The sequence below is a fragment of the Solanum dulcamara genome, chromosome 10, assembly GCF_947179165.1.
Source record: "Solanum dulcamara chromosome 10, daSolDulc1.2, whole genome shotgun sequence".
NCBI lineage: Eukaryota > Viridiplantae > Streptophyta > Magnoliopsida > Solanales > Solanaceae > Solanum > Solanum dulcamara.
The window spans coordinates 41,495,632-41,567,720 of NC_077246.1; the positions used below are offsets into that span (position 1 = coordinate 41,495,632).

Here is a 72,089-nt window from a genome sequence, read left to right on the forward strand (position 1 = left end):
CAAGGATTATATAGGTTCTTAAAGTGAGAAAAGATTACGAATCCACAAAAAGGAATAAGGGGGTGACACGCCTACTTGGACTAAGTAGGTGACACACCTACTAAGGTGGATCCCACCCCGCCATGTGGAAGCCATGGGGTGGGTGCATGGATGAGATAGCCGAGTAAGGGCTGGACACGTGTCACCCTTAGGGGCTGACATGTTTCACTCTCAAAAAAAGGCTATATAAGTTTCAACAATGACTAAGGGTTCTATTGTTCATCTTTAAACTTAGAATTTTAAGAGAAAAATTGAGAGAAAAAAGAGAGAGAGTTATAGCTAAGGGGGAAGCAAGGTAAACCCTCCAATTTTGCGTCATAAATTAATTATCTAAGGTATTGCTTGATCAAACGAAGATGTTTAACAACGCAACTTAATTATTGGGAAAACAAGAAAGTCCAACGGGAAGTCTATCAACTTATAATCGAGTTGCGGAGCCAAGTTGCTAAGGTAGGGTTTCTTCCTTTCAAATTGGAGTTAATGGTGTTGTAATAGAAAGATTACTTGTGCTAAATGAATATGGAGGTAAGAAAATTACATAACTATTGTTGACGTTGTAAACGGACAGAATTGAAGTCGTTCTATTGGATTAAAGTTTGGTTATTATTGTCGTTGCTATAGTATTGTATTTGAAGGTACTCATGAATGTGGAGGGGATGAAAACATAGTTGTGGATCATTATACATGCTGCTGGTTGCAGCCACGTTATGCTCCTTTCCGTGGGGTTATGATTTTATGAAATAAAGACCGAAAACCATATTTTGATATCGTGGTTTTGGGTGGGCTGTTTGGAACTTGTATTGAGTAGTATTGAAGTAATTTAATATTATATAGCTGCTGGTTATTGTTGTGGTGTGGCTATACTACTCGGAGGTTAATTGAAAGTTCAGATAGGACAAGTTATAGGGGAGATGCTGCCCGATTTCCATTAACTTCCTAACTAATCAGCATACTAGTCGAGGAGTGTCAATGAGGAAAGGATTCCTATAAATAATTGCTTATAGATTCGTAAGGTGGAAGATCAAAGTCTATTCATAATAGTGCTACCTTTTTATTAAATAGGTTAAAGGAGTAACGAAGCAAGCGTGGATACGGTTCATCTATAGCAGGTATGTAAAGTTATCCTTCTTTTCTCTTGGTATGTCTTAGCCATAAGTGGTTTGTATATGAAATGTGCGGATAATTCCATTCATAAAGCTCCGAGTATGATTCATGCCTCTTATCCACTTCTTAATGTATTGCCTCTCAAGTCTTCTCTATGAAGGAAAGTAGTAAATATGTAAAGCCTATTCCTTCTTTTCTTTTGGCATGTCTCAGAGATGAGTGATATATGATACAAGCTCTGAGGTAATTACAGTCCTAAGTTTTGAATATGTTTCATGTCTCTTATTCACTCTTTGATGATAAAACTCTCATAGTAGTTGAACTACTTCCCCTGAGCCTTCTATATGTCGATTAGTAGTGGGATGTATAAGATCCTATTCCTAAGGACTCTATAATGACAAGTGTATCTGATTTCATAAGCCGTTTGGCATTATCTTAATAAATGTCTATGATTTCTGAGACTCCGTTTGATATGGCCCCTAATGGCATTTAGAGGATACTTGAGATGATTACTATTCTGATCCTCAAATAATAGTTCATTATGATTGTTTTATTGAGTCTCAGATGATGAGCTAATTATGTATGATTACTTGCTACTCTGTTCGTGCATGTGTTATTATCTTTTTCATCGAGTCCCGATCCAGGTATGTTATCACGCGCAATTTACTACATTATCCATCGAGTCCCTCACTAGAGGGCCGAATACGCTATATGATGACATGATGATGCAATGATATAGTTATGGCATCGAGTCCCTTACTAAAGGGGCGGGTATGGTATATATAAGATGATATGATAATATGATGACACGACTTCATTCACCGAGTCCCTTACTAAAGGGCCGAGTATGGTATATATAAGATGATATGTTAATATGATGAAACGACTTCATCCATCGAGTCCCTTGCTAGAGGGCCGAGTACGGTATATGCATATGACGACGTTATAATATGATGAAACGATTATGGCACTGAGACCCATAATGGGCCAGGTACGATATATGATAATGGTATGCACAATTTCTTTCATAGGGCGTAGGTACAGTGACTTATTGAGTATCATACTTGTCTCCTGAATCTCTACTTCAGATGTGATATCATTTATGATATGCATTGCTTTATATACTCAGTACATGTATCGTACTGACCCTCTTTTTTCGGGGGGCTGCGTTTCATGCTCACAGGTACAGACACGTATTTTAGGGATCTGCCAGCTTAGGATTTCCACTCAACTATTTTGGAGTGCTCTATTGTACTGGAGCCTAAACTGTTGTTATTGCTCTTTTGATGTATATATTCGTTTATACAGGGGTACGGCGGGGGTCCGTCCCACCATATGATACCGTTGATACTCTTAGAGGTCTGTAGACATGTGTATATGGGTTGTTTGTAAGTTTTATTCAGTTGTGTCTATATGATGTGTTGTAAATATTAACATGAAATGGCAGCCTTGTCGGCTTACATGTCCCTTTATGAGATGATTAGTGACAACTCCTAAGGGGACAAATGATAGAGATGTATTTATATGATGACGTCATGACCCATTGGGATTCTTATGTTTTTTATCACATTGTTCATAGTTCGGTTTGACTACAGCTGATAGATATGTATACGGGAGTCCAGGTCAGACCCCTGTCACGGCCTACGGGGTTGGATCGTGACAGATAACACGATGAATTTCAAGTCTATTAGTAGTATTGGTATATCTATAGTGCCATAGAGAAGTAATGAAACCTTTGACAAATGAGTACAACGGACCAAAACTTAAATGGTATTAAGATCAGAATAATCAGTGTTTCAAGATAATGACTTAAAAATAGTTGAATTATTGCACATAATAGCCCATAAAACCTAGGAAAAAAGAGAGTAGATGTAGGTTAATGAAAGCGTGCAAGTAAATCTATGGCAATAAAACTCTTGCTAGATTTTTGAGGGATTTCGCATCTATTTGTATATTTCCAGTGCCACAGAAAAGTAATGAAACCTCAAAAGATGTGTTTAGTTGTCAAAAATTTATAAGGTAATAGGATTTCTCTCATGTCAACTCAATGTTGACTAGCGACTACTTTCTCGCAATACACTAATATCATCCGAGAAATGAGAAAAGGAACACGATAATTGTCAGAAATGTCGTTGATAATTCCCTCACGTTATGAAGTTAAATACTAGTGTCTACATGATCTAGTAAAAAACCATCAAAATTACATGATTTCAAGGAATAAAATCAATTTAATTAGTCCTCACTGATACGTATTATATTTACAAGATCGATTCCATGCATACTCATAAGAAAGACATTTACAAATTCACAAGATGTGTCTTGTTGGTACCGAGTTACAGTACATGAATGTTTGATTTTCCTTTCCCCCCTGAAACATTGCAAACTAACCTATATTTGCAAACAACAGTACACAAAGTGATACTTCCCGATAAAATTAAACCTTCAATATGTAATTATCAGTGAAAAGACAAACTTCCAAAACTATATGTTCCTAATATTTTCTACTTAAAGGGGGACTTAACAACCCAATTTCAGTCAGATGGACATTCATCCCACATTAAGGAAAGGGATAGTTGCCAATATGTACCATTTGACCACTTAGTTTACCATTATGGCTGAAATATACACTACATATACACTCGGTTGTGTATTATATGTATAGATACGTATAACATATGTATATTAGATGGCCCAAAGATATTGGGCTGTAATTTTCTCTTTAAAAATACAGAACTCAAACAATAGAAGTGAAAATTAGTCTTTTTGGAACCTTCAGGTAACACTGAATTTGTAGTAGATAAAGAATAGAGTAACTTTTTCCCTTAATTTGCCATTCGGTCTCACCAGCAATTTACAGTACTGGAGATCTACATTTTCAGTGCCAGAACTGCACTCACATTCAAAGATATGGACACCAATCAAGAGTATCTTTTTCCCTTAATTTGCCATTCGCTCTCACCAGCAATTTACTGTACTGGAGATCTACATTTTCAGTGCCAGAACGACATTCACATTCAAAGATATAGACACCAATCACTGATCAAGATGTCACCGGCTTTGTTACTCAAAATCACGATAATTATGCCATTTTTGGTATCTCTGATGACCAGTCAGCACCGGCCTAAGTCGACTTGTGGATGTGCATTGAATACAGCAGCATCCCCTCAAATGTTTCACGCAGTCTGAACAACATCTGCATAAAACCAATCAAGTATTAGATTTAATATCAGCACTCACTTTCATTTAATGTATGCTTTGGTGTTTATACAGCTGAAACAAAGCACATAGAAGTACAGGAGCAACCTACACTATGACTTGATAGAAAAGTGAGAAGTTTTACAGTAAAGAATCCTTTCCAAGAGACATCAAGTTCTTTCTCCTATTGACTTGGAGGAAAGTTGATACCAATATCTAAGTCATTCCAGTTCTTCATCTAAATTTGGTATTAGTGTAAAGTGGAAATGGGATTTGCTAGAGTGTCCCCTCATATGTGACTTGTGAAAGAGGAATGGTGATATCTCAAAGAATCATGTGCTATTGTGACGTGGAAAGACCTGAGGTCAACTGGGCTAAGACAAACACAGATGAATGTAGACACACTGGTGGTGGGGGAATAGTTAGAGGTTACCTAGATAATATGGTGATGGCTTTTGCCTGTCCTTTCGAGTATGGCAGTATTAACTACGCTGAAGCTAATGCAGCTTTATTGGGATTGAAGTGGTGCAAGGAGAATGGATTTGATCAGGTTATTCTGGAATGTGATTCATTGATGATCATTGAAATGCTGAAAGGCAACTTAAATTCACCATGGCACTTACAGCAGATAATTGAAGAAGCATGATAGATAATAAGCCAGCTCACAATATTGACTCAGCACTGTTTCAGAGAAGGCATTGAAGTTTTAGCTAAGGAGAGCACTGGAATGGAGGAGTGCTTATTCCATCACCCTAAGGACCTGCTGAAGGAAGCATAGGCCTTTATAGGTTGGAAAAATTCAAAAGCCTTCCATTAGACACAAACAGATGAAGAATGCATTCACATGGCCACTGGGAAGTTTCTGATAATGTGCATTTCATGGCAAACTATTTTTTGAAATATCTTGCTCCTCTTCACTTTGTACAGATTTTGGAGCCTTCTTGTAAGGGAGAAGAAGCTACATTGTTTTTGTAAAATGGGTAGATAGATGAATGTACATGAATTTTGTAAATTAAATGGGTATGTCCATCCATCAAAGGGTTGTAAGGAGAGGCAGCTTAGCTCTTCTTTTTTGTTGTAATATTGTTCTTACTAATATATTGGATATGCAATCTTTAGAAAAATGTAACTCTATCACCCAAAATTTCAATCGTTAACTAAATTTAGGAAGGAGAACAAATCATATATACACTACACAGGCTTGAGAGTGAAAATATAAGTGATTAAAGCAGCATCCATCCATATGTTTATTGATGAAATGGTTAGTCTTACAGGAAAAGTAGGTTGCAATCAAGGTTTGCACAATTGCGGTGCCTCAACTCATAGACTTGTGAACCACAAATGTAGCATTTCGCAAATGAGTCATCCGGGGAGCCTTCTAGCATTGTGCTTGCTTCGATCTCCACCGCAGGCTTGTAAGTAGAAGGTAGCAGAGAAAGACGGGCATCAAATACAAATAGATTTCCAACCCATCCTACAGAACCTTCACTCTCAAGATAGTGAGAAACACCCCCCTTCAAGGTGTATAATCGTTTAAAACCTTGCTTTCTGTAGTAAAAAAAACGTTGTCAGCTGCGAACTAACACTACATTTTTACTTGAAATGCAAAGGTAAATGTGAACACCAGATGGTGCAACGCATAAATGAAGATCCCAATTCTAGTGATGGTGCAATTGCCTGCTCCTATATATTAGGATAAATAATTTATGTTGAGCAACTGAATAGCCATTTGATAGTCTTACACAGCTTAGGCACATAATCCTCAACCTAATATAAGTTTCGAGAAGTATATGACGATAGAGTTTAGCTCAAAACAATATTTACATTGCATTTGAGAGATCCTACTGATTTTTCCTATTGAAGAAACTTATTTACTAATGCAACTAGAATTCGTATCAAGCCAAGGCTTGAACAATTTCCATGTAGTGCATGCCAGTATCACCAAGCCAGAGAAGCCTGATTAATAATTTGACTTCCAATGAGGGTAAGGTAGCTCATTTAACCAACAGATGGTATTTGCAGAAGAGCAGTATGAAAAGTACAAACACCCCCACAGAAGATAGCTATTCTCTCCACTCAACAGTCTGTGATAGGAAAGAAACCATTGGAAGGTAACTGCTTTTTGTGGAGGGTTAATGACAACAAAATTTTATAATCGAAGTACTTTAACCAGGAAAAGCTGAAAACTGGATATTCTTATGGTGTCACTGAAGAGATTTCTCAAAGTTCCAACATCTCACACACTTATGCTCTAGCACATAAGAGAAAGAGAGAACATAACACATACCAAAAACATACAGCATACCGTAGTATAGCAGAATATACATCACAGCGGATACCTCCAGTGCAGTACATTAATATATCAGTTCTGTCCTTGTCAACGGCTGCTAAAGGATCTGAGGCAATCACCTGCAAAACAGGATAGCAAGATAATTAGTCATATTTACAGAAAAAAGCATATTCCTGGATATTGTCTTGTGCAGGAGATGACAGTTTGTATGTATAAATGGACATACACCAAGTAAAATAGCAGCATGCAGCAGTGCAAGTATGAATGAGAATACAAAGTGGTACATTGATACCAGGATATTATCCCAGCAAGTACTAGATTTCATATCTCATCCCAATATGTTGATTTTAGCCAAATACATAATTCATAAATACAACAACAACATATCCAGTATAACCCCACAAAGTAGGATCTTGGGAGGGTAGAGTGTATGCAGACCTTACCTCTAACTCAGGTAGAGAGGCTGTTTTTTATAGACCCTTGGCTCAAGAGGACAAGTCCAAACAGTCCAGAAATGAAGAAACAAAAGTACAAGAAATAGCAGCTAGTAACAGGACAATAACTACAACATAGTATGATAGTCAAAGAACAAAAAAACAGATAATGATGGAAATTATAGGACGGGAAACTAAAGGAGAATACTACACCCACTAGTGTGGACAAATAACAAGACAACACACTGCTACTTACTAACCCTCCATCCTAATTTATGTCCTCCACAACCTCCTATCTAAGGTTATGTCTTTAGTAAGTTGAAACTGTGTCATGTCCTTTCTAATAACCTCTACCAATACTTCTTCGGCCTTCCTCGATCTCTCCTGAAACTAGGGATAATAGGGCTGGTTAGGGTGGGGCTGGGCGGGGCAAGCCTTGACCTACTAAGATTTTGACTAGCCCTACCCTAACTCGTTCAGCATTTTTAAAAAAAATTGCCCTGCCCCGCCTTGCCCTCTTTAGTTTTTTGCTTTTACCTTTTTTTAGTTTTTCTTTTGCATTTTGTGATATTCTGTTTTTTTTTTAAAAGTGAACTGATGAATGATGATGTACTAGCTGCAATTGTTACAGTCAAATCCTCTACTGAATGCTTAGCTTTATAACTCCCAAAAACATTTCTATTAAATAATAACTTGCATTCACCATTCCATTTTATATGCTAAACACTGATAACATTTTACTTTTTATCTACCATTCATTTTAGAAATTATTCATTGAACATTCTTATTATTTTAGACGCAATATGTGGAAAAAGCTAATTCAAAATGTTAAGAATTAGTGGGTATTTGACCATGTTTCATTGGGAAATTTGAAAAAAAAAAATTGTTTTCAAAATGAAATAAATAAATATTTGAAGTTAGAGTTGCGGTGAAAACAAATTGGACTTATTTTTTAATTTTTGTGAGTAATTTGGAGTGAAAACACATTTTTTATTGTTTTTCAAATTCTTGAAAATTTTGAAATTCAACTTCAAGTTAAATTTTGAAATTTTATGGCCAACCATGTTTTTCGAAGTTCAACTCCCAAAAAAAGTGATTTTTCATGGCCAAACGGCCCCTTAGATAGATAGATATATATATGAAAAAAATTCATGACCAAACGCAACTAAAGAGTATATTAAACTCTAAAGTCTCAATCGAATTAATCCTAAGAAGCATCTAACTCATACGAAGACCTTGAGGGAATTGGATTCACCTCGCAACCAATGTTTCTAAGCAAATCACAACCAAAGCTTAACCAAGCTCTCAAACTCACACAAGGAGTATTGTTCATCAATATTCAAGATAATCTATCTAAGAATGAAGACTAAGCTAGGTATTTATAGTGTTTGGCTAGTTATTACACAAATGTCCTAAAAGTAGCCTAAAAAACTTCACGAAAATGGCCATTTCTGGCTGTTGGGCAAGTGACGCCTCATCACTTGTGTGACGACTCGTCAGCACCATCGTCACCTTCAAGCAATGAGCTTCCTTCATGGCCACCAAGGGATGCCCAAGGTGACGGCCGTCACTCCCAGGCAATATGCTCTCCTTCCTCATCTCAACCTCTAATTCAACCATCATGATATGAAATCCTTTGGGTGGTCTCAAGATGTGCTCAAACACTTGTATCTTCATGAATAAACTATGAAGGGCATGCAACTCCCGTGCTTGGCTTCTTGTAAATGGTTTGGAGGCGACTTGGGTCGCATCATTCTCTTCTTCTTGAATGGAATTTGTCATTAAATTTGGATCATCACCACCATGGACATCAAATAGAGAGAGGTCACTCACATTGAAAGCATTGTGGACTTGATACTCCACGGGTAGATCAACTTTATAAGCATTGTCATCGAGTCATTCAAGGACTTGAAATGGATCATGTACTCTCAGCATCAACTTTCCCTTCCTCTTGCTTGGAAGCCTCTTCCTGGGAAAGTGAACCCACACCCAATCGCCCGGTTCAAGCACAACCTTTTTCCTTCCTTAGTTTGCTTTCTTAGAGGTCTCTCGATTCTTCTTCTCAAGTTGGAGCGTCACCTTCTCATGCATCTTTTTCATGGCTTCGGCTCGCTTTGCACCATCTAGATTCACAACAACATCTTGGGACAAAGGGGTGAGATCTAAAGGGGTTAGTATATTAAAGCTATAGACAATTTCGGATAGAGTCATGCCAATAGGACTATGAATAACTCTATTGTATGCAAACTCACTAAAGGAAAGTTGATAAGAATCGGGTTACTTGAATAAACAAGAAAAAAATGCGCAAGCAAAAATACGAAGATTAAAGACAGAATTTGAAAGATATGTGGAATTCGAGAATAAAATCTCCAAATTTCAAGATAAAGTGCTAAGAATCCTAATTGATCTTAGTAGTCAAAATTAGCGAATTAAAACTAATTATGATACTAATAGAGTCAATTCAAGAACTTAGATCAATAAAGTGATCTAGACCCCTATTTCGAAGAAATTATAGGCAACAATTAGTGTTAAGACTAATTACCTTTTTTAATTTACGAATAAGAACCAAAGATATCAAGTTAAGAATTAATCATATCTTTTAAAGAATCGTTCTTAAAGTTGTAAGATAAATCCATAGTCACCACACACAAAGGTGTAAAGAAGAGAAACCTCCCAAATAATATTAATCATGTCTATCTTCAATAACAAAATCCACCACTATATATAGAGAAAACATATCCCAAATAGGATGAGATTCAAATCCTATTTTATGGAAATAATAACTAGAAAACTTTAAACTAAGAAACTTTTAATCTAGGAAACTTTAAACTAGGAAAATTTTAAACTAGGAAACTTTTAAAATAAGAACCTTTTAAATAGAAAACTGCTAAACTAGAAAATATTGCTTTGAAGGTTCAGCTTTTTGGGCTCTCTTTTGGAGCTTCGTGTGGCCCAATCTTGTTCCTTCGGGGCTTGAATTTGGACATTTCTTCCGTGATAAATCATTTTCTTGATTTTTGTTAAAGCCCATCAATTTGAATGGAGGTATGCCAACATTGATGCTATCACGAGTGCTCTTCCCAAGATGTCAGCATCCCTGTCACCATAGCTCGAAGCATATAACCCTAGGTTCTATTCACCACCTCGGTTTGACCATCGGTTTGGGATGGCAAAATGAGGAAAACAACAATCTCGTCCCAAGACGGCCCCATAAAGCCTTCCAAAAGTGATATGGAATCCCTATCACTTACAATGGTCTTGGGAATACCATGCAATTTGACCCCATTCTAAACAAATAATGATACAACATAAGAAGCTGTCACATTTGTTAAATGCAATAAAATGAGCCATTTTAAAGAATCGGTCAACCACAACAAAAATGCTATTCATCCCTCGATTAGTCCTCGGTAAACCTAATACAAAGTCCATGAAAAAATCAACCCAAGGTCCATGAGGGGTGGGGAGAGGGGTGTATAAGCCTTGGGGAAGGAGCCTAGACTTGGCACCTTTGCACTCTACACATTGGGTACAAATCTTAGCAGCGTTGGATATTTTGGGCAGATAAAATTGCTCTTCAAGAATACCCAAGGTCTTAGCACCAAAATGTCCCATCAATCCACTATCATCTGTCTCTCTCATAGGGAGTTCCCTCCAACATCTTCTAAAGTCCACCTTTGTCCCCTAGTTCCTCGTACAAGCATTCAAAATATGTCGTTTTTGCCGCTATAACCGTCAACTTTGCCTCCTTCCTCGCCACTTTGTACCTTTCTCTCCACCAACTTCACATAAGCCACCTTTTTTGCCTCTACTTTCATTTGACTTCCTCATTCCAGCACCAATCTCCTTGGTGTCCACCAAATTTACCCTTTGAAACCCCCAACACCTTTCTAACCACTTCCCTGATCCAACTAGCAATCTTATCCCACATACAGGTTGCATCCCTACTACTTCTCCAGGATCCAAATGACACTAACTTTTCCCCCATCGGTAAGCTATGTTAGAAGTCAAGTCTAACCATCTGATCCTTGGTCGGTCATACCATGTCCTCTTCAACTTAATCTCCAAATCCATAGTTAGGAGTTTATGTTGAGTTGTAAGATTTTCGCTTGAAATAACCTTGTAGTCTTTGATAAGGCCTCTATAATCCTTCCTAAGGAATAAGTAATCAATTTGATTCCTAGCCACCGTGCTATGGAAGGTAACCAAGTTGTTCTCCTTTTTCGAAAAACTCGAATTTGGTACAACCAACTCAAAAGCTCAAGCGAAACCCAAAAGTGCGACTCCTGCTTCATTTCGATCCCCAAAACCAAAACTTCTATGCACATTGTCATAACCCCTAGAGGATGTCGGATGTGGCCATTGAAATCTCCTCCTACGAATAGCATTTCAACTGGCAGGATTCTTCTCACAACCTCATCCAAATCCTCCCAAAAAGTTTTTTGACTTCCTCATCCAAGCCCTCCCATGACTAATAATGTTCTACGTAAGCCTTCCCACGACTATCTAAATCGACATAATCCTATCATTAACCCTCCTGAACTCTATGTAAAACACCGAAAGTTGGAAAGCCGAAAGATGGAGTTGGAAATGAAAAATCTCAGAAATTTTGCACCAGTGGGACTTTCACGATGCCCTTGACGGGTCGTAAAGGGTACCACAGGCCATGGAAGGCCATCATGGAAGTGGACTGTATAGTGGAAGGAAAGGAGGGAAGTTCATGAAGGGGTTCACGAGTGTGGAAGGTTCCACAAACCATAAAACCCCGTTCCTCAGTTTTTGTTTAAGAGGTTTGAACGAGAGAGCCATATGGCTCGTGGTAAAGTTGACGGGTCGTAATGGGGTTCATGTAGGGAGAGCTCAGGGAACCAAGGAATGGTCAACTCTACGACAGGGTCTAGGACCCATAGAACAAAGAACGAATCGTAGATGCGCCCGTAGAAGTCATCCCTCAGAACTCGGTAAGCCCTTCAAGTTCACAAGTCTCTACACACGCCGTGAAGAGGATGATGATCCGTGATTTCCCGATTTTCCACGAACCACTATACAGTCCATGTAAGTCTTTACAGACTGTATAAGTGGGCCATCCAGTGCCCTTTGTTAGTTTTTATGAGGGGCGTGATGGACTTTTTCCATTATTTTAATTATATACTTAGACGTTTTTGAGGATTAATTCCTAGCCTATAACTAACTCCTCACCTTCCCAAAACCCTCACTCTTCCAAATCACAAGTTCAATTCTCTAAAGTTTCTCTCAATCCTCTCCAAGCTAGAACTAGGGCAAATCTTCAAGCTTTCATTGAAAGAATTGATTCAAGCTTCCTAGTCCGATATGTGGGAATTCATCCATGGATCTTCTTCCATCCATGGAGTCCCAAAGGTTTTTCAATTTTCTCTTTCATGAATTTTCCCTAAATTCTAGTTTTGATCAATTTGCATTGAGTCAACTTAATTATGCTCTTATTCAATTATAATGACCTATTCATGCATGATTTAACCTCAATTACATTATTCATGCATGATTTAACCTCAATTACATGTTTTCAATGAATTTAACAATGACCCATGCATTATACTATTAATTTCAAATATGAACTATGGATTTATGATCATGAATTTTATGGATTCTCATGTATGATTTATGAAAGTTATGTATTATGATTCAAGTATGTTTTCAAGTATAAAACGATGAATTGTGAAAGGTTTCTCACAATATGCAAGATATCATGATTTGGATGCTTAAGAAAGGTGAGTATCCACAAGTTCAAGTTATGATCATGGTTTTCATGGAGCAATTCTTATGATGTATTTTTCATGATGTTGGATTGGTTGATTTACCTTTCCTAATGACTATGTTTTATGTATTCCGCTGGGATTAACTTAGCAGTGAACGAACTGTGGTGGGGATCCACAAGGGAACCCTAGTTCCATAACTACGTGCCACCGTAGTGCCTTTATGGCTTAGTTAGTAGATCCACATATAACTCATGTTCATGTTTATATGAAGTCTACCTTGGCAAGTAGCCTCTCTCTTCTTCGTGAGGGAGTTACATCAGATTTCATGTTATAGCTCACATGGTCTTAAATGTCGGTTAAGGTTAATATCCCACATATATATATATGTTATATCTACATGCTTTTAATGATGTTTTATGATGCATTGACCTTATGACATGTTTCCAAGTGTTTTCAAGTTTTATTCATGTTTTCAAGATATTGGTCATGTCAGTGTTGTCAAAGGTGCGCTTTAAGCGCACTTAAACCCTAAAGCGAGGCTCAAAACGTGTTGAACGCTTCGCCTTGCTTTATGTGCACTTCAATGTGGTCATCAAGGTTCTAAGGCAAACTTTTCCTTGCCAATGAGCCTCTTTTGAAGAAGAGACACTAAACAATTGACACTTTACTTTATCATACTTTTTTAAAAAACTTCTTAGTCATATATTTGTCATTGATGTTTATAAGTACTGGTCTTGGACTAAACATATATATTTGTATCTTTTTCTTCCTTTGCACCTTTCTTCATTAAAGCCCACACTTTATTTGTTCAATGCGCTTAAAGCCCAATGGACCATAGAGCCTTTTTGCGCTTTTCGCCTTTGATAATACCCCATGCATCACATGTTCTTATTGAGTGTGTCTGATTATTCTTGTTAATGCATATTTATAACATATTTAGTACATTCCATGTACTAACGCATACTTTTTGCCTGCATTGTATCATAATGTAGGGTCCAATGATCATCACTCTCACCCTGCTCGTGGCTAGATATTGGAGTTAGTTTTCCTATTATTGGTGAGTCATCATGTTTCGAGGACGCGACATTTATGATTTCTTATGTTCTTTATGACTTTTATTCTTTATGTTGGTGAGCTAGGAACTTGGCCTATGCCCCGTCAAGTAGAGATGTGTTAGATTTTGCTATGTCTATGTTGTCATGTTCAGTCGGAGTTTGAGTTTGATTTCTCCTTTATCGAGATATTCATGTTGATAGGTATATTTCGCTTTCATGTTTTTAATCTTTGATTCTATTTACCTTATGTATGCTCATGAAAGAATGCAATGAGGCTTGGTTGGGGTCTCTCGAGATCCTAATCACCGTGTCACGTCTAGGGCCTAGCTTGGGTCGTGACAAATTTAGTATCAGAGCACAAGGTTTAAGCTATCCTAGGGAGTCTAACGTGCCACGTCAAATAGTCTTGTTCATGGGTGTGAAGCGCGCCACATCTATGAATAGGATGCTATGAGGCTTTTAGGAAACTTCACTCCCTTTATCATTCTTATGTCGTGCGATAGAGTTGAACTCTTAAGACTTCTCCATCTAATGTTTTCTCTTTGTGATTATAGAAGCATTCCTCCACGAAGAGCTCCCGTAAGAAGGAATGTTGATGAGGAGCAACAAACTCCAAATGATCCTTTGGATGAGCAAGTCTCCCATGCGAAGTTTTGGGCCGCGTTTCAAGTACCTTCCCAAGTCGTAGCCGCACAAGCTAACCGAGAGGTTGGTACTCCCATGAACCCAAATATGGGTACGGCGGCTAGCCGAGTTCGTGAATTTACCCGTATGAACCCTCCCAAGTTTCACGGTTCTAAAGTGGACAAGGATCCATAAGAGTTTGTTGTGGATATTTGCAAAATAGTGGATATATGGGCATTGGTCCAGTGGAGAAAGCGGATTTGGCCGCTTATCAACTTAAGGGAGTTGCACAAGTTTGATTTGATCAATGGAAGAGTGAAAGGGCTATGGGTCCGATTGATTGGAAAGAGTTCAAGGGAGCTTTCCTTGGCAGCTTCTTTCCATTGGAGTTGAGGGAAGCCGAGATCCAAGAAATTATAAACTTGAGGCAAGGTAATATGAGTGAGAGGGAGTATGCCCTAAGGTTCACTAAATTGCCGAAATATGCTCCTTTTATGGTTGCCGATCCAAGAGCTCGTATGAGCAAGTTCGTCTCGGGTGTGTCGGACTTGATGGTCAAAGAATGTAGAACTACCATGCTAATCAAGGAGATGGACATCTCAAGGCTCATGACACATGCCGAGCAAATTGAGGAGGAGCAGCTGAAGGAGAGGGCTAGGGAGTCCAAGAGGGCTCGGACCGATGGTGGTGAGTTTCCCCATGGTAAATCCGGCAATGCTGGTTGTTCACAATTTCCCCAAAGTATCTGGGCCAAAATTCTTCTAACACTCTGGTTCCTAAGTTCAACAAAGAAAGGGTGTCTAACCCTAAGCCTCAAGGAGGAGCTTCTAGTGGCCAAACTATCCCCTCATGCAACTAGCGTGGGAAGAGGCACCAAGGTGAGTGTTTGGCGGGTTCGGGTGTTGTTTCGATTGTGGCAAGACAGGACACCAAATGAAGGATTGTCCTTCCGGTGTTACTAGAGGTGGAGGTGGTCGACCCCAGACTTAGGCTCAGACTACTACAGGCTGACCGGCTTAGCATGGTACTACTTCGGGTGGGTGGTCAGCGCCAAAACAAATTTTATGCCCTACAGACTCGTCAAGAGTTAGAGGATTCGCCCGATGTGGTGACTGGTATGTTGAAAGTCTTTGAGTTTGATGTTTATGCATTGTTAAATCTAGGTGCTATATATCATTTGTTACTTCTTATCTTGCTATGAAGTTTTTTGTTAGTCCCGAGATCTTGTTAGAGCCTTTTTCGATCTATACTCCTGTTGGTGATTCAGCTTTGGCAAAAAGAGTATAGAAATTGTCTAGTCTTAGTTTTTCAGAAAATCGCCTCAGTTAATCTTCTAGAGTGTGAGAAATATAGGAAAAAAATATTATTGAATTGTGTAAGAACAATATTACATAAAGACCCTATTTATAGACACTATAAACCAATTCTTTTTCAAGTAGGATGCTATAAACTATTCCTATTTCTATTCTTATTCTAAGTAGGATTGTGTACACCTATTCCTATTCTAATACTCCCCCTCAAGCTGGTGCATACAAATCATATGTACCTAGTTTGTTACAAATATAATTAAAACAAAGACCGATGAGGGACTTGGTGAAATATTTGCAAGTTGATCATTTGACTTCACAAACTTTTTAACAATATCTCCTGAAAGTATCTTTTCTCTGACAAAGTGACAATCAATCTCAATGTGCTTAGTCCTCTCATGAAACACTGGATTTGATGCAATATGAAGGGCCGCTTGATAATCACACACAAGTTCCATATGATTGGTTTCTCCAAATTTTAGTTCTGTCAGCAACTGTTTGATCCAAACTAGCTCACAAGTTGCCACAACCATTGCTCGATATTCTGCTTTTGAGCTAGATTGAGCAACCACACTCTGTTTCTTACTCTTCCACAATACGAAAATACCTCCTACTAAAACACAATACCCGGATGTAGAACATCTATCAGAGGTTGATCCTGCCCAATCAGCATCTGTATATCCGGTGATATGCTCATAGTCGTGATTCTCAAAGAGCAATCCTTTATCGGGAGATGACTTTATATATCGAAGAATACGAATAACTGCATCCCAATGACTATCACAAGGAGAAGTCATAAACTGACTTACAACACTCACAGGGAAAAAGATGTCAGGTCTAGTCACTGTGAGATAATTCAACTTTTCAACCAGCCGTCTATACCTTTCAGGATTATTGAGTGGATCCCCCTATCTTGGAAAGAATTCAACATTCGAATCCATAGAAGTGTCAATGGGTATACATCCCGTCATTCTTGTCTCCTCAAGAATGTCTAAGGCATACTTGCATTGAGAAATAACAATACCTGATCTAGACTGAGTAACCTCAATACCTAAAAAATACTTCAGTCTACCGAGGTCTTTAGTCTAGAAATGCTGAAAGAGATGTTGCTTCAAATTAGTGATACCATCATGATCATTGCCAGTGATAACGATATCATCAATGTAAACAACTAAATAAATACACAGATTTGGTGCAGAATGCCGATATAAGACTGAGTGATCAGCTCCACTACGAGTCATGCCAAACTGCTGAATTATTGTGCTGAACATCCCAAACCAGGCTCGAGGAGACTGTTTCAGACCATAGAGACCTACGCAATCGACATACAAGGGTACTAGACTCCCCCTGAGCAACAAAACCAGGTGGTTGCTCCATATAGACTTCTTCCTCAAGATCACCATGCCAAAAAACATTCTTAATGTCCAACTGATGAAGAGGCCAATGACGAACAACAGCCATAGATAGAAAAAGACAGACAGATGCTATTTTAGCCACAGGGAGCAAAAGTGCCACTATAATCTAGCCCAAAAATCTGAGTATACCCTTTGGCAACAAGGCGAACCTTTAGTCCATCCACCTGACCGTCAAGGTCAATTCCTCAAAACTTGGTACAGGTAAGACCTGAGGTATGGGTAAGACCTCAAATACATCAAGATGATCAGAAGATGTATAGTAAGGTTGAGACTCAAAGAATGTGACATCGGCAGACATAAGGTATCGATGAAGTTCAGGTGAATAACAATGATACCCTTTTTGAACTCGGGAGTAACCAATGAAGACACATTTGAGGGCACAAGGTGCTAATTTATCTTTCCTAGGGCTAAGTTATGAACAAAGCATGTGCTTCCAAAGACACGAGGGGGGATAGAGTAAAGACGTGATTGAGGAAATAGTATGGAATGTGGAACCTGATTCTGAATAGAGAATGAGCGCATTCTATTAATTAAATAACAAGACGCAAGGACTGCATCTCCCCAAAAGCGCAACGGAACATGAGATTCAATGAGAAGAGTGCGAGCAAGCCTCAATGAGATGCCTATTCTTCCTTTCTGCTACACCATTTTGTTGAGGGGTGTACGAACAAGATATTTGGTGAATAATTCCATGGTGAGTCATAAACTCCTGAAATTGGGAGGATAAGTATTCTAAGGTGTTATCACTACGAAAAGTACGAATAGAAACTCCAAATTGATTTTGTATTTCAGCAAAGAAACTTTTGAATATAAAAAATAACTCAGACCGATCTTTCATTAAGAAAAACCAAGTGCACTTGAATAATCATCAATGAAACTAACAAAATAATGAAATCCTAAGGGTGAACTAAGTCTACTAGGACCCCAAATATCATAATGAACTAATGAAAAAATAGACTCGAAATGACCCTCAGTACTACATGAAAATGTAGCACGAGTATGTTTCCCAAGTTGACGCGACTCACAATCTAAACTAAACAAACTAGACAAACTAGGCACAATCTTTAGCAGCTTGGATAGACTCGGATGTCCCAAATGTGAATTAGGTCTGGAGGATCTGTAACAGAGCATGTTGTAAAGGAGTTTAAAGAGGTAAGATAGTAAAAGCCTTGTGATTCATGCCCTGTGCCAATCATCTGTCCCGTACTTCGGTCCTGCATGAGAAAAAAATCATCAAAAAAGAATATACCACAATGTAAGGCACACGTCAAACGACTAACGGATGCCAGATTAAAAGGAGAGGCAGGGACAAAGAAGAAGAGGGTAGGTGGGTGTGAAGAAGAAGAGGGTAGGTGGGTGTGAAGAAGAAAGGATATGGGGATGGGGTGATTTTGTTTTTAAAATTTTTTTTTACTTTACAGAATCTGACGCGCTTTTTTTTTGGCCACGTCAGTTGTAGGGGGAGGGTAATAGTTTCACTTTTAGGTAGTTTAAGTATGTAATAAGTCGTCATGATAGTTTAGGTGTGTAACTGACTTTTCGGTACAACTTCGGGAGGGAAGGGGGAATTTATGTCTTCTCCCCTAAAGTAATAGCTGGAAGAGATTGTGAATAAACAATATCAGACAAAAGTGATTTATTATCAGAGATATGATCGAAAGCACCTGAGTCCATGACCTATGAGCCAAGAGTACTAGATTGTGAAACACAAGCAAAAGAATTACCCATAATAGAATCATCAAGATGTGCAATCGAAGCTACTTGTGGTGACGTTTGCTTACTTGTTCGATACTGAAGGAACTCATCATATTCTGTATGAGCAATGTGAGCATTATTAGATGATTGATTAGGCTGAGCCACAGATGCTACTTGTGGAGATGTCTGCTTACTTGCACGATTTCCAAAGAATTCATTATATTCCTTTAGAGCAATAGGATCATAAATGGGTGATGAACCATGCAAAATATAAAAAATGTCACGAGTGTACCCAATTTTATGACAATGACTACACTTGGATCGAGGTTTTCCAAAACGCCCTCCTCCTCGCCGATTCTCCATAGAATGATATGTTCGTTTTTCTATGGTTTGAGATGCAAGAACAAAGGACTCAATGGTGGGTGATGAGGATACTTTGTGATTGGGAGGCCTGGCAAGACGGAGTAGACGACAGAATAATTTATCAATTGTAGGAACTACAGGACTAGCTAGAACCTGATCACACACTGAATCATGGTCAGTAGGAAGTCCAGCAAGTGTAAGAACTAGAAACAACGTATGTATGTGCTCTTGTTGTTTTTTCACATTCGTAGTAACTGACATCAACATTTCAAATTCCTCCATGACTGCTTGTACCTGTCCCAAGTAAGTAGACATATCGAAATCTTGTTTCTTTAAGTTGGTCATTCGAAATATCACATCATAGAATCGAGCTATGTCATTAGTGTATAAAGCACGAGCCTTTTCCCAAACTAAATAACATGTCTGGGATGGGCAAAACAAGGGCGTCAACTTGGAATCGATAGATCGCCATAGGAGACTACATAATTGAGCATCAACCTTCACCCATTGTGCTGTGACTTTTGCATCTTTCTCACTAGCCTTGGCCTTTTCATCTACCACACAAATATTATTGGTTAAGTGACCTTGGATGCCTTGACCCTTACACCATAGCTCAACCGAGGAAGCCCAAGCTAAGTAGTTTGAGTTTCCCATTAATGATTCCAAAATAATGATAGGGCTTGAACTTCCTATATTTTTAGAGCCAAAAATATCAATCCCAAAAGAAATTATGAAATATCCCAAAATATCTGACTGCCAAAATCTTGTCTGGAAACCCTAATTTCGCCGGAAACTGGCTGAAAAAAGTCAGAACCCTAATTTTAGGGCTCAAATCTAGAAAAAACTGGCTAGGGTTTGGTCGGAATGATTGGACAACACCAACCGAGAAACAAAACTCAAAACTAATCGAAGAAGCTTCATGCGTCGGCGCGTAAACTAGATCTTGTCAGAAAATTTCACCTTCGAACGGCGCGTGACAGCGCGTGAGGTATTGTTTTCCGGTGGTTCTGGCTAGGGTTTGGTCGCTTGAGCTTTTTGAGCTTTGTAATGGTGTTGGTTTTGACACAACACCCACAGAACAAAAAACTGACAAAATTCAGCCCCCAAAAGTCGCAGGAAAAATAATTGACACACGGTGACTTGAAGTTTCTCACCAACGCTTTAATACCATGTGAGAAATATAGGACAAAAATATTATTGAATTGTGTAAGAACAATATTACATAAAGACCCTATTTATAGACACTATAAACCAATCATTTTCCAAGTAGGATACTATAAACTCTTCCTATTTATATTCCTATTATAAGTAGAATTGTGTACACCTTTTCCTAATCTAACATAGAACTTGATATGAACGATTTTAATGTTATCCTTGATATAGATTGGCTTCATGCATGTTATGCTTCCATATGTTGTAGAACCCGTATGGTTAAGTTTTAGTTTCCAAATGAGTCAGTCCTAAAATGGAAAGGTAGTAATTTAGTGTTTAAGGGTCAATTCATCTCGTGCCTTAAAGCTCAAAAAATGATTTCTAAGGGTTGCATCTGTCATCTAGAGTTTCCAAAAGTGTTTCCCGGTAATCTTCTCGGTATCCCTCTCGAAAGGGAGATAGACTTCGGTATTGATCTTCTCCTCGATACCTAACCTATCTCTATTCGTCCTTACCGAATGGCTCCGGCAGAACTGAAATAGTTAAAGGATCGGTTGAAAGATTTATTAGATAAGGGTTTCATTAGACTAAGTATCTCTCCATGGGATGCTCCGGTTCTCTTTGTTCGAAAGAAAGATGGTTCTCGTTAATTATGGTATAATTAGATAGGGTAGATATGAGAATATCCCTTAATCCCTTTAATTAAGCATTTAGGACATTGTGTGGTATTTTATTAGTTTCTTTCCTTATTTAAATCACATTGAACAAGTATTTAATCCCATCAACTTGAGGGAATAATCAACAATTCTATTCCCAATATCTCTTCTTCTTCTAATTTCTCATGGTATCAGAGCCATATCAGAAATTCTCCCACCTCGCTCTTTTGTCTAAACTGTGGCTCCTAACCAAACTGATAATCTGACTAATGAAAATCATATTGTTAAGTCAATTGTTTCCTCTACACCATCACTTGCAATTACTACATTAAAGTTAGATGGTAGTGGTAATTACAACTCTTGGGCAACCTCTGTAGAATTGTGGTTTATAGGTCAAGGATTTGAAGATCACTTGCTCAAAAATAGTAGTAATATTGGGCAAACTGATAGACCTGCTTGGGTAAAATTAGATGCACAATTGTGTAATCTTCTGTGGAATTCACTTGATCCTAAGTTGTTAAATTGGTTTCAGTCTTGTAAGACTTGTTGCAAAGTGTGGCACAAAGCCAAAACTTTGTATACAAATGATATACAACTCATATACAAAGTTGTGTCAGATATTGTTCATCTACAACAAAATCAACAAGAAATGGCAAGCTATTTGGGTCAGGTAGAATCTTTAAAGGATAAATTTGATTCTCTTATGCATTCTACTGACAAATTGGATGATCAAGAGACACAAAGAAATAGGTTCTTTATGGTCTTGGCTTTGATTGGGTTGCGAGCAGACCTAACCTAAGTTCGTGACCAAATCTTTTCTAGCCATTTGTTCCTACCTTAGAAGAAGTATTTGCAAGATTATTATGCATCACATCTGCACCACTAGAAGTAAATTCCTATGATGCATGTATCATAGTTGTCCAAACTAACAATTTTCTAGCTGGATACAGAAAAGGAAAATGGAGGAACAATAAACATTGCACTCATTGTAATAAGGGAGGACATATAAGAGAGGAATGTCGGCTTCTATTACATTGCACTCATTGTAGTAAGGGAGGGCATGTAAGAGAAGAATGTCGGCTTCTTCATGGTAAGCCTCCATGCAACAATGATCGTCCTCAACATACAACAAATGTGGTTCATAATGGAGATGGTATTCTGCCTACACCTGATGTCAAGGATGGACCATCTCATTCTATCACTTTAACTGGAGCAGACTATAATGACTACCTTCAGTACCAAACTTGGCAACAATCATCAACTTCATCAACTGCTTACACAGTACAACCTGGTAACTCCTTTGCTTATGTCACACAGTCTTGAATCTTAGGAACTATGGATTCTTGATTTTGGTTCTTCTGACCATATTTCTAGTAACAAAAATACTCTCTCTACTCTTAATACCCACTTCTACCCTCTCTACTGTTACTTTGGCTAATGGATCAAAGACTATTGTAAAAGGGATAGGTATAGCTCACCCTCTGCCTTCCATACCTTTAAAAACAGTCGTTTTTCCCCTGAATGTCCATATAATCTTTTTTCCATTAGCAAATTAATGAAAAACCTGAAATGTGCTGTAACTTTCCTTGATGATTTTGTTCTTCTGTAGGATCGGAGTACGGGACAGATGATTGGAAAAGGACATGAGTCACAAGGATTGTACCTGTTCTCTATCCCAACACCATATGTTGCTTTCACTTCCGCTGTTTCTTCTGAATTGCCCCATAATCAATTTGGTCATCCAAGTCTCTTGAAATTGCAAAAGATGGTCCCCTGTTTATCTTTGTTAGAATGTGAGTCATGTCAGCTTGGGAAGCACACTCGTGCCTCTTTCCCAAAGCACGTCAATAATAGGGCCACTTCTATGTTTGAAACTGTTCATTCGAATATATGGGGTCCTAGTCGTGTTAGTTCTTCCTTAGGCTTTCATTATTTTGTTACTTTTATTGATGACTATGCTCGGTGCATGTGATTATTTTTAATGAAAAATAGATCTGAGTTATTCTCTATCCTTCAGAAATTTTATGCTGAAATTCGCAATCAATTTGGCATTTTCATTAAAAAGTTCAGTGATAATGCCTGAGAATACTTCTCCACTTCTTTCTCTTTTATGTCATCCCGGCGCATATTGCACTTGTCTTCTTGTGCACATACTCCTCAACAAAATGGAGTTGCTGAGCGAAAGAATAGACATCTAATTGAAACAACTCAGACATTGCTCATTCACAATCATGTACCTTTACGTTTTTGGGGTGATGCTGTTATTACTGCTTGTTATTTAATCAATCGCATGCCTTCATCTGTTTTGCAATACCAGAGTCCACACTCAGTCCTCTATCCAGACCAAAATTTGTTTCCCCTTCCTCCACGTGTGTTTTGGTTGCACCTGTTTTGTTCATAACCTTACCCCCAAAAAAGATAAACTTCAGCAAAAGGCTGTTAAATGTGTCTTTCTTGGGTATTCTCGTCTACAAAAAGGTTATAAATGCTTTGATTCCTCTACCAAAAAGTACTTGATCTCTGCAGATGTTACTTTTTTGAGACTTCTCCATATTTTTCTCCTAATATGGAAAATCAGAAGGCCATATCAGTCCTTCCAATTCCAATTATTCCAACCCCAGCTCCACCTTCGATTCGTAAGGTCTATTCCCGACGACCTCAACCTCCTTCTGAGCTTGCTAATCCAGTTACTATTTCTAACCCTGATATAGGTATACAAAGCAATCTTGGTGACTCATTGCCTGCTCCAACAATGTCTTCTGCTTCAGTCGACCACTTATCAGATGATCTCCCCATTGCCCTTCGCAAAGGTACTAGAAATACTGCCAATCAAGCACCTGTTTATGCTAATTTAAGTTATCATCATTTGTCACCTTCATATCATGCCTTCATTACTAGCTTATCAACAGTCAAAGTTCCCAAGACTGTGGCAGAAGCACTGGTTCATCCAGGTTGGCCTCAGGCTATGATTGAGGAGATGACTGCTTTGCATGATAATGGTACTTGGGAGCTTGTTCCTTTACCTAAAGGCAAGACCACAGTTGGTTGTCGTTGGGTGTTCACAATTAAGGTAGGTTCGAATGGAGCTATTGATCGTCTTAAAGCGAAACTAGTTGTTAAGGGATACACTCAGATTTATGGCATCGATTATGGAGATACTTTCTCACTAGTTGCGAGATGGCTTCTGTCCATCTTCTCATCTCTATGGAAGCAATGAATCATTGGCCCCTTTTTCAGCTGGACATAAAAAATACATTCCTACATGGAGAACCTGCTGAAGAGGTATACATGGAGCAACCACTATGGTTTGCTGCTCAAGGAGAGTCCGGACTAGTTTGTAAACTAGGCTGATCCCTCTATGGTCTCAAGTAGTCTACTAGAGCATGGTTTGGTCATTTTCAAGCTGTTGTCCAACAATTTGGAATGATCCGAATAGAAGTTGATCACTCTGTATTCTATAGGCATTCATCTCATGGCAAGCCTATCTTTTTAATTGTTTATGTTGATGATATTGTTATCACAGGAGATGATCATGAAGGTATTGCTTAACTCAAACAACACCTCTCAAAACACTTTCAAACTAAGGATTTGGGCAAGTTGAAATACTTTCCGGGCATTGAAGTGGCATAGTCTAGCCATGGTATTGTCATTACACAAAGGAAATATGCCTTAGACATTTTGGAAGACGCTGGTATGTTGGATTGCAAATATGTGGAGAGTCCCATGGATCCAAATACTAAGCTTATTCCTGGACAGGGGGAGCCTCTAAAAGATCCTAGCAGATATCGGAGATTTGTTGGCAAACTCAACTATCTTATGATCATGCGACCAGATATCTCATTTGTTGTTAGTGTATTTAGTCAGTTTTTGCAATCAACTTGTGATAGTCACTGGAATGCAGTGATTCGCATCCTGCGATATATCAAAAGCTCTCTAGGACAAGGTTTATTGTATGAAGATGAAGGACACACCAACATTGTTGGTTATTCCGATGCAGATTGGGCAGGATCTCCTTCTGACAGACGGTCCACTTCAGGTTATTGTGTTCTAATTGGAGGCAATCTAATATCTTCGAAAAGTAAAAAGCAAGTTGTCGTAGCTAGATCAAATGCAGAAGCAGAGTATCGAGCTATGGCACTTGCTACATGTGAGCTTATATGGTTGATAACTTCTCCAAGAGTTGAAGGGAGGAGTTGAACCGATGACATTGATTTGTGTGATAACCAAGTTACACTACATATCGCTTCTTATGTCATATTTCATGAAAGAACGAAGCACATTGAGATAGATTGTCACTTCATTCGAGAGAAGATTGAGTCGGGATACATCGCCACGGTTTTGTCAACTCAAAAGATCAACTGGCGGATATTTTCACAAAATCATTCCAAGGATCCAGAATTGATTATATTTGTGAAAAACTAGGAGCATATGACTTATACGCTCCACCTTGAGGGGGAGTGCTAATTATGGTATAATTAGATAAGGTAGATATGAGAATATATGAGAATATCCCCTAATCTCTTTAATTAAGCATTTAAGAGATTGTGTAGTATTTTATTAATTTCTTTATTTATTTAAATCACCTGTAACAAGTATTTAATCCCATCAACTTGAGGGAATAATCAACAAGTCTATTCCCAATATCTCTTCTTCTTTTTCTTCTAATTTCTCAGTTCTCTCCATATTGACTATCGACAATTGAACAAGGTCATAATCAAGAATAAGTATCACATTCCAAGGATTGATAACTTGTTCGATCAACTTTAAGGAGCAACTTACTTCACAACGATCGATCTTCGACCAGATTATTATCAACTTCGAGTAAGGGAATGTGACATTCAGAAGACGGCCTTTAGAACTCGGTATGGTCACTTTGAAATTTTGGTTATGTCTTTTAGACTAACAAATGCTCCTGCAACCTTTATGGATTTGATGAACAGGGTATTCAAGCAGAATTTGGATACGTTCGTTATTGTGTTCATTGATGACATATTGATCTATTCTTGGAGTGAGGATGAGCATGCCGATCATTTGAGGACTGTCTTGCAAATTCTCAAGGATCTTCAATTATTTGTTAAGTTTAGCAAATGCGAGTTTCGGTTAAGGTCGGTTTCTTTCGTTGGTCATATTGTGTCCAATGAGGGTATTATGGTGGATCCTAAGAAAATTGAAGTGGAAAGAATTGGCCTAGACCTTTGTCTCCTTCTGATATTCGAAATTTCTTGGGCTGAGCCAAATATTATAGACAGTTTGTGGAAGGGTTTTCTTTCATTGCCTCGCCCTTGACTACTTTGACTAAAAAGAATGTGAAATTCCAATGGTCTGGGGCATGTCAGAAAAGCTTCCAAGAATTGAAAGATAGACTTACTTCCGCTCCGGTGTTGACTTTAGTAGAAGGGTCCAATGGATTTGTTGTTTATTGTGATGCTTCAAAGGTTGGTTTTGGTTGTGTTTTGATGCAAAATGGAAAAGTGATAGTCGATGCTTCTAGGAAACTTAAGATGCATGAAAAGAACTATCCGACTCATGAATTGAAGTTAGCAGCGGTTGTGTTTGCTTTGAAGATTTGGAGGCAATATCTTTATGGTGTCCATGTTGATGTATTCACCGACTATAAGAGTTTGCAATATGTGTTCAACCAAAAGGACTTGAACCTTCGACAAAGGAGATGACTTAAGTTGTTAAAGGATTATGATATGAGTGTGTTGTACCATCCGGGTAAAGGGAATGTGGTTGTCGATGTCTCAGTAGATTGTCCATGAATAGTGTTGCCCATATTGAGGAAGAAAAGGACTTAGTTCGTGATGTTCATGGACTAGCTCGTTTGGGTGTTGACTTGGTTGATTCGGAGGATGGAGGTATTGTTGTCCAAAATGGTTCTGAATCGTCTCTTGTGGTGTAGGTTAAGGCAAAGCAAGACAGTGATCCTACTTTGGTTGAGTTGAAGAAAGCAGTTGCAGAAAAAGCCATTGAAGCTTTCTCCCAAGGGAGAAATAGTGTGCTTAGATATCAAGGCCAATTGTGTGTTCCCGATGTTGATGGCTTAAGGGAAATGATATTCTCTGAAGCTCATAGTTCGTGATATTCTATCCATCTGGGTTCCACAAAGATGTATAAAGATTTGAGGGAAGTGTATGGGTGGAATGGCATGAAGAAGAATATTGCGGAGTTTGTAGCCAAATGTCCTAATTGTCAACAGGTGAAGTTTGAGCATCAAAAACCGAGAGGTTTAGCCCAAGACATCTTGATTCCTACTTGGAGTGGGAAGACTTGAATATGAACTTCATTACAGGTTTGCCTCGTACTCGTAGGCAACATGATTCGATTTGGATTGTTGTTGACTGAATGACTAAGTCGGCGCATTTTCTTCCCATTAAGACGTTCTATTCAGCCGAGGATTATGCTAGATTTTACATTCGAGAGTTGGTTAAACTACATGGTGTTCCGTTATCTATCATCTCGGACCGAAGTACTCAATTGGATTGTTGTTGACTGAATGACTAAGTCGGTGCATTTTCTTCCCATTAAGACGTCTTATTCAGCCGAGGATTATGCTAGATTTTACATTCAAGAGTTGGTTAAACTACATGGTGTTCCGTTATCTATCATCTTAGACCGAGGTACTCAATTTACTTCACAGTTTTGGAGGTCTTTCCAAAAGGGACTTGGTACTCAAGTTAAGCTTAGTAAAGCTTTTCACTCTCCGATTGATGGTCAAGCCGAGAGTACTATTCAGACATTGAAAGACACGTTGAGAGCTTGTGTGATTGACTTTAAAGGTAATTGGAATGATCACTTACCAGTGATTGAGTTTGTCTATAACAATAGTTACCATTCGAGTATTCAAATGGCTCCATTTGAGGCTTTATATGGTAGAAGGTATAGGTCTCCTATTGGTTGGTTTGAAGTGGGTGAAGTTGCCTTGATAAGATCTGAGTTGGTGCATAAAGCTATAGAGAAGGTTAGACTCATTAGAGAAAGATTAAAGACTGCCCAAAGTCGATAAAAGTCCTATTCAGATGTGACGTGAAAGGAACTTGAGTTTGAGGCTAATGATTGGGTTTATGTGAAAATCTCACTCATGAAGGGTGTGATGCCTTTTGGCAAGAAGGAGAAGCTTAGTCCTCGATACATAGGCCCATACCAGATTCTGAGGCGTTTTGGTAAAGTGGCATATTGGTTGGACTTGCCTTTGGAGTTGGCATTGGTGCATCCAGTGTTTTATGTTTCGTTATTGAAGAAGTGTAATGGTAATCCTAGCTCTATTGTGCCTTTGGACAGCATTGATGTGAAGGAAAGTTTATCATATAAGGAGGTCCCGGTTGAACTTCTAGACCGGTAAGTTCGAAGGATGAGAAATAAGGAAGTAGCTTCCGTTAAGGTGTTATGAAGGAACCAACAGGTTGAATGTGTTACATCATACATGGAAGGCCGAAGCCGATATGATGTCAGGATATCTTCATCTCTTTCCTTTGGTTCCAAGTTGAGGTATTAAGTTCCTTCATTATTCATTACTTCGAATTATGCGTTTCAGTCATTTCCATGTTTTCCAATGCATACATGTTCATGAAATGAGTTTTAAAGTCATGTTTTAGCTTGGGATTGAAATATTTCACGTTTTATGCATTTTGATGTATCATTGCATTCATGTGGGTTGATAGTCTCTTTTTGTACTTCATTCATGCTAGCTTGAGTCTCATTCGAGGACGAATGTTACCTGGAGGAGATATTGTAAGACCCCGAAAGTTGAAAAGTCAGAAAATAGAGTTGGAAATGAAAAATCTCAGAAATTTTGCACTAGTTGGATTTTCACGACGCCCATCATGGAAGTGGACTGGACAGTGTAAGGAAAGGAGGGAAGTTCACGAAGGGGTTCACGGGTCGTGGAAGGTTCCACGAACCATAGAACCCAATCGTGGAACCCCGCTCCTCAATTTTTCTTCAAGAGGTTTGTACGAGAAAGCCTTACGGCTTGTGGGAGAATTGACAGGTCGTAATGGGGTATGTGTAGGGAGAGCTCTGGGAACCAAGGAATGGTCCACTCCACGACAGGGTCTACGACCCGTAGAACAAAGAATGGGTTGTAGATGCGCCCGTAAAAGTCATCCCTCAGAACTCGGTAAGCACTTCAGGTTCACGAGCCTCTTCACGGGCCGTGAAGAGGATGATGATCTATGAAGCTTTCCATCAAAACCCTATTGCCCAGACACGTTTTCTCGATTTTCCACGAACCACTATACGATCTGTGTAAGTCTTTTCGGACCATATAAGTGGGCCATCCAGTGCCCTTTGTTAGTTTTTATGAGGGGCGTGTTGGACTTTTCCCATTATTTTAATTATATACTTAGACGTTTTTGAGGATTAATTCCTAGCCTATAACTAACTCCTCACCCTCCCAAAACCCTCACTCTTCCAAATCACAAGTTCAATTCTCTAAAGTTTCTCTCAATCCTCTCCAAGGCTAGAACTAGGGCAAATCTTCAAGCTTCCATTGAAAGAATTGATTCAAGCTTCCTAGTCCGATATGTGGGAATTCATCCATGGATCTTCCATCCATGGAGTCCCAAAGGTTTTTCAATTCTCTTTTTCATGAATTTCCTTTAAATTCTAGTTTTGATCAATTTGAATTGAGTCAACTCAATTATGCTCTTATTCAATTATAATGACCTATTAATGCATGATTTAACCTCAATTACATTATTCATGCATGATTTAACCTCAACTCTACAAGATTTTAATGATATTTTATGATGCATTGACCTTATGACATGTTTCCAAGTGTTATCAAGTTTTATTCATGTTTTCAAGATATTGGTCATGCATCACATGTTCTTATGATCGTGTCCGATTATTCTTGTTCATGCATGTTTCTCACATACTTAGTAAATTTCATGTATTAACGTATACTTTTTGCCTACATTGTATCATATTGTAGGGTATGACGATCATCACTCGCACCCCGCTCGTGGCTAGATATTGGAGTTAGTTTTCCTATTGTTGGTGAGTCCTCGTGTTTCGAGGACGCGACATTTATGATTTCATATGTTCTTTATGACTTTTATTCTTTATGTTGGTGAGCTTAGAGCTTTTCCTATCCCCCGTCTAGACTAGTAGAAACATGTTAGATTTTTCTATGTCTATGTTGTCATGTTCATTCGGAGTTTGAGTTTGATTTCTCCTTTATCGAGATATTCATGTTGAGACATAAATTCCGCTTTCATGTTTTTAATCTTTGTTTCTATTTACCTTATGTATGCTCATGAATGATATGCTAAGAGGATTAGTTGCGATCTCTCGGGATCCTAATCGTTGTGTTACATCTAGGGCTTAGCTTGGGTCATGACACTCAACCACTTGCTCCCTAAAATACCTATCAACTAAAAGGCCTACTCAATTCCTATTCCTTGCCTCTCATGAGTACCACAACTTCAACTCATCCACATACTGAGCCTTAGTCCCCACGCACTTGATTTCGGGACACAAGTTATACTAATCTTCCTCTTCCTAACGATCTTTACTAGCTCTATGGATTTCCCCGACAATGACCTTATGTTGCACGACCCTAATGTCAACTTAGACGCTCACTGAACCCACTTACTGCCTCTGACCCTCGCCTCCAACATGACCCTAGTCTGCCATCGTCAACCAAAGCTAATAAAGTTGAAGGAACTAAACAGGGAAGTCATATAAGCAATGAGGACTACAGGCAAGAATCAATATGATTATCAACAAGATGAGAGAGAAACAAGAAAGGGAAGAGGAGAAAGTGATTTCCTGCGTTGTACTACGATCGACATGCAAAACTAAGATATACAAATCAAACAAATTTTTGTTTGTAAATTTATCCCACATCTTTTAGAGAAGACCTGTGATACTGTTAGAACTATGCAAGCTCAAGAAAGAGATTTATGTTACGTCCTCCGGCAAGCTAAAGCGGGCACAAGAGCTTGGTTTGAAAGGTGACAACACCTACTCCTGCTACGACATTTGCATATTTAGATGCTACTACCGTACTATCAAGAGGATTGGCTGCCAAAGGTATTTATCCAGCAGTAGATTGCGCTTGGAAGATTTCTTTCTCAATCATGAATCCAAGCTTACTACTTGAATCACGAAAGGCGCTGGACAGATACGAGAGAAGAATTGGAAACCCCCTATTTGCCAATAGAAATGTTGGCTTACTTCCACACCGGATATATCGTATAACCCCTTTAGAGTATTGATGGACCATGATAGAACATTCATATTGCCTTGGGACTCTATCTTTATTCTCGTCCGATTAATCAGTTATTCAAAAGATCTATCAGACTATGGAGTAAATGATTTGATCAATGAATATTCGATTCTTTCTTCAATGTAGAATGGATTCACACCAATTCTTTGATTTTTTATAGAAAAACTACGGATTCGGGTAAATCAAAGGGCATATTTCTTATTATTATTATTTCTAGTTAGAAAAGGTAATTGTATGGGCCTTTGCTTCGAGAAAAATCGTATTAGCGCCTTTGCAGCGTGCCTTTCCTGTGCTTCAAGTTCTTGAAGTCATGCTTCAGGCTCGCTAGTAGAGATCTGAGAATAGGGGCATCTCAGGATAGCCTCAAACTCTATTTCTATTCTATTTCCAATTCCTTGTATCAAACTAGATATTCTTGTCACATGTGAAACCATTCAACGAAATAAAAGAATAAAGCGCATTATCTTCATTCCATTTCCAATTTAATGTGTTAAGCACAGTGAAATTTGCCAATCCTGTTCCTATGAGGAATCAATTTGATAAAAAATATACAGCCACGAGCTCTCTCTCTTTCTTATCCCGTCTAGCGCTTAGCCATGTGTGTGTAGAACGAAATGGTCTCACGAAGCCGGCCAATGGTAGCCTAAGAGCAAGTCAAAACTACGAGAAGGTTGCGAGAAGTTTTGTGAAGGTAAAGAGAGATTTTCAAATCAAACTTCAAGTTGGTATGCCGCGTGTTAAGAAGGCAGAGAACGCCCCAGGCTTCGCCCTAATTCCCATCTAAGGTTGAATAAGATTAGATTAGCCTCGCTAAATTCGTTCTCGGATGATTCATCGATGGAATTAGGCCTAGATGTATGAAAATTTCTTGTGATTCCAGTTCAATTGCTTGCAAGCGTAGTGATAGCATCCACGTTGGCATACTTCCACTAAAATTGACGGACTTCAATGGAAAATCAAGAATATGTTTATGAGGAATGAAGTGTCCAAATTCAAGCCTAAAAGGAAGAAGATTGGGCCACATGAAGCCCTAAAGTGACCCCACAAAGATGGACATTCAAAGTCAACGTTTCCTAGTTTAAAAGTTCCTTATTTGAAAACTTCCTAGTTTAAAGTTTCCTAGTTTAAACTCTCCTAGTTTAAAAGTTTACTAGTTTAAAGTTTCCTAGTTATTATTTCCATAAAAGTAGGAATTGAATCCCATTCTTTTTGGGATAGGTTTTCCCTATATATAGGGGTAGGTTTTATTATTTTAAAAAGACAACATGATGATTAATATTATTTGAGAGGTTTCTCTTATTTACACCTTTGTGTGTGGTGACTATGGATTTATCTTACAACCTTATAAGAACGATTCTGTAAAAGGTAAGATTAATTCTTAATTTGATATCTTTGATTCTTATTCATAAATTAAAGAAGATGATTAGTCTTATAATAATTGTTATCTCTAGTTTCTTCGAAATAGGGGTCAGATCACTTTTGATCTAAGTTCTTGAATTGACTCTATTAATATCACAATTAGTTTAATTCGCTAATTTTGAATATTAAGATCAATTAGAGGTCTTAGCACTCTATCTTGAAATTTGGGGATTTTATTCTTGAATTTCACACATCTTTCAATTTTTGTATTTAATCTTTATAATTTCGCTTCCACATTATTTTCTTGTCTATTCAAGCAACCCGATTCTTATCAAGTGGTATCAGAGCGGTTCTATCAAGGTTCCATTCTTGATAATCTTGTGAGTTTCAAAAGAAAAAGAAAAAAATTGTCTTTGATGTAGTAGCTTAACATTTAAGCTACATTGCATAAAAGTAAAAAAAATGAAAAAATGAAAATTATATTTTAAAAAAAAAAGAGGAGAAATTTTTTTTCAAGTTCTTGCAAATTAAGTTGTTTTTAGAAACTTTGAAGTTATTGTGTTTCTTGATTTCCTACATCAAGAAGGAAAATCAAGAATAGGGAAAATTTGAAGTTTTTGTTCTTGTTACACAAATTAGTCTTTTTCTTGTCTCATCAATCCCAATTCGTCTGAGTATTGATATATTCTTTTCTTTCTACATCTTACTTCTAAAAGGTTGTTACTAATAGGGTTTATATATAAATCCAGAGAATCCATCCAAAGGTTGTAATTTGAGTGGAAATAAAAGTCAAATTGAGAGATATTTGTTTCTTTGATTTTTGTTTTGAGATGTCTCAAACATGTAAGGAAATTGAAGATGGAACGAAAGCGACACCAATTTTGCTAAAGTATTGATCACACGATTGAAAAATATGAATTTCACCTTTGATGAAGTGAGGAGGAAAAATATTCTTCATACAAGGCATGGAATAAATGGTAATATTTGCTGTATGATTATTGATAGTGAAAGTGGTGCTAATGTGGTAAGTTCATACGTGGTAGAGAAGTTGAAACTTACATGCATCAAACACATTACTCCTTATAAGAGGCAATGGTTGAATGATTTTGATGAGCTTAAGGTGACTAAGCAATGCATGATTTCTTTCTCCACTGGGAGGTATTCTGATGATGTTCTTTATGATGTAATTCTAATGCAAGATTGTCATATCATGCTTAGACGTCCCTGGCAGTTTAGTAGGAATGCAATTCATGATAGGAGAAAGAATAAAGTTTCTCTTGAGCTAAACAATAGAAAATATATACTTGTACCTTTAACTCCATCCCAAGTTTATGAAGATCGGAAAAGTGCGATAGAAGCAATAAAAAAATTTGAGAGAGAAAAGAATGAGAAGAGTAAGGGAGTGCATGTTGATATCCCAAGAGAGGAAAAAAGAGAGGATTTGTTGTGTGAAAAGAATGGGATGCCAAGTGAGAAAAAAAGTGAGATTGAGAGAAAAGAAAAGAGATATGGTCATGAGCATAAACAGGAGAGGGATGATCGTGAAGTAGAGAGAGAAAAACAAAAGAGTTTGAGTGAGGTTATTTCTTATTCTAACTCTAACATTCATACTTTTTCCTCTAGTTGTTTTGACTCTCTTGTAGGTACTCATGGGAAAGTTTGCATTGAAAAATCATCATTGGATGAGCTTAATCTTAAGGTAGTCGATACTGCATGTCCCATTGAGCAAGTGTATGTTTATGAGAATGATAAAGATAAAGAGAATTATTTTGGGCATACCCAAGATAAGACTCATGGCAAAAAGTTCAACAACGTAATTGTGGATCTAACACCAATGAGCAAGGAAAAACGAGGTGATGTTATTCCGTTGCTAACTAAGACCAAGTACAGTATGTATAGTTGGTTTGATCACATTCTTGGTATTCCTAAAACACTTAAGGTCTTTTTGGAGGTAATGAATCACACTCTTAATTCTTATGTTGGTGACTTCGTTAATTTTAAGGATGATGATATTTTACTATATAATAAGTCACTGACTTCAAAGTTCAATAAGAGGAATTTGAGCTCTATTAAATTTGATGATTGTGAGCTTAAAAGGTGTTTGCTACTAGTTATAAGGAAATACATGACTACTCTGATACTCGTGATCAAATACTCTTTGATGAACCTATTCATGATTTCTTATTTAAGAATTCGAGCAAGTACTTAGAATTTAATGGATATTCTAACTTGAAAAATATAAGTTCTTCTAACCTTCTTGGAAACTCATGAGTTTATGTGAATAGTTTTTATGTGAAAGAATCTTTGGGAGGTAAACTTGAGGATGCTTGGCTATATCATAAAAGTGTCCAATTTAATGCAAATGTTGTATTGTGTTTGTCATACCCATTGAAGTACTTTATTGATAGAACTAAATTGAAGTTGCATGTATCAATGGTGATGACATCTAGACAAGAACTTTGTTGTGCTTATAAGTAGGAGAATTTTCTATTGGGATGATAATATCCACGTGCTTTATAAGGGTGTATTTATACATGCTAGGATTAATTGGGTTAAGTGGAGACATAGTCACTATCTTGTTTTGTTCCTACCATTATTGCTTTTGATTAATAGGTAATGTTTGTTAATGCATGTCTTCTTAATCTTGCGAGATTTAAATTCGAGGACGAATTGTTTTTAAGAAGAGGGGAATGATAGCATCCATGTTGGCATACTTCCACTAAAATTGACGGACTTCACTGGAAAATCAAGAATATGTTTATGACGAATGAAGTGTCCAAATTCCAGCCCAAAAGGAAGAAGATTGGGCCACATGAAGCCCCAAAGTGACCCCACAAAGATGGACATTCAAAGTCAACGTTTCCTAGTTTAAAAGTTCCTTATTTGAAAACTTCCTAGTTTAAAGTTTCCTAGTTTAAACTTTCTTAGTTTAAAAGTTTCCTAATTTAAAGTTTCCTAGTTATTATTTCAATAAGAGTAGGAATTGAATCCCATTCTATTTGGGATTGGTTTTCCTTATATATAAGGGTAGGTTTTATTATTTTAAAAAGACAACATGATGATTAATATTATTTGATAGGTTTCTCTTATTTACACCTTTGTGTGTGGTGACTATGGATTTATCTTACAATCTTATAAGAACGATTCTTTAAGAGGTAAGATTAATTCTTAATTTGATATCTTTGGTTCTTATTCGTAAATTAAAGAAGGTGATTAGTCTTATAATAATTGTTGTCTCTAGTTTCTTCGAAATAGGGGTCTAGATCACTTTTGATCTAAGTTCTTGAATTGATTCTATTAATATCACAATTAGATTCGCTAATTTTGAATATTAAGATCAATTAGTGTTCTTAGCAGTTTACCTTGAAATTTGGGGATTTTATTCTCGAATTTCACATATCTTTCAATTTCTGTATTTAATCTTTATAATTTCGCTTCCGCATTATTTTCTTGTTTATTCAGGCAACCCGATTCTTATCACGTAGATATACAAATCAAACAAATTTACATTTGTAAATTTGTCCCACATGTTTTACAGAAGACCTGTGATACTGTTAGAACTATGATTTTAAACTACAATAACTTTATTTTATTGCTTTAGTTTTTTGAATAAATACTAGTTAATAGTTAGTTAGCTAGGTTTTTTCTATTTATTAGTAATTAGTTTATTAAGATATATTTTGCAGAGATATTCTAAGCTAGTTTATCATTATCTTTTTACTGCTTTTGTTCTTATAGATGTAGAGTTCAACAAAGTAAAATAAAACAATTTTCATTGACCTCATTGCAGTATTTTTCTCTAATTATTCTTACTATTATTTTTCAATTTCATTGCTAAAAACCCAACAGATACTTACAGATTTTGGTCAAGTAATGGGATCAGAAAGAAAGCAAACACTTCAAATTATGTAAAACTTAAAAAAATAATATTTACTAGATTAGCTTGGACGACAAGACAGAAAATTGAGTAATAAACTGCTAAAACCTCTGACTCAGATTGCCCAAATGAAGTGGCCCGGAAACAATCAACATCCGGCCGCTGAGCGCCTTGAAAATGCCCAACATCCCATTCATAACCTTCCAGAAAATCAAACTAAGAATATATTAGCAGAAAAGGCAATTGAAATATTCAATTATGAAAAATGAAATAGCAAGCAAAATCTGGCATTTACAGAGAGTATAATAAGATGTTTCACCTTAAGCGGCTTTCTGGTTTAAAGGCAAGACAGGAAATGTATACTTGGTCGAGAAACAGTTCCAACTCTAGGATTGACAGGTTCTTGTGTTCTTCTGAGTGGAACGATCTATTTGGTGCAATCAAACAATCCAAGCTCCATGTATCATCTGGATTACTGTCCACTAATCCTGGAGTGCGGCCGTTCGTCTAGAAAGGCCACTTATTTAATTTGGAAGTACATCGTTGGAGCACCTGACTTTGAGGAATTGGACAGAAATCGGTGGACAACTTTCAGTATTTTGGGAAGTCCGCATTTATTTTTGCTAAGAAACTTAAGATTAAAGAATGGAACAAGTCCTGTATTGGCCATTTGGAGAATAGGAAAACTTCTATCTTGAAATAAGATCTTGGAATTGGATCAAGAAGCTGATGAAACACTACTCGATGATCTCTTTCTCTACAAAGCAAAACTAACTTGAGGAACTTCAAAAAAAATTCAAAATGGAAGAAATTTCCTGGAGATAGAAGTCCAGGTGTCTTTGGTTGAAGCAAGGGGATAACAACATTGCTTTCTATCACAATATGGCAAATTCCAGGAGATTCAATCATAGAGACAAGCTGGGAGTTGGGGGGGTCGTTTCTGAAAATGAAGATGCCATGGAAATGAGATTCTTAGTTTTTATGAAGCTGTTATACAGAGAGAGAATGAGACTTGGAGATCACCTTGGAAATATGTGACTACTAGAATTTCCAGAGAGGACAAAGGACTGCTTCAACAGCCCTTACAGAAAGAGGAGATCATGGCGTTATCAGAAGTTGTGAAAGTCACAAAACACTGTGACTGGTGGTTCCTCAATAGGATTCTTCAAAAAGTGAAGGCCGAATCTAAAAGTTGATTTGTTGAATGCTATTAATCACCTTCACAACTATGAAGATCAGTGCAAAGGAACTCGAAGGTTAACCTATCAGTTTAATAGGCATTTTCTCTAAAATACTCTTGAAAGCATTTGGCAGATAAACTTAAAAGTGTGGTGCCCAATCTTGCCAACTCTCAAATGGAATTTCTCAATGTTGCCTTGATTGCTAATGAATGCTAGGAGTCAAGAATGAAGTTAGGGAAGTCAAAAAAATTCGCAAATTGGACGTTGAAAAATCTCTCGCTCATGTAAATTGAGAATTTCTTTTGAATATCTTGAGTCAGCTGGACTTCAGCTGCAAATGGATTAATCATATGAGAATTTGCTTATCCACTGAAAAATTCCGGTTTTCATTAATGGAACTCACAAGGATTCTTTTCCTCACAAAGAGGCCTCAATGAGAGCCTCTTTCTCTCTTTCTTTTTATTCGAGTCATGGAGGGACTACGCAAAATGATATATAGTGCAGCTCAGGCAAACTAGATCTCTGGTTTTCATGCAGATTGTAGAGGTACATGGGATCTCAAAATTTTCTCATATTTTATACGTTGATGGTACTTTGTTGATGTGTGATGTTAGGCCAAAAACACATATTTTAGCCATTATTTACCTCAAATTTTAGTACTTTTAATCGTCCTTGGAGTATTGATTATATTATTGTATGCCTAATATTATATTTTTACTGTGTAGGTATAAAGCGGTGCGAAGATGAACAGATTTGGAGGGAAATTGGATAAAATGTGGATGAAAAAGAATGAAAAGGAGGAAGAGACATGTTGGGCATATAATTATTGTCCTTGTACCCCAATGTGAAGGCAACTAAATGAATTGCAATGCAATTACTGGCAGCAAACAATGTGATCAACAAAGTGACCAGCAAAGTGCAATTTAGCACACTTCTTCGCAGTGTAAAGATGACTGCGAGAAAATAGTTTGCCTTACACTGTGCGACGCGAGGCCAAACTCTAGGACCCAAATAATTACCAACTCATTTTGGCCTCAGTTAACTTCGTCTGGGAATTTTCCTATACCTATAAATAGTCCTTAAAAACGTGCTGGAAGACAACTTTCAACCTAGGAAGAGAACATTTAACCCGGGAAGAGCTAGCCATATTTTCAACCTGGGATTATTTGATACTGCCCAGGAAAATGACACTTTAGATTTAGAAGTATGGATGGATTACCATAGATGTGTTGAGAAGATGGTCCCTAGTGTAGCAACACAAGATATACTAGTCGCTGAGCTTTCTAAGAACAAAAATGCAAATGGGATGTTTGGTTGTGGTCAGGCTATAAGAGCCAGAGACACAAGGTCACCGGGTAAGTGAATTATTTTAGTTATCTTTATAGTTTTACTTAAATTATTTGACTTATTTATACTTATTAACCTTTAAATTTATTCTTCTATAGTTGAATGGTGGTTGTCATTTAGTAGTCAAACTCCAACCTTGCAAAAGTTGTCATGGAAGTATTAAGTCTAACTTGTAGCTCATTCAGATGTGAGCAAAATTGGAGTGTGTTTGAACATGTGAGAAGAAGATATATTATATCCTAATTTGTATATTATATTATTAGTAGCATCTATTGATTATCTCTACACCTTGTGTGTAGATTCATTCCAAAAAGAGGGATAGGCTTGTGTTATCATGTCTCAATGATCTAGTGTACATTAAGTACAATAGAACATTGAAACAATGTTATGATGCTCGTGTTACCATTGATGCAATTTCATTGTTTAATATTGAGAAGGCAAATGAATGGTTAGTCAGATGCCCCAAAGATCATGAAATTGAACCAATATATGAGGGAGGTGATCTTGATTGGGGTACTGTTGCTACGACAGTTGGAGGAGACGAAAATATCTATGGTGTAAGGGGAAGTTCTTCAAGTTCAAGGTCACTTGACAAAGGAAAAGCAGTACATACTACAAGCTCAAGTCAGACTCGGACCCTAATTGATGAAGAAGATGAGGAGCTATATAATGAAATGGATCTTGGACTTCAAGAATTTGAAAATATTAAAGAAGAACAGACTTTTAGAGTTTTAGTATTGCTTCTCTTATGAATTATTGAGCCGAGGGTCTTTCAGAAACAACCTCTCTACCTCCATGAGGTAGTGGTAAGGTCTGCGTACATTCTACTCTCCCCATACCCCACTTCAGAGATTTCATTGGGTATGTTGTTGTTGTTGTTCTCTTATGAGTTATTGAGTCATTCAAGTTCTAGACTTTTAGTATTTCCTATCTACTTTTAGTTTTGAACTGAAATATTTGCTAATATTTTGTTGCTATTGAGATTTTTGTTATTTATATATGCAATTAATATTTTAAAGGTTGAGTAAAGGTTGGGAGCGCCGGATTTAGTAAAGGTTGAGTCTTTATCATACCTTCCCTAATTAATCACTCTTATCGTTGCACAGCTTTATATGTTGTATCTGTTGCATACCTCGTATGTTGTATTTGATGCATATATCACTATGCCTCATCTGTACATATTTGCTTGTCATCAAAGAGGTTAAGGGTGTTGTGCGTAGGATGCACTAGGGATGAGTGAACGGACCTTACGAGATTCTTGGGGAATTTTGAAAGAGCGCGAGTTCGGTAAGTTTGGAGTGGCTAACTAGGTTATTTAATGTCATCTTTAAGACGGCAACGATGCCCGAAGAATGGAGGTCGAGCGTAATGATCCCTCTATACAAAAACAAGGGGGATATCCAAAACTGCAACAAGTATAGAGGTATCAAGTTTCTAAGCCATACTATGAAAGTGTGGGAAAGAGTGGTGGAGATAAGGGTTAGGAAAAGCGTGTCTATTTCAGACAACCAGTTCGGATTTATGCCGGGACGCTCAACTACAGAAGCCATCTATCTTATGAGGAGACTGGTGGAGCAATAAAGGGAGAGGTAGAGGGACTTGCATATGGTATTCATCGATCTAGAAAAGGCATACGAGAAAGTTTCACGAGAGATACTATGGAGATGTTTGGAGGCTAAAGGTGTACCTGTGGCGTACATTAGGGTGATCAAGGACATGTATGAGGGTGCCAAAACCAGGGTCCAGGGTAAGGACAGTAGGAGGGGATTCAGAGCACTTTCCAGTTGTGATGGGGTTGCATCAAGGATCATCTCTTAGTCCGTTTTTATTTTCCTTGGTGATGGATGGATTGACGCGACAAATTCAAGGTGAGGTGCCATGGTGTATGCTTTTCGCGGACGACATAGTCCTGATCGATGAGACTCGTAGCGGAGTTAACGTTAAGCTGGAGGATTGGAGACATACCTTGGAGTCTAAAGGGTTTAAGCTGAGTAGGACCAAGACAGAGTACTTAGAGGACAAGTTCAGTGAGACACCTCAAGAGGTTGGCGCGGAAGTTAGGTTTGGTGACCAGGCCATTCAAAAGAAAAGTAGTTTCAAGTACCTTGGGTCTATCATGCAAGGCAGCGAGGAGATTGACGATGATATCACACATCGTATTGGGCCAGGGTGGATGAAATGGAGGCTCGCTTCCGGTGTGCTATGTGACAAGAAGGTGCCACCACAACTTAAGGGCAAGTTCTACAAAGTGGTGGTTAGACCGGCTATGTTATATGGGGCGGAGTGTTGGCCAGTTAAGGTCTCTCACATTCAAAATATGAAAGTAGCCGAGATGAGAATGTTGAGATGGATGTGTGGGCATACCAGGAGCGACAGGATTAGAAATGAGGCTATTCGGGACAAGGTAGGAGTGGCCTTGGTGGAAGACAAGATGCGGAAAATGCGACTGACATGATTTGGGCATGTGAAGAGGAGAGACACAGATGCCCCAGTACGGAGGTGTGAGAGTTGGCCATTGGATGGTTTCAGAAGAGGTAGGGGTAGGCTGAAGAAATATTGGGGAGAAGTGATTAGATAGGACATGGCACAGTTACAGCTTACCGAGGACATGACCTTAGATAGGAGGGTGGGGAGGACCCATATTAGGGTAGAAGGCTAGTACATAGTCTCGTTATTCTTCCGTATTAGTAGGCGCATTAACGCACTATAATTTCTTGTGCTCTGACTTCTGTTATTATCTCTCTATTACTTTTTGTACTTTGATTACTCTATTTTATCTGTGTCGATTTCGTTATTTGCTTTCTCATATCGCTTTGAACTTCTTAGCCTTATCTGACTTCTTTTTATGCTTCTAATGAGCCGAGGGTCTCTCAGAAACAGCCGTCCTACCTTGGTAGGACTAAGGTCTGCGTACACTTTACCCTTCCCAGACCCCACGTTGTGGGATTTCACCGGGCTGTTGTTGTTGTTGTTGTATTATGTTGCCTTCTGTTGAGTTTATCTATCTATTGACTGCACACATTATAATGGGTATTTTGAAGCAACCCTCACCACTACCTTATTGAAGTTGGTTGATGATACTTATGAGTACGCGTGGTTTACTGTACTCATACTACATTTATTGCACGTTTTGTGCAGGTGTTGATCCTTGTGCTAGCGAAGAGTGTGGTCAGCAGTAGAAGCAGATTTGGAGATTTCATAATGAGATGTTTGGTTAATTCGCAGCACCCAAGTACTCCTTCCTATCTCATTTACTATTGTTCTATTTCAATTCAGACAATGTATTTACTTTGAGACTTATGTATTTATTCTTTTTTTATGACTGTGGCGTCCGAGCCAGCTTTTCCGCACCTTGACTAATTCCACGGGATACCTGCCACCTCCCACTAGCATCAGGTGTCGGGTAACTCTGTCCACCAAGGCTAGAACAGATGAAAAGAATCACCTAGTGTTTTTGTTTCCACTGGAATTAGAAGCTCTTGATTATTTATATGCTTTTTCTGCAGTGTGAAAATTATGATTTCATTTATGACTTAAAGACTATCGTTTTTGTTAAACAAAATAGACACTGGGTCTAACTCAACCCCAAAAGCTAGCTCATGAGGGAAAGATTGTCTAAGACAATATAAAGAGTCCAACTGCACCTTATCCCACAGATGTGGGACTCCAATCCCCGCAAATCCAGAACTGGACATCTAGAGCATGGACAATATAAGACGGGAGGTCCATACAATAAATTGGGATTGGCCTGGCTATAGTACCATGTTAAAGAAAGGACAATTTTGAAAGCTTATTATTGTTTCTTAAAAGTGGAATTGGTTTATGTATGCAATTGGTTCGCCTACGGGGTTGGGCGGTAGGTATCATCGTGGCTTAGGTAAATTGGTTCGTGACAATCCGTCTACAATTTTCGCCATCTGTAATTTTTGTTCTTTCCTCTTTTTTCAGATGAGGTGAAGTTTTTTCTAATTATTTCCTCTTTTAGATGATTAGTATAGTAGCACACACTTATTTCCAAAAAATCTTATGGTGACACCGCGGCTGTCTTGGGTGACAACTCTAGGGACAGGACATCTATTTCCAGTGACTATTTGGACCGCATCACACCTCTTTTCCTCTTTTCGGGGACTCTTATGACAACATAACACAGCTACCAGTGACCATGTTGACAACATAGCCTCTTTACAACCACTATTCCTACCATTATTTTGACAGCAACTTTTTATGATAAGAATCTGGTGACTTTCCTACAAGTTATACCAACTATTAATTTATCTATGTTTTCTAATAACAGAACTTAGGATGGTTTTCCCACATTGCATCTGAGGAGACACGTCTGATGTAAAGTTAGTACATTAGGATGTTAGAATTAAATGTTACAATAAATTAGTTCCTCATTGGTTAATTATAAGAAGTTGCTTGAGTCTCGCACCTATTTATAGGTGTGCTGTGCATTCCATGTCCTTCAAACATCTCTCCTCTTCTCTTATCTCAAACGGTCCCCTTCTCACCAGAAGAATATCCCTCACCAATGGGATAAAACAATCCCATGGGGGAGGGTGGGCGTACTTGTAATTTTACCAGAAAAACAGATTTATTTACTTTCAGCAGGGTGAAACATTGAACGAGCAGCATCAAGAGTTGGCCACATTGCTTAATCAGGCCAACCCCATAAATAAGACCAGAAATGTACCAAGAAACTAAAAGAAGGATACTTACCGTTTCTCACGTCAAGAAGTACACAACTGGGATTGAAATTTTCATGTGATGAATTATTGGTGTTATTTACAGCTTCCAATCTCTTCCTCCATTCAGATGGTGCCAAAGGAGCTGCTCTCATTGATGGATCAAGCAAAGGAAGGTGAGAAATCCCTCCTTCCAACTGTTGACCAAATGTTAAAATATCATTCTAAGCTTTAAAAGCGAGAGAAAAAAATATTCATTAGGTATATATGCCGGTTCTCTATAAGTGGATAAACTTTCTTCAACTCCCACGATATAGTGAAAAGCCCATCAAACCTCATCAAACCACTAATTAAAAGATGCTAAGACATGCGGCCAGTGTTTTGGGAAGTGAGATGTGGAAAAAAGCGACGAGGGCTCACTTCAACGAAGCGAGAAGCATGAAGTGAAGAGCACACTTTTTTCAAATAAAGTGCTATTTAGTACAAAAACAAAAAATATTAAATCTGCATAGATAAATAACCAAGAACTCAATAGAAATAACATGTTAAGCAAATCTTTCAATTCTTAGATTAAAAAGTAAATACTAGACACTAGAAATAGAAAGTCAATAATCCTCATCAGTGATAACAGAGACAGATTTCACAGAACAGCAACAAAATAAAAAAAAGGGGGGGGAGGGGGGGGGGAGGGCGGGACAAAACAACGAAAACAGAGACAAATCACAGAGTATTGCAGAGCATTAGCAGAGTAGATGATATTGCAAATCAGAAAAAATGAACAGAGCATAGAGAAAGATATAAAATCAGAAAGAAAAAAAACCAGAGTAACGCGACCTACAACAAATTGAAAAAAGAAAATTTCATCAGGGTTTCAGCAGAGAAACAGAAAATGAAGAAGAGAAGAAGAGAAGCAGAGAAGAAGAAGAAGAAGAAGAAGAAGAAGAAGAAGAAGAAGAACCATACCTTGAGTCACACAATGGAGGGAAATGTTTGGAAAACTTACCGTAAGTAGTTTTACAGAATTTAAAAAAAAACAAAAAAAAAACCCTACTTAATGTTTTTCTCGCTTAAGTGAGCTTTTTCTCGCTTTAAATAAAAGCACTCTTCTCGCTTCAGTCCTAGAAGCGCAAGCTTCTTCACCATCGCATCGCGGCATTAAAGCGACAAGCTGTCGCTTCACGCTTAAAGCGAGTGCTTCGTCACTTTTAACAACACTCACATGCCCTCAACCCCAACTATTTTCCTTTCAATGTGTACCTTTGCTAACCTTCAAGTTTCATTTAACATCTAAGATTCTCCAAAAATTAAGATGTGGTAATACTAATTGCTCATGCAAAATACTAATTGCTCGTGCAAACCTCATTGAGACCAATCTGAATATATATTGTGTCCAATATCTATCTCCTCTACGGTCAATCTTAAATTGAAATACTCTGCCGAGCTTACCTCCTACATGATCATCCTTAAAGTGGGTTATTCCGCTGATGTTCTTCAAGTTTGTACTGATCACTTGAGAAAACAACATCGTTCAGATATACTACAAAGTTCATCACTTCATTTTGCTCGTTTTAAAAAAAATTGTTTCCTTTAGCTGGAGTAAGGATATAAAATCGTATGAATTTTATTAACCAAAAGATGTTGCTAAAATTTCCAAGAACATAATTACATTCATGAATACGCCCTGAGGACTCATTTAAATCCAGAAAACCAATAAAAAATCCAACTAATGTTGCACATTTGACCAAGGTTTGAAATATCTATAACTAATGAAGAACTCAAAGGAACATCAAACTAGGAGACTTTTGAGGCTACATGCTTCCTAGTGTAAATTTATTTATTGTTTTAATAAGGTAACATTTTGTATGTATTAAGCACAAAACAGTACATGAGTAGTACTGAAACCTTATTTACAAGTGACCAAAAGCAAGCAAAAATCTACCTTCCTCACAAGAACCTAATGTATCAAGGATAGATATTTATCTTCGATTTTATTTTTTATTTTTTGAGGATGGTAAACTTATCTTCAGGGTAGATTTGGTTGCACCAAAAACAGAAAAGTATAATACAGTTAAGTTTGATCTGATCTATTGTATTGCTTTTGTTTTCAAAACAGCTAGAATTCATTTCTCTCCAAATTGTCCACCAAATGCATGCAGGGACCATCCTTCATCTGTCTCTATCATCTGCTCCAGCTCCAGCTACTTCCCAACTAAAGAGAGCTTCAGTAATCTTTCTAGGCAATGTCCATGCTATGCCTGTGAGATTAATGAAGATCTTCCATAACTGATCAGTTACATTACAGTGCAAAAATAGATGTCCAACTGTCTCCACCTCCTGTTGACATAAAAAGCATCTTGAGCAGAGAGTCCACTTCCTCTTGATTAAATTTTCATGTGTGAGCACAACTTCCTATGCCAGTAACCATGTGAAGCTTGCACCTTATGTGGTATTTTGGAAGCATGCCACCTTATATGGTATTTTGGTCTTCCAAATATGTTTCCAGGGCCAATTGATGAGTTGAGGTAGAGGTTGATTCATCATTTTGTAAGCTGCATTAACACTGAATTTTCCACTGCTATGTCCCTGCCATTTCAGAGTATCATTTCCATCTTAAAATCCTGTAAAATTTTCCATCTGCTTGAAAAACTCAATCATTCTATTCATCTCCAAATCATTCAGGTCTTTTCCCAGTATCAGTTCCCAACATTGAGAAGACCACATTTCAGCTATAGATCTCTGCTGATGCTGAGAAGGGAGGAGACTGCATTTCAGTTATAGATCTCTGTTGTTGTTGAGCTAGAACAAATATATCAGAAAATAAATCCTTCGAAGCTTCATTCCCCAGCCAAATATCACTCCAGAATGATGTCCTGCAACCATTTTGTACTCTTATGGAGACTTGATTCGGAAGAGCAGGCCATAACCTGATAGATCTCCAAGAGTAACACCATAAACTGAATTAACTTGTTTTGTCATCCAGTTGTCTTTTACTTCATATTTAGATTTGATCACCTTGCTCCATAAGCTCTGAGGGTCTTGACAGTACCTACATGACCACTTCTAGTTGAGTGCTTTACTGTATTCTTCAAGTTTCTAATTCCCAATCCACCTTCAGCCTTGTCGAGAATTACCTATTTCCACTTTATCAGATGGTACACCTTTTTTTCTTTATTGCGTTGCCACATAAATTTCCCTCTTAAGTTGTCCAGCCTTTGAATGACTCCCATAGGAGTGGGAAAAAGGGACATCATATAGGTTGGAAAAAAATCTGTTATTGAATTTATCAGAGTGAGCCTGCCTCACGGACAAGTATTTACACTTCCATCTTGAAAGTTTTTTCTTACATTTATCCAATACATTGTTCCAGATTCCTACAGATTTTGATTTGGCCCCTAATGGCATGCCAAGATAAGAAGCAGGCAGGGCCTCCACTTCTCCCCCTGGATCATTGCCAAGGCCTCCATATTTGTAACTACATTAATTGGAAAAATATGGCTCTTTTTCCATTTAATATGTAGCCCAGAGATACCTTCAAAAAGAACTAAAATAATTCTCAAAATTCTCAGTTTCTCCACCACTGCATCACAGACGATCAAGGGGTCATCAGCATATTGGAGATGTGTAATCTCCTGACGGTTTTGTCCATTCATGGCAACCTCAACACCACTAACTCACCCATTGAGTTAAGCATTTTTAACCATATTTTTAAAACCTTCCATGACAATTATGAAGAAAAAAAAAGGAGACAAAGGGTCACCCTGCCTGAGAACTCTTTGAGAGGGAAAGAAATCTTCTGGGGAACCATTAATGATTACTGAGAATCTGATAGTAGACATACACAATTTCACCCATTTCACTCCAAATACCATTTGTTGTACCATGCTTAAGAAGTTCCAATTCACATGGTCATATGCTTTTTCAATATTTAGCTTGCAAAGAATACCAGGTTTTTTCTGTTTCTGTCTTGAATCCACTGCTTTATTGGTTATCAGTATGGCATCCATTAATTGCCTTCCTTTTATGAATCCCTCATTTCTTTTGTACCATTCTTCTTAGGGACAAAATCAATGTAGGTTGCATTGAGACTCCTCTCAAAGAAAGCATGAGAGTGGAAGTGGTGGAACACCTGAGGATGTCCTGCTTGAGCACTTCGCAACGTTTGATAAAGAATCCCATTGTAAAACCATCAGACCTAGAGCCTTATCCATAGCACGCATTTTCAAACACCCCAAAACTTCTTGTTCTTCAAATCTGCTTTGCAAAAGATCCTTTCCTTCCTTAGAAACTGTTGGACAGTTCCCAAAATTGAATGTTAGTCTCCATTTTACTGTCTCAGTATGGAGTTTTTTTGTAGAAATCCACCATCTCATTATTGATTCTCTGAGGCTCTGAGATTAATTCATCCTGGATCAATAAATGATAAATGTCGTTGCATCTTTTGTGGGCATTAGCAGTTTTATGAAAGAACTTCGTATTTTTGTCTCCTTTCTTCAGCCAGATGGCCTAGGATCTCTGCCTCCATGCCACATCCTCATGTTTCAGCAGTTCTTCATACTTCATCAGCAAGGATGCCTTCTCCACAATTTCCCCCTCAGTTAAAGTTTTGTCTTCCAGTACTCTGTCCGACACTGCTAGCTGGATTAGCAAATTAGACTTTTGTACGTTCAAGCTGCCTTGGTCCCTTTTACTACACCCCTTAGTTTATGTTTCAAAGCTAATTTAAGGCTATGTAATAAGATTTTCCTAAGAAATAAAAAGATGTCCACCAACTCTTAACTCTTTCAACAAATACATCTGTCTTCAGACACCAATTGTCAAACTTGAAATATGACCACAATGCAATACAACAGATACATGATCAGATGTCATTCTTTGAAGGAGAGATTGTTTGATGTTGCTAAAGCTGTTATCCCACTCTTCAGAAATCAAGATTCTGTCAATTCTTGAGGCAGTAGTATATGTATCCCCTCTGTACCAAGTATAAGCACCTCCCCCTAGCTGAAGATCAATAATACTCAAATCTTCTATTAAGTCTGAGAATTCCACCATAGATGCGGACCTTTTCTTGCAATTTCTTTTTCTTGTAGGAAATCTAATTATATTGAAGTCCCAATAGTTGCCCATGGGCCCTCCATCGGACCCCTTACATCACTTATTTCCTCCCATACCTCTCTTCTTTCATTGTCCCTGCAACTGGCCTTCAAATCGGGGGGTCAATGTATGTATCCCAATTTGAAGAGCCTGCCCTTTCCATACGCTCCTATCCCATATCGTCAAGATTCCCTCTCTGGTTCCACTGGGCTCAGGACAGGCATAGCTTGCCCACCTTCCTCCCCAAAGCTCCTTTCCAATGTCTTCTACATCCCCCCCAGCTTTGTTTCCTGCAAACATACAACATTTGCACCCCAGTCAAGTAAAGAACTCCGCACTGGCCTCTTTCTATCCATGTTATTTAATCCCCTCACATTCCACATGACTAATTTGATCTTCATTGATAATTAAAGTCAAAGCCTTTCCCCTGACCCTGACCAATCCTTTCAACTTTTGTATCCCCTTGAACTTGTTTTTCTTGATAATACTCTTTGATTCCATCCTCCTTGCATTTCTGCTTCTATCAATCTACATTAGTAGTCCATGGCTTCTTCCTCATGTCCCCAAAAATCAACTCTGAACAATTTCCTTAATTTGACCAAATATTGACTGACCCATATAGGCGTATCCCCTTTTGTCTAAGCAATCACCTTGTTGCCAAACTAAAATTGGTTAGGCATCTTCAACTTCTCAGATTTCCCCACCATTCACAGATTCTAATTGAAAAACCTGAATATGATCTTCAGTGCCGCAGTTAATCTTTGGTTCCTCTATTACTGTAGGAGACATATTACCATTAGTGTTCATCATTTGTGTGTCTTCCTCTACAGTCAAGTTTTTTCTTCTTCTGCATGCAGACTGTTTGTTGAATCAATTCTCGTCAAGTCCACTGATTACCAGCTAGAAATAGGAGTAGAAGGAGATGATTGTCATTGAAACACTTTGACGGGTGTGGTTCGGTTACCCTCTTCCTCAATCATAGTTCTCATCTCAGAAAAAGTAATATCTTGAGCTTTATCCCCATAGAAATTTGCTCCTTCTGTAATTGAGTTGATGTTCGTTGTTTGCTTGAACTTGCATTCCAGAAGGTCTGAGTCATTGGGCTATAAATAATCATGCTTGGACCAGTTCTGCAATATTGGGGCCCAGTTCCTTATTTTGGCCTATTGCTTTCATCTATATAAGATTTTCTGACCCCAACTGCCCAGTTTGCATGTCACGTGGTTGATATTTAAAATTCACGCACACATGGACTACGACTTCTGTCTCCGTTAAAGACACTGGAAAGTTTTCTCCTATATAGGTAGCGATACCCTCTTTACCCAATGTTCCTTCACTTCCACCATGGACGATCTGCTTCCCACTTCTTACTGTTGCTGAAATCCGCACCAAATTGGGGTTTTGGTATATGAATCCATCACATTCCAACTCTTATCTCTTGTGGTACAGCTCTTCCATCTCCTTTAACCTTAATTCTTGCCGAGTGGAGATGGTTTTTGGGTTTGGTTTGTTCTTCAGTTCCAATCCAGCCACTGCACATGTCGCTGACTCGTTTGAATGTGGTTTGAGGCCATAGATTCACAGGCAACCCCAGAAACGAATCCCGACCCAACTCCTGGGAATTTCGTCCGGCCAGCACCCTGAAAAAGGAGACCACCATTGTAGAGTCATTTTGAGGCTGTTCCAACTCCACTCCCCCTGTAGAACATGCATGTTGTGCCTCTTTCCTGGAAGCATCTCGAAGAGGAAATGAGAGGATCTCCAGTTGCTGCTTGCCCATCTTCAAATGTCGTTCAAAGTCGGAGTTTCATGGTTTGGAGCCGAGAAACTTCCGACTATGCATCTTCCGAGTACATCCTCTTCTGAAGGCACCAAACTTCCAAGAATAATGATTTTGGTATCGATGCTTTGATCATTGGCTTATTTATTCCTTCCGTCGCCCATCTGTTGGTTTTGAAAGCAAATGTATGAAGCTTCAAGTCATGGATACCTAGCTATTGTATTAACTTCCTTTCTTCTGGAGCATTGATGAATCTAATGGTTTTATGGGCTATATCCTCCAAACCAGCTTTTAGTGTAACTTCAGGTGTGATAATAACTGACCGTTGTCCCGTTGTAAAGCAATGAAACTATGTACCTACCATGTTCATTGTATTTAAGCGTACAGAAGAATTCTATGTAATGGTCTTTAAATTTCCATCTCCTAACTGTCTGTTTTTGCTCCTTGGAGTAAATACCTGGACTATCCATTTCATGACTTTAATGCTTATAGTAGCTTCCTCATCAAATGCCTGCTGCACACTGTCCATTCAAACCAAGTTTCTGACCTTGAACTGTACTTAGAGATGTCGTAGATTTAAAACTGGCATGGTAGTAAATCCTATTTTCCCCAGTAAGAAAGAAGAGAAAAGTAAGAAGTGAGAAAAGGGTGGTTACAATTGGGTTGAGAAGAACAAAGAAAGAATTTCGGTAGAAAAGTCACCGGAAAAGGTGTTGTACAATCCTAGGAAGCAGGAGAGAGAGAATTCTTGGAGAATGTGCCTTCGGAGCATTTCCTAACTTTTTCTTTTCTCTATTTTTGCGGGAAGCGAGGTTGAGATGGTTTGGGCATGTGAGGAGGAGATGTAAGAGTGTTTCCCTACTAGTAGGTAGGAGTCTGTGCCCTTACTAGTAGTCATAGGATTACTCTTTAGTTTCTTGTTCTTCGATTTGTGTGACTATCTATTATTTCGTGCAGTTTATTTATAGTAGTATTTTGTTATAGTACTGTTATGTTACTATATGTTGTTTTGTTACTATCTATTGTCTGCTATACTTTCATTATGTCTTTTCCTAGACTGTCTTTGTCTTGAGTCGAGGGTCTATTGGAAACAACCTCTCTACATCACCTCTGAGGTAAAGGTAAGGTCAATGTACATACTATCCTCCCCAGACACTGTGTGGGACTACACTGGATATGTTGTTGTTATTTTTGCTCTAGTATTTAAGCAATTGAAAAATACCTAGTGTAAATGTTAGGGAGAAGCAACCAAGAAGCAGTGAAGAAACAGGAAGCAGTTTTGACCAAATACTCGTATTTGCATTGGTCTTGTAATTGTCATGAAAAAACATCCAGAAGCCAATGAGTTTCATGCCTGGCTGCAAGAAGGCATAATCCTGGGCCTAAGAGGCTGCCATAACAAAGCACAAAGTTCAAATCTAAAGTATTAAGCATGTCCTTGCTATACATAATATGACAATTTTGATTATTGGTTGGGAGTAATAAAGTGAAAATTTAATCTCTATAAATTCACACGTCCTGAAGAAAAATTATCCCTTGAGTTATTATCCATGAAATGGCTGGTGAGGCAGACAAGCACACACCAACATGCATGATGGACATGACTAACCTGTACAAGAGAGGGCTTATAACGCAGCTTCAATCTTGGAAAGGCATGCCCATTGGATGCTGACGAGATCTGGACAAGTACATCAGAAAATCTGCAGTCTTCCCTGACCCACTTAACATAAGCAAGGGCATCTTTGTTTGGTCCACTGTACTGCATCAACAGGAAGTATCAGAAGACAGAATAACTTTGTTTGACTTATAGCTGGCAGGGATTATTTAATATGGCATGTAGCAACACTAAGCTGGTGATCTAAAGAAATTTCAGATTAGGACCACAGGAATATGTTATCTTAGGAAAAGATATACTTTGAGGACCACGAGGCATGCTAATAGTTAATCTGTCCTTTCTATGCTCATTTAAGGAAAAAAAGCACCAACTTTTTGGTGGATTACATGGTAGCTTCTTAATATTTCTTTACCACATCATGTTTTATCTTGTTTCATATCACTCTCTCTATCCTAAATTGAATGTCTAGGTTTCCTTTTCTGTATGTGCATAAAATTATAACTCGAAGAAAAAAATTTAAATATAAGTACACCATTTTTTTCTACTGAAACAAAAACTCAAAACTAACTAATGGCCTCCACATGTTCCTTCCCACCAAACATTAAACAACTAACATTTTGAACTCTCGACTGAATAGTAATACCAAGTAGAACCATGAAACTCAAATTTGTGATTAAACAATGGAAATGCACAAAGCACAAAAGACAATGGTAAAAACAATGGGATAGTAAAAAAAAAGTCCTACCTGTGCATTAATTCCCTGTTTGTTTAAATATATGCGTCCATGTATATTTCGTCCCTGCAATCAAAGGGCAATATCTGTTATAATAATCCGACTGAAAGAGCACTTAGACATATATTCAGGCACCTCACTGATATAAATGCTACAGTGTGTAGTTAAAAACCTTAAGAACTGGAAAGCCATCAAGAATTGAAGCCAAATAATTTTTACAGAGACATTATGATCTAAAGTAAAATGATCTCAATAGAAAAGAACAAGTTGCCTTTAACCAGTGTTTGAAATCAAAGCCAGTAATAGTTGATGATTGCTGTATGCAGCATAATCCATGATCCCTTAAATTGATTTTTTGAGGTTAAAAAAAACAACTGTAATGCTTTTTTTGGAATTCATATAGCAGGATCAAAATTCAAAGCATCAAACATTTAAAATAAAATATAACGTGTAAAATATGTCAATATCTTCTTTTCCACAAGGTGAATGAAACTGTTACTATGTCCTCCACCAAAATTGTCCCAGCTAATGCTGGGGCTCCATTCCTTTTATAGCAGTTCAATATGTCCTCCACCGAAATTGGATGACATATTAAATGAACACCAACTTTATCCTCGAGTAATGAACATTACAGAAGCTAACAGAACAATACAGAAGTAAAGAAGACTTAGAAAATAATAAGGATAACATAACATAACATAACATATCAAAGAGGCGGAACCACCATAACTATGTGATAACTGGAGCAGAGTAAATAATGAGGACTAACAAAAGTCGTAAAATAGGCCAACTACGAGACAAATGCTACTACTACAGTTCAAAAATAAAACTTGAGAAACAGACATGCTGCACCAACCTATCCTGCTAGGAAATGAGACAACGCCCAATTATCTACTAACTTTCTACCCTAATCCGTGACCTCCAAAACTTTCTATCTAAGGTCATGTCCTCGGGAAGTTGGAGTTGTGTCATGTCCTGTATAATCACCTCTCCTTAATTCTTCTTCAGCCTACCTCTAACTTTTTCAAAACCCACTGTGGCCAATCTTTCACACCTCCGCACTGGGGCCTCTGCATATCTCCTCTTCACATGTCCGAACCATCTCAGTCTCGCTTCCCATCTTGTCTATGGAGGCCACTCCCACCTTGTCTTGGATATCTTCATTCTTAATCTTATCTCTCCTAGTATGACCACATATCCACCTCAACATCCTTATTTCCATCACTCTCATCTTTTGGACATGCGAGTTTTTAACTGGCAATTACTCTGCTCCATACAACATAGTCGGCCTAATCACCATTCTATAGAACTTTCTTTTTTAAGTTTTGGTGGTACATTCTTATCGCATAGAACTCCCGAGGCGAGCCTCCATTTCACCCACCCTACACTAATACGATGTGTGACATCATCATCGATCTCTCCATTGCCCTGAATTAGAGATCCAAGTTACTTGAAATTGTCTCTCTTGGGGATGACCTGTGTATCTAGTCAAAGTAAAAACATGTATGTAATGCAAGAAAAAATTAACAAAAGTCATTTATAACATTTTCCTTAACGACTGATATATCTCTTTTGCTGATTGTATTTATTATTTAGTGACACTTCATTTAAGATAAAACCCATGGGCAATGAGGCACATGCTTAGTGCCTTGTCTTCACTAAAGCACAGCTCAAGCAAGGGGAAGTGTCATCCTTGAGCTTTTCTGAGCTTCACGCTTAAGTGTGCTTAAATTAGCTTTTTGACAACACTGATTGACCAGTTCTATAGAATTCAAGCCAAACAAAATGAAAAGTGTATCTTAGAGAAATAACGTGAGTTGGAGTACTTTGCAATGTGGGTACAGTTAAATGTATTTCTAGCACTAAACCTCTTCTTGTTCGAGAAAGCTTGACTACATTCCAAGAGTAGAGCATGCAGATTTTATGATTCCCTAACCTGAAATTTATCAACCAGAAATTGGTGCTACCATTTTGAAATTTATCAACCAGGATTTTGCCTTATTCTGTGTAGTTCATATAAGCATACATATACAGACAATTGCTTGGGCTGGAAGGGAACTCACACGATGGTTGAGCATTGAGCATGGTATGATACAGAGGCATTAGATGAAACATAGAAGAACTGAATCCCCTTGTTGGACACTAAACATTCTCTGTATTTCTGATGATTAACGATTATTAAGTTATCTCATGGTGTTGCAGATCAAAAAGAAAGAGTAAATGTGACTCCTCTGTAATTATTTTAGCCTTTTGATGCGTCGGTTCACCCTTCTCAATATAGTATTATAGCAGCAAAAATCCTAGGTTCAAGTCTCACCACCATTCTCAATATAACGGTTCCCCTCTCTATCAGCTTAAACTTTTGAATGAGATTGATCACACAATTCAGCTATGAGTTAAACAAAATAGTATACTCATTAGCTCCAAAATTTAGCGACAAGAGGATTTTAAACTGTCTAAATCATGACTTAGATAAGCAGTGTTATGCATATAAAATGCATAACTCTTTAGAAATCTCCCAGTAAAGCTGTCCAGGCTTAAACTACATTCTATTAGATTTGAAGACTTCACTGACTATAGAAATGAAAAAAGGACTTGCTTAAAGTATGGTGTGAATAAGCACAGTGTATTGCAAGCTGTAGTTTCAATACTAATTTTACATATCTGTCTCAAGACTACAGCTTACACAGCTGTCTTCTTCTTTTTTTCATGCATTTTTTCTGGCTTGGCTATTAGACTTTAGAGATATTACTATACTCACCATGACTAACTTGTAAATAAACAGCTTGCTGGATCCTTAGGAGTTGATTGGTTTTGGTTTGAAGGAATTGGAAATTAAGGAAAAAAGAGAATCTCAGTAGCTCAGTTGGTCGGCTACCTGAACCTCGATTTGTTGGTGAGGGTTCGATTCCCACCTTGTAATCCCCTCACTCATTTCCCCCTCCCTCCCTCCGGAATGGATATGAAAGACATATTTTCAAGTGAAAAGGCACTATCTTATTCATTTTTCCACTCCATTCCCTTCCTTTCCATCCATCTTAGCTAAACCTTAGTGAATCACCGGGAATTTGTGATAGAAGCATATTCCTTTTAATCTTTTCAAGTTACAAAGAAAAAAAAACATTCTTGACTAAAAGTGCCACATATAAGCATGAGAACCCTAAAATGTGAACTCAACACATGTTGTCTACCTCCATAAAGGAAAGGTGTTTGCTGACCTCCTCTTCTGGGTCTTTAATGAAAACAAAGCGGTAGAAATTTACCACTATAAACTCTTTCTCATTGTCAATTTCTTTAGAAACTTCCAACCAATCACCATTTGAAGACGAGGAGAAACTTTTACACCTTAACGGCAAAACCTTGTTCCTATTATTCAAAGTAGTAGCAGCAATTTTTGGAATCTTGAGAAAACATGTACTTGGTTTGTTACAAGCAAGTAGAAATGGCTTTGCCACGTTCATGACTGAAAACAAGCTCATCGCATCACCAAATTTCAAGTTTACTCAATGATACTTCAATTCAATTTGGGATTGGGTGACAAGAACTAAGGACAGATACCATGGAATGGATAACATTTGCAGTTTGTTTTTTTTGGACAAAATGAGGTCTCAAATTTTTTTTTAAAAAAAAATATGGCGACCAGTTTTTTGAGAAAAATAAGGGACCACTTTAACTTTGACCCTCCCTTAATTTGGGATTAAATTAAGGCAAAATGATCAAAAATACTCTTAAACTATCCGAAAAGATTTAAATATATCCCTTATTCATCTATTGAGCTAATAAATATCTTTCAATTCATCTTTTTGATCCATTTTTATCCTTAAAACTAATAATCTTTTCTTTTTTAATTATTATTAATTAAGTATACGTTTTTTGCACTTATGTATTGCGTTAACTAATAATAAATATATATAAAAAGAATAAATTATTGTGTGTACGTTATATTATTATATTACTAAATAAACACTTTAATAAAATAACATAATTTTTTTAAAATAAACAGTGTACTGAAAGAGGAACATGCTAACTCATAATTACACTAATAATTAATGAAAAGAATTTCTCGATTGATATCAAAAATTAAAATTATTTTGATATTATTACACAGAAAGAAAAACAAGCTACATTATATATGAACATAATAATATAACACCATTACCTGCAACAAATTAACAATAACAAAAATAATTATGGTGAAGCAGAAGATGACGACATGAAAGTTGCGATACAAGAAAATTAAAAGTCTTCTATCAAGAGGCTAACATTCAATCCACATACGCTAAACGAAAACCTTCCTCCCAAAAGTCTACTCGGTGCTAAGTATACTTCCAACGAAAATATGCATAAATCTGAAAATAGTAATAATCTGATAATGCTGAATCATATTCATAAGTTATAAACATAAAGTAGCACCTAAATCATGATTTAAAACCAAAGAACTTTATAGATAGCATGGATCACATGGCAATATTTTAGAGAAAAAAAACATGTTCCAAAAATATAGTCCTAACTGGAAGGAAATGGGTTGATTTTGTCAGCCTATCTACTACAACCCATATGGAATCATACTTCCGCAGAGTGCGAGGCTAGCCTGTAATAAAATCTATATTAATCGCTTTCCATTTTCATGTCGAGATTTCCATCACTTGTAACAGTCCGCCAGGCTTCTAATGCTCACTCTTAATCTGTTGACAATTCGGGCACTAGGCTACAAACTCTGCTATGTCCTTCTTCATGCCATCCCACCAATATAAACATTTGAGGTCATGATACATCTTGGTTGACCCTGGATGAACAGAATAGCGGATATAGTATGCCTCTCCCATCACCTGCTGCCGTAGTCGTGCAATCTCAGGTACACAGATTCTGCCTCTATATCTTATCACTCTGCCAGGTGTGATCTCGAATGGAGTCGTTTCTTTTTGAAGACCTGCATCCCTATACTGTGCCAGAACAGGGTCCTTGTACTGGCATTGCTTTACTTCTTCTATGATAGAGGATTCGGCAACTCCTCAAACAGAAACTCTACCATCATCCGAATCAGCTAAACGGACTCCAAGGCTAGCTAACTGGCAAATCTTACGGACTATTTCTTTCCGTTCTGGTTGTACATCTGCCAAGCTACCCATTGATTTACAGTTGAGTGCATCTGCTACAACATTTGCTTTCCCTGGGTGGTATAGGATGTGAACATCATAATTTTTCAGGAACTCTAGCCACCTTCTCGGTTGTAAATTCATCTCTTTTCTCTTAAAGATGTATTGGAGGCTTTTGTGATCCGTATAGATATCAACGTGTACGCCATATAGATAGTGCCTCCATATTTTCAACACCAAAAGTATCACAATAAATAACATAGCCATCTAGTCCTTAAAAAAGAGTTAGAATTGAGGTCATAGTCAACTTATCTTTCAACAATTGAAAGCTTCATTCAAAAGCCTCGGTCCACTGGAACTTAGCCATCTTCTGAGTTAGCCTTGTTAAAGGTGCGAAAATCGAAGAAAAGTTCTCCACGAACCTTCTGTAATACCCTGCTAGCCCTAGAAAACTACGTACCTTTGTAGATGTTGTAGATCTCGACCAAGACCTTATAGCCTCAGTCTTCTGTGTATCTACTCGAACGCCATCCGTTCCAATAACATGCCCCAAGAATGCTACTAAAGTCAACTAAAATTCACATTTAGAGAATTTAGCGTACAACTTCTAGTGTTGAAGCACCCCAAGTACCATCCACAAATGATCCGTGTGTTTCTCTTCCGATCATGAATAGACCAAAATATTATCAATAAATACAATCACGAACAAGTCTAGAAATGGTTTGAAAACTAGGTTCATTAGATCCATAAACACCGTTGGAGCATTAGTCAGCCCAAAAGACATTACTTTAAATTCATAATGCCCATATTGGGTTCTGAACGTATCCTTTGGGATATCTGCTTCTCTTACCCGTACCTGATGATAGCCTGACCGTAGGTCTATCTTCAAAAAACACTTAGCACCCTACAACTGGTCAAACAAGTCATCAATCCTGGGGAGGGGATATCTATTCTTTATTGTTACCTTATTCAGCTGCCTATAATCAATACACATTCGCAGTAACCCATCTTTCTTTCTCACAAATAATATCGGTGCTCCCCAAGGTGATGTACTAGGACTAATGAAGCCTTTTTCTAACAAGTCTTTCAGTTGTTCCTTTAATTCCTTTAATTCTGCAGGTGCCATTCTATAAGGAGGGATAAATATGGGCTGAGTATCTAGTAACACATCTACAGTGAACTCTATCTCCCGTTCAGGCGGAAGACCTGGGAGTTCATTTGGGAATACATGTGGATATTCATTGACCACTAGCACTGACTGAAAAGTCGGTACCTCTGTTTCCAGGTTATGCACACAAACTTAGATGATAAATATACCCTTTTCTAACCATCTTCATTGCCTTGAGGTATGAGATAAATTTGCCCCTAGGTGATGTCGTATTCCCCAATCATTCTATAAATGGCTCATTTAGGAATAAAACTGAACTACTTTGTTTCTATAATCAACGTTAGCATAACAAGAAGCTAACTAGTCCATACCCATAATAACGTCGAACTCTATCATATCTAATTCCAGCAAATCATCCAAGGTATGACAACCACATACACTTATCGAGCAATTTCTGTATACTTGCTTTACTATAATAGAGTCTCTTATCAGTGTAGCTACCCAAATGGGTCTATTAATTCCGGTTTTATTCCAACTCTACTAGAAACAATGGGAGATATATATGATAAGGTGGAGCTTGGATCTATCAATGCATATACATCTCGGAAAAAGATTGATAATATACCTATAACCACATTTGGTGACGCCTCCTAATCCTGTTTGCTAGCTAAGGCATAGATGCGATTCGAAAGACCACTAGAATTGGAAGTTCCACCATGGCCTCTACCATGGCCTGTTGATGTATGAACACCCTGCCCTATAGGGTGCATGGCTACCGAAGAAAAAGAACCAACAACCGACCCAATAGGCTGAGTTGCACCACTTGGGTTACCCCTGAGTGGGCACTCTCTCATAATATGGCCTTGACGGCTACAAGTGAAATAAACACTATAACAAAATGACATTTCACAAAATGAGGCCTACAACCACGAGAACACCAAAGTAAAGGTGGCCTCGACTAAGCAGACCCCTATTCTTCTGTGGGCCTGAAACCTTAGAGCTCTGACCGTCTCCTAAATACCCTGTGCTATCGAACCTTCCACATGTGAATTGTGAGGGTGCACTCCGGGATGGCTGGGATGGATATCTACTATACTACTGAGGCTGCCCTCCTCGAAACTTCCCCGAATAACCAACCGACCTAGCTCTCTTATGCTGGCCCCTGTCATAATCTCTATCGGGCTGTCACCCTTTGTACCGATCCTCTACCCCTTGTGTGTATGCCTGTACTCGAGCAATATCCATACCTGGCTGAGAAGCCATAGCCATACAGCTGTCAACCAGATAACGGTCCAACCCTATCACATAATAATGCACCCTATCAGCCATATCAGCTATAATAGTAGGCACATGTCTCACCAATGAGTCAAACTCAAGGCTATAATCTCTAATGCTCCTGCCATTCTGCCTCAACTGTAAGAACCTATCAATTCTGGCTCATCTCATCTCTGGAGGTAGAAAATGGCCAAAGAAAGCTTCCACAAACTCATCCCAGACTGCTGGAGGAGCACCCTCGCCCCTTGATAATTCCTAGGGCTCATACCAATTAATGGCTACGTCACGTAGCTGATATAAAGCCAACTCAATAGACTCAGTCTCAAAGGCCCTAATTATTCTCAACGTATGCTACATCTATTGAATGAACTCTTGTGGGTCATCTGCAAGCCTCGACTCATAAAACTCTAGATGGTTACAAGTCAGGAAGTCACGAACCCTCAAACTCTCATGTCTATTTGCATCATCCCCTCCTAGCCCATGCCTTCGAGCCTGCCCTGCCATTAATCTGGTCAGCAACTGAACTGCATCTCTCATAGCTCTATCCTCTGGCCCTGGCTTATGAGGCTGGAGGCTCTGGTACTGGAGTCTCAAGATATGCAGTTGCTGCTTCTCTAAGCTCCTCTAGAGGTGGCAGCGTAGTAGAGCTTGCCGACTGGAGCTCAATCCCCGGCATAGACTGGGCACGAGCCTTAGTAACTCTCGGGGTCTGACTAGTTTCTCCTGCTACTGACTTGCCCTTCTGGGCAGTTATTGCTTTCCTTGGAGGCATCACTATAAACATAATGGTATGTTAGTGAGAGATCATCCTAATAACATAACTCTATCGCACGATGTAAGGCAAGAAAGAAGGAAAACATCCTAAATATCCTGTAGCCTCCTATTTATAAATCTGGTGCACAACACACCAATAAACAAGACTCTACTAGACACGGTCTGTAGATACTTCGAGGATGAACTACTCTGATACTACTTTTGTCACGACCCAACCCATAGGCCATGATGGGCGTCCAAGCCGGACACTCGTGTGTACCCCTGTTAACTATAAGTAAATTGCGTCTATAATTTGGCACAACCCACCTCTTGAGGGGTCACAACTTACAATAAGTAATGTAACACATAAGCTGACGAAGCTGTCATAGTATGTGGGGTCATCCCATTATATGCATATATGTGAGCCGACAAGGCTTCCACGATGAGGGAACATCCCAAAATATTAGTCATATAGACACAACCGAACACACATATATACACAACCCACACATATGTCTACATAAATCTAGGAGTATTAATGGTAACATATGGCGGGACAGGGCCCCCGTCGTACCTCTAAATAAATAAATATATACATCAAAGGATCAGTACCAAAAGCTGGGCTCCTATACAATGGAGTTTCTCCCAAACTCGCTGAGTGGAATCCTAAGCTGACGGATTCCAAAATGTGTATCTGTACCTGCGGGCATAAAATGCAGCCCCCCTGAAAAGAGGGGGGTCAGTACGATATATGTACTATGTAAAATATAAAATACCACAAAGAGATTACAGCTGACATAGGGATACAGGGGACAAGTATAACAATTAATAAATCACTATAGTTGCATCTTATGAAATAAAGTCATGTATACCATCATCACATATCGTACTCGGCCCGTTGGGGGACTCGGTGTTACAAATATATCATTCCATCATCATAGGCACATATATGCTATTAGCCTTGTGGAACGTATAACCCGATCAATGTATATAATAGGTTAGTGCCGAGGAACGTACGACCTGAGCCATATATAGTATAATAATATCAAGGAATGTATGACCCGATCCATTTATCATATAATAATGCCGAGGAATATACGGCCCAATCCATATATAATATAATAATGCCGAGGAACGTACGGTCCGATCCATATATAATATAATAATGTCGATAAACGTACAGCCCGATCCATATATTTATATCATACCTGGCCCTCTAGTGAGAGACTCGGTGAAAGATGTGTTACAGTATGCATGAGTAGAGTAGTGCATAACCATATGCACATTAAATCATTATTTGAGACTCAATAGAGTAATCAAGCGAGCCATCACTTAAAGATTAGGGTACTACTCGTCTTAAGTACCCTCTAAAGGTCATTAGGAATTATATCAAATGGAGAATCATGAATCTTAGATGTATATCAAGACAATGCTACACAGCTTATACAATCAGAGACATTTACCATCATAGATCCCTTAGGAATAGAAGCTTACGCATCCAATTACTACTCAACATATAGAAGGCTCGAGGGTAGTAGTTCAACTACTTTAAAACTTTTCACATTCAGAAGTGAATAGAGTCATGATTTATACCCGGAACTTATGAATAGAATTACCCTCAAAGAGCATATTACATTTCAGTCTAAGACATGTCAAAAGGAAAGAAGGGATAGGCTTTACATAATTACTACTTTCTATCATATCGAAGACTCGAAAGACAATACTCAATTATTGTAGGGGTTCGAACATCAAGAAGTGGATAAAAGTCATAAAGCATACTTGGAATTTAGGAGTGGAATTATCTCCATATTTCATATACAAACCACCTTTGGCTAAGACATGCCAAGAGAAAAGAAGGATAACTTCACATACCTCTTATGGATTAATCGTAACCATGCTTGCTTTGTCGCCCTCTGAACCTATTTAACACGAAAGTAATACTAATATTATTAACCTTCAACTTTCCAGCTTCTAAAACTACAACCAATCATCCATAGGAATTATTCCTTGTTCACACTTCTCGACTAGTATGTCGATTAGTTAAAAAGTTATCAGAAATCGGGCAGCATCTCCCCTATAACTTATCCTATTCAAACTTTCAATTAACCTCCGAGTAGTATAGCTACATCAACAACAACAACCAGCATCCACATACAATTAGATTACTACAATACTACTCAATACAAGCTCCAAATAGCCCACTCAAAACTACGACATTAAAATACGGTTTTCAATCTTTATTTCATAAAATCTTAACCGCAAGGAATGAGACATGATATGGCTGCAACCAGAAGCACCCATACCCATTTTTAATCACATTTCCATCCCTTTAACACACACAAACTACCTTTAAATACAACACCATGATAATAACAACACTACTCAACTTTAATCCAACTAGAACGACTTTAATTCTGTTCGTTTACAATGTCAATCTTAATTATGAAATTTTCTTACTTCTAACTTCATTAACACAAGTAATCTTTCCATTACAACATCATTAACTCCAATTCGAAAGAAAGAACCTTACCTTGCTGAAAATCGACCTCGAGAGCTCCTCAACGTGGCTGAAAATTGGTGGACTGTTCGTTGCACTTTCTCGATTCCCTAATAAGTAATTTACATTGTTAAATACCTTCATGTGATCGAAGAGTATCTTAAATAATTAATTTATGGAGCAAAGTTTGAGACCTTACCTCGGTGCAGCTATGTCGTAGCTCTCTTTTCCTTTCTCTCTAGTTTTTTTCCAAATTTTTCCAAGGTTAAAGATGAAGAAATGACTCCTTAGTCATCAATATATGTATATATACCCTTCCTTAGAGGGTGACACGTGGCAGCCCCTAAGGGTGACATGTGTCCAGCCCTTATTGGGCTACCTCATCCATGCATCCACTCCATGGCTACCACGTAGTGGGGTGGGGTCCACCCAAGCAGGTGCGTCACCTACTTAGTCCAAGTAGGTGCATCACCTACTTATTCTGACTAGGTGCACCACCCCCTTATTCCTCTTTCGTGGGTTAATAATCTCATCTCACTTTAAGAACCTATGTAGTTGTTATGCCCTGTACTCTTGTACTTCAAAAAGCTTTCTTAAACTTCTTAAAAGTTGCCACGTGACCTAGATTATCTATAATGTTATCAAATAACTCTAAGGAAGGGAAGATGTAATACGCCATAAGTGTGAAGGTTGGAAATAGGGTTATAAGGATTTGAAAAAAGTTGGGGGCCAAATAACAAGTCGTGGAACTCGACTTGCGTAAGCTACCAATTTAGAGGTCTTATATAATTAAGATACCGGGGTACATGTTGAGCTTATGTAGCAAGGAATGCATAGGCTCTTAAAGTGAGACGAGATTACAAACTCACGAAAGAGAAATAAGGAGACGACGTGCCTACTCGAAGTAAGTAGGTGATGCACCTACTTGGACTAAGTAGGTGATGCACCTACTTGGACCAAGTAGGTGACTCACCTTCTTGGGTTGGACCCCCCACTACCATATGGTAGCATATGAGTGGCCGCATAGATGAGGTGGCGCCCTAGGGGGCTGCCACGTATCACCCCTAAGGTGATGCCACATGTCACCTCCTAAGGAGGTATATATATGTATGTTATGCTGAAGTATATCTCATTTTCAACTTCCTTAGCCAAAAAAAAAGAGAAAAATGTGAGAGAAGAAGAGGGCAGCCACGACTTGGAGGAAAATAAGGTAAGCCCTCCGATTTTGTTCGATGAATTCATTCTCTAAGGTATTCCTCAACTAAGTGGGGGTGTTTAACAATGGAAATTGATAGTTGGGGTATCAAGATAGGGCTGCAAATAGCTACCAAAGTGCAGCCGTGTCAAGGAGTTTCTGAAGTTAATTTGCACACAGTTTGGGAAGTCGTTTATTAAGGTATGGCTTGATTCTCTTCTCTCACATTTTGGTAAAGGCTTAAGCATGTTATGGGTGTGTAAATATGAGTTGGAAACATGAAAATATGTACATTACTTCTGAAGAAGGTCGTAGGTCGTGTAGGGACTGTTTTGGTATATTCTATTTGGCTTAAAGTTTAACTAGTGTCCTTGTTATTGTAGTGTCATATTTGGAGGTGGATTGTAATGTGGTAGGGCTATAAATGTGTTGAAATAGGGGTATAAATTCTGCTTATTGCATCCACGTTATGCTCCATTTCGTGTGGTTAAGATTTTATGAAATAAAGATTAAAAACCATATTTTGAAGTCGTAGTTTTGAGTGAGCTATTTGGGACTTGTTTTGTGTGATGTTGAGGTAATATAATTGTGTATTGGCTGCTGATTGTTGTTGTTGGTTGTCTGTACTAATTGAAGATGTAATTGGAAGTTCAGATAGGGCAAGTTATAGAGGAGATGCTGCCCGAATTCCATTAACTTCTTAACTTACTAATAGACTAGTCGAGACTAGTCGAGAAAGGCGAATAATGAATTAATTCCTATGGGTGATTGGTTTTGTATTTAGAAGTTGGAAAGCTAAAGATTATTAATATTAGTATTACCTTCATGTTAATAGGTCCAGAGGACGACAAGATAAGCCGGGTTAAAAGCAATCGATAAAAGGTATGTAAAGCCTATCTCTCCTTTCTTTTGGCATGTCTTCAAGTTAAGTAAGGAATGATATGAGCTTGAGGGTTAATCTACTTATAAATGCCAAGCGAATTCACAGTCCTTATTTACTTTTTAATGAAAGCACTCTTACAGTAATTGAACTACGACTTCTCAAACCTTCCATACGTTAGGAAGTGATGAGTATGTGAAGCTACCCTTTCTTTTCTTTTGGCATGTCTTAGATGTAAGTATTATGTATGTGAAATTTGGAGTTATTCCATTCTTAAAGCTCCGAGTATGAGTTAAGACTCTTGTTCACTTCCTACTGAGTAGAACTCCTGTAATAAGTTGAGTTATTACCTTTCAAGTCTCCCATGTGATGAAAAGTAGTACATGTAAAGCTTGTCCTTTCCTACTTCTAGAAAGACTGGACTATAGGTAATATAGTACATGGATTTGTAGGTGGCTCCATTTATAAGTTTTGGGTATAACTCATGACTTGTAGTCACTTTTGAATATTAAAGGTTTGAAAGTAGTTAAACTACTATTCTCAAGCCTTCTATATAGTGAATATTAAGTGGAGATCCAACTCCTCTTCCTAAAGGCTCTACAAGGGTAAAAGTCTCTAATTACATAAACTATATGGCATTACCTTGATATATGCCTCTGATGCCTGAGACTTCACTTGATATGATTCTTACTGACCATTAGAGGGTACTTAAGATGATTACTATCCTGATCTTCAAGTGATAGTTCGCTTGATTACTCTGTTGAGCCTGGAGGATAATTTTGTTGCATATAGTTACACGCTGCTTTGCTCATGCATACTATAATACATCTTTTACCGAGTCTCTGGCCGTCTATAATATATGTATACGATATATGGATCAGGCCATCATTTCTTGGCATTATTATACTATATATGGATCGAGCCATCATTCATTGGCGTGTATATGAGATACGGATTGGTCCGTCATTCCTTGGCATTATTATACTATATACAGATTAGGCTATCATTCCTCGGTATGCATATGAGATACAGATCGAGCCATTATTCCTCGACATTACTATACTATATACGAATTGGGCCATCATTCCTCGGCATGTATATGAGATATGGATCGGGCCATCGTTCCTCTGTATTATTATATGATATATGGATCGGGTCATTATTCTTTGGCGTGTACTTGCTATATACATGAATCGGGCTGTACGTTCCATAGAGCTAATAGTACATATAGGCCTATGATGATAGAATGATGTATTTGTAACACCGAGTTCCCTAGCAGGCCAAGTATGGTGTATGATGAGGGTATACATGACTTTATTTTATAAGATGCAGGTACAATGATTTATTAAAGGTTACACTTGTTCCCTGCATCCTATTTCAGTTGTAATCTCATTTATGCTATGTTATGCTTTGTATACTCAGTACACATATCGTATTGACCCTCATTTCTTCCGGGGGCTGCGTTTCATACCCGCAGGTATAGATATTTATTTTAGGGATCCATCAGCTTAGGATTTCCACTCAGCTATGTTGGAAGTGCTCCACTATTCTAGAGCCTAGCTTTTGGTGCTGATCTTCTAATGTATATGTTTGTTTATTCAGGGGTACGACGGGGCCCCTATCCTACCATATGTTGCTGTTACTATTCTTAGAGGTCTGTAGTCACGTGTATGTAGGTTAAGTGTAATTTGTCTCAATTGTGCCTATATGATGTGTTGTAAATGTTTTTATGTTGTGGCAGCCTTATCGGCTCGTGTGCCCTTTCATGATATGGTACGAATGAAAGAGGCTACATCTACATGAAAAAGTTTTGACCCATTGAGGTTTTTGGGTGTAGTATCACATTATGCATAGTTCAACTTGGCTACATTTGACAGTTACATATACGGGGGTCCAAGTCGAACCCCAGTCGCAGCCTACATGGTTGGTTATGACAGTAGTCATTGCTACTTAATCTCGACATGTACTCAAGTAGCTTAATTATGTAAGATATCCAAGTCGGTAGCTTACGCAAGTAAGTTAATTAACAACTTATCATTTGGCCTCCAACTCCTTCCAAATCCCTCCAAACCTATTTCCAACCATCGCTATTCACATAGAATTTCATCAATAGCATGGATCACATGACAATCTTTTTAGTGAAGAAAAAACATGTTCCAATGTACAAAAGTGAAGGGATAACAAAATGTCTCTGATTGCATAAGTTGTATAGCATTATCTTGATGCACATGTATGATGCCTGAGGCTCCACTTGATTTAATCCCTAATGACCTTTAGAGGGTACTTAAGACAATTACTACCTTGATCTTTAAGTGATGGTTCACTTGACTATTTCATGGAGTCTCAAATGATGATTTAACTTACATATGGTTACTCACTACTCTACTCGTGCATGCTTTTAATACATCTTCCACCGAGTCCCATAATGGCCCCCGGGTATGTTAATCGTGCACAGCTTCACTATATTTTCACCGAGTCCCGGACTGGGTATGATATATGTATAAGATGATATGAAGATATGATTATTCACCAAGTTTTTTGCTAGAGGGCCAGGTATGATATATGATGATATGATGACATGGTTATGAGACCAAGTCCCATAATGGGCCAGGTACAGTATAAATGTACACTACTCTCTTCACTGAGTCCCTCACTAAAGGGCCGGGTACGGTATGTGTATATATATGCATATGACATGATGATACATTTGTAACACCGAGTCCCATAATGGGCCGGGTACGGTATATGATGATGATACACATGACTCCATTTTATAAGATGAAGGTATAGTGATTTATTAATTATTATACTTATCCCTTGCATCCCTATGTCAGCTGTAATCTCCTTATTGTATTTTATGCTTTACATACTTAGTACATATATCGTACTGACCCCCCTCTTTTTGGGGGGCTGCATTTCATGCCCACAGGTATAAATACGCATTTTGGGGATCTGTCAGCTTAGGGTTCCACTCAACGAGTTTGGAAAAAGCTCTATTATATTGGACCTTAGCTTTCGGTACTAATCCTTTGATGTATATATTTTTTTATTCATGGGTACGGCATGGGCCCTGTCCTACCATATGTTACCGTTAATACTCTTAGAGGTATGTAGACATGTGTGTGAGTTGTGTATATATGTGTGTTCAGTTGTGTCTATACGACTTATATTTTGGGACGTTCCCTTTGTCGTGGCAGCCTTGCCGGGTCGCATATATACTTATAAGGGGATGACCCCATATGCTATGACAATCTCGTCGGCTTATATGCTATGTTGCCTATTGATAAGTTGTGACCCCTCAGGAGGCGGGTTGCGCAAAATTACAAGTTAAGCGTGGTTTACTTATAGTTAACAGGGGTACACACGAGTGTCCAGCTTGGACTCCCGCCACGGCCTACGGGGTTGGGTGATGACAAAAGTGGTTTTAGAGCAGTTCATCCTCAGAGTGTCTCCAGACCGTATCTAGTAGAGTCTTGTTTATCGCTGTATTATGCACCATGTCTATAAACAAGAGCCTATAGGATATTTAGGATGTTATCCTTTTTTTTTGCCTTACATCGTGTGATAGAGCTATGTTATTAAGAGGATCTCTTATCAACATACCATTATGTTTACAGTGATGCCTCCAAGGAAAGCAACTACTTCCCAGAAGGTCAAGTAAGTAGTAGGAGAAACTACTCAGACCCTGAGAGTTACTATGGCTCGTGCCCAGTCTATGCCGGAGATTATGCTCTAGTTGGCAAGCTCTACTACGCCGCCACCTCCAAAGAAGCTTAGTGCAGCAGCAGCTACAGATCTTGAGACTCTAGTACCGGAGCCTCCAGCCCCATAGCCAGGGTGAGAGGATAGGGCTATGAGAGATGCAGTTCAGTTGCTGACCGGGTTAATGGCATTGCAGGCTCGAAGGCATGGGCTAGGAGGGGATGATGCAAATAGACATGAGAGTTTGAGGGTTCGTGACTTCTTGACTTGTAACACTTTAGAGTTTTATGGGTCGAGGCTTACAGATGACCCACAGGAGTTTATTCGACAGATGCAGCGTACATTGAGAATATTAAGGCCTCTAAGACTAAGTATGTTGAGTTGGCTTCATATCGACGACATGACGTAGCTGTTAATTGGTATGAGTCCTAGGAATTATCAGGGGGTGAGGTCTCTCCTCCAGTAGTGTGGAATGAGTTTGTGGAAGCCTTCTTTATCCATTTTCTACCTCTAGAGATGAGATGAGCCAGAGTTGATAGGTTCTTACAGTCGAGGTAGAATGGAAGGAGCATTAGAGATTATAGCCTTGAGTTTGACTCATTAGCGAGACATGTGCCTACTATTATAGCTGATATGGTTGATAGGATGCCGTTATGTGATGGGGTTGGATCAATATTTGGTTGACAGCTGTATGGCTATGGCTTCTTAGCCAGGTATGGATATTGCTCGGGTGCAGACATATGCACAAGGGGTAGAGGATCGGCAAGGGGGCGACAACCCGATAAGGATTATGACTAGGGACAGCGTAAGAGAGCTAGGTCGATTGGTTATTCGGGGGAGTTTCGAGGTGGGCAACCTTAATAGTATAGTAGATATCCTTCCCATCCAGGCCAGAGTGCACCCTCATAATTCACAAGTAGAAGGTTCGATAGCACAGGGTATTCAGAAGCCGGTCACAGCTCCAAGGTTTCAGGTTCACAGATGAACAGGGGTTTGCATCAGTCGAGGCCACCTTTGCCTCAGTGTCCTTATTGTAGTAGGACTCATTTTTGGGAATGCCGTATTGTTACAGGTGCTTGTTTTACTTGTGGCCGTCAAGGCCATGTCATGAGAGAATGTCCATTCGGGGGTAGACCAGGTGGTGTAGTTTAGCCTACTTGTTCAGTTGCTGGTTCTTCTTCTTCGGTGGCTATGCGCCCTATGAGGCAGAGTACTCACGCATCAGCAGGCCATGGTAGAGGCCGTAGTGGAAGTTCCAATGCTAGCGGTCCTTCAAATTGCATCTATGCCTTAGCTAGCCGACGGGATTAGGAGACATCACCAAATGTGGCTACAGGTATATTATCAATCTTCTCCTGAGATGTATATGCATCTAGGCTCCACTTTATCATATATATCTCCTTTTGTTGCTAGTAGAGTCAGAATAAAACCCAAATTAATAGATCCATTTGTGGTAGCTATACCGGTAGGAGACTCTATTATAGTAAAGCAAGTATACAAAAATTGCTCGGTGAGTATATGTGGTCGTCATACCTTGGCTAATTTGCTGGAATTAGATATGACGGAGTTTGACATTATTATAGGTATGGATTGGTTAGCTTCTTATTATGCTAATATTGATTGTAGAAACAAAGTAGTTCAGTTCCAGCTCCCAAATAAGACAATTATCAAATGGTTGGGGAATACGACATCGCCGAGGGGCAAATTTATCTCATACCTCAAGGCAAGAAAGATGGTTTGAAAAGGGTATATTTATCATCTGGTAACTTGGAAACAGAGGTATCGACTTTTCAGTCAGTGCCAGTGGTCAATAAATATCCAGATGTGACTATATGAACTCCCAGGTCTTCCTCCTGAATGGGAGATAGAGTTCACTGTAGATGTGTTACCAGATACTCAACCCATATCTATCCCTTCTTACAGAATGGAACATGCAGAATTGAAGGAATTAAAGGAACAACTGAAAGACTTGTTAGAAAAGGGCTTCATTAGGCCCAGTACATCACCGGTATTATTTATGAGAAAGAAAGATGGGTCCTTACAAATGTGTATTGATTATAGGCAGCTGAATAAGGTAACAATAAAGAATAGATATCCCCAACCCAGGATTGATGACTTGTTTGACCAGTTGTAGGGTGCTAAGTGTTTTTTAAAGATAGACCTACGGACAGGCTATCATCAGGTACGAGTAAGAGAAGCAGATATCCCAAAGAATACGTTCAGAACCCGATATGGGCATTATGAGTTTAAAGTAATGTCTTTTGGGCTGACTAATGTTCTAGTGGTGTTTATGGATCTAATAAACCGAGTGTTCAAACTATTTCTAGACTTGTTCGTGATTGCATTTATTGATGATATTCTGATCTATTCACGATCGGAAGAGGAATACACGGATCATTTGCGGATGGTACCTAGGGTGCTTCAATACCAGAAGTTGTATGCTAATTTCTCTAAATGTGAATTCTGGTTGACTTTAGTAGCATTCTTGGGGCATGTTATTGGACTGGATGGCGTTTGAGTAGATAAACAGAAGATTGAGGCCATAAGGGCTTGGTCGAGACCTACAACTCCTATGGAGGACGTAGTTTTCTAGGGCTAGCAGGGTATTACAAAACGTTTA

At 38.3% G+C, this 72,089-nt stretch overlaps 1 protein-coding gene across 3 annotated transcripts; it reads right to left on the reverse strand.

The window, feature by feature from the left end:
- Positions 1 to 3,804: 3,804 nt before the first annotated feature.
- Positions 3,805 to 56,563, reverse strand: LOC129870182 (rhodanese-like domain-containing protein 8, chloroplastic). 3 transcript variants are annotated; one of them, XM_055944839.1, is made up of 8 exons: positions 56,227 to 56,563; positions 52,976 to 53,029; positions 52,225 to 52,374; positions 43,779 to 43,941; positions 36,640 to 36,731; positions 6,644 to 6,747; positions 5,611 to 5,886; positions 3,805 to 4,336 (listed from the first exon to the last, which is right to left on the reverse strand). In XM_055944839.1, the coding sequence occupies exons 1-8, from the start codon at positions 56,440 to 56,442 to the stop codon at positions 4,204 to 4,206; spliced, it is 1,188 nt and encodes a 395-aa protein (XP_055800814.1). In that variant the 5' UTR covers positions 56,443 to 56,563; the 3' UTR covers positions 3,805 to 4,203. The 3 variants fall into 3 exon arrangements, with proteins under 3 accessions (XP_055800814.1, XP_055800813.1, XP_055800812.1); XM_055944838.1 differs by having other exon boundaries at positions 56,182 to 56,563; XM_055944837.1 differs by having other exon boundaries at positions 56,155 to 56,563.
- Positions 56,564 to 72,089: the final 15,526 nt, after the last annotated feature.

Excerpts from the sequence above, each read along its gene's own strand:
- LOC129870182 (XM_055944837.1), bottom strand. The coding sequence starts at position 56,442 with ATGAGCTTGTTTTCAGTCATGAACGTGGCAAAGCCATTTCTACTTGCT. Across the intron at positions 5,887-6,643 it reads GTATATTCTGCTATACTACG|AAAGCAAGGTTTTAAACGAT; the intron begins GTATGCTGTATG and ends TTTTTACTACAG. Across the intron at positions 4,337-5,610 it reads GATTGCAACCTACTTTTCCT|ATGTTGTTCAGACTGCGTGA; the intron begins GTAAGACTAACC and ends GGTTTTATGCAG.